Below are 72,089 nucleotides of genomic sequence, written 5' to 3' on the forward strand. Positions count from 1 at the left end.
ATCTTGTATAGGAATTATATAAAATATCAAAATCACTTCTGTTATTAACAATAAAATTGAAGTATGGTAAATCAAGAGACACTGCTAATTTAAGGATTCCACTTAATCGAAAGAACTCCCTATCTCTATGTATACATACATACATATACACTTACATATATATATGTACATACATACATACTCACTTATAAGCACACAGAAATCAGACAAACAGGAAAATCAGTCTTATTTTTTTAATTTGAGAGTTTCCAGAACCCTTGAGCAGAAAACCATTGATTAACAAAACGATGATAACTCAAACCAGTAATATAATGTAACAAAGAATTTATTTTAACAACAAATACCTTAAACGGATTTTCAATCAGCTGTGTGTAGAATATTTGTAAATTTTGACATATAAATAATATTTTAATTTAGAGAAGAAAAGAGAATCATCTTACCTCTTTGTTTGCCATAATTTTGTGTGCGATTTCAACATTTCCATCAATATTTCTGCCTAATTTTTATCAACATTTTTCAACAATCTGATTATGGATAACTTCAACTTAATTTTTTAAGAAATCAGGATTTTTCCAGACGTTCGCCATAGTTTAGTGATACAAGAAATCAGTAACACTAAGTTTCGAGATCGGCAATCTGATCTCTTCCTCAGGTGGATAACTACAACCTAGGTTAAAATAAACACATTGTACCGACGCGTTGTGACACATAAGTCAGGAATCACAGCAGACAATTTGTATGTCAATTCCATGCCACTATTTCCTAAAACATGTACATAATAAATACATTATTAATAGTTACATTAAAACAGTAGGTTATGGATATGTGTTAGATTAGTTATTCATGTGAGGAAAAGATCAGATCCTTCCATCATCAAAAACAAAGTGAAATAAGAACTAAATACTGTACATTAAAAATCTCTATTAGTGTATAATGAACATCTTTTTTTACATAAAGGAAACATAAAAGGGTTATGGGATTTTTTCTAGAATATTTTACAAGAAACATATATGTATCTAATTGTAAATGTACAATTTTACAATAATGTGCATTTTTACTTACTGCTATAAGTTCTTATCTTTAGAAATGTTTTGATAACAATTTATAATTGTGAACAAATTCTTGTATTGTAAATATTAAATGCTAATATGGTTTCATGATTTTATAACTCATATCCATTATTATACTATCAAAGTTTTCTAAAATTATTATTTCAGCTGTATATTTACAGCTACCTGTTTTTATATATTTGAAAAGATGTATATGGATGCGTTGTTAGATTTTTAAATTGCTGTAGTATTAACATTTTATAAGGTGAACAATAAAAAAACTTATAAATTAGAGTTCTCAGGCTTATGTGGCCAGTGTCATAACGTAAAACCTAAGATTTTCAGTATAACACTAAATTTTATGGAAAAAAAATTCTGAGAGATTTGACTAATTCAACCCAATGAATATCATTTTGAAATGTATTGCTAGTCTTTTAGAATAGGGACATACATGGTTGTACCTGTAAATAAATGTAACTTTGTCAATAATCTTTGTGTTTTTTATGGCAATAAAGAAGATAAAAAATCGTATCAAAACAATCGTGAGTGAAATAATGTGTTTTTGTTTAACATCTGTTGGCTAAAATTAAATTCATGGTATGTTTTGGATTATTCTGTAATAAAGCTTAACATAAATATGCTATTAATCAGTCACAAACATAAGTTAATACCTTACCATCAGGTGCATCATAGTACTGCATTTTTAATGTAGCTAGTGCGTTTGTATTTGTAAAGACATACAGGGAAATGAGTGCACAAGATTTTTCCAAAAATGTAATTTATTGGCAACATGATGAACATATAGATAAATTTTCACTTCAAAACTAAGCAAGGAGCTATTCTAAAGAACAGTGGTAACTCTTAAGAAAAATGATTTATTCGGAATTTGGAGGCTACCCCTGATTTAACTCGACCTCTCTATTCCCACAAGTACAAGGCACACTGCAGCTACTGCCACACCCCCGAGGAACTGAAAGGGAACACAAATGGCAATGGAAAAATTCCCTTCGTAACAAAATCACTGATTCCTTCACTTAGTTTACTGAAGTGAAAAACATTTTAACGTAACAATAGTAATAATCCTAATCTAGATTATGTACAAGCATAGAGATTCGATACAACAAATTTAATTATTTGGTTTCCGAGTGTTGTAAAAATTGTATATACTATTTACAAGGAAATATATAAAATATCTGAGTAAAATAGCGATAATTTCTTTGGCTTTCGCCTGATCCCTAGACAGCCTTGTGTGTACTGATCCCGTAGCTCTGAGTATCAGGACCTCTTGTTAAAATCTTAGTCAAACTTAATAAAATGTACAGTTAATACAAAACGATTATTTTCGGTAACAACACAACAACAGGTAGTAACAAATCTTTGGCAAAGGGATTCAGGAAGGGTCCACCGTGGCTGAAATTAATCCTCCGTTTTGAAACGAATCCAATAAAGATTCTTCCTGAAAAATCAATAGCCTAACAATTTATATTTTAATAGGCACAATCTCTTTGGACATCTCCATCGGACAAGAAGTGGAAGAAATGATGCTGGGGATTACCAACACTTAAAAGTGAATATATTTGTGCTTGCATGACTATAGCGTTTAATATAAAACTTCAAAAATCCATTTCATATCTGTTCGGTTCACTGGGTCGTAACCGACTCGGCTTCGTTCACTGGGCTCGCAACCGCAAACAACGCAACGCATTCCGACGAGTTCAACTTAGAGGAATAGTCTTTGGCTCCAGAGGTGAGCGGCAAACGGTTCAGTCTCATGACCGATGGCTACAGTCTCTAGCCACCGAAGAAACCTGAAGATGGATCACTGTCCTGACGTGACACTAGATTCTTTACTATGTCAGCAGTTTGAAGAACATGATGGCTAATGAGATGTTGACAAATAGGACGAGCATCACCAGTTGCTGTCTTGAAAACCAGTCCTGCAACAGATTCACACTCATGACTTTTATTAAAACATCTGGATCTCTTTCAAATCTAACAACGATTACACAAGGAGAGACATTCTCAAAATGAGAACAGTGTAAGACAAGTTTGATCCGATTTGTTATATAATATACACCTCTTGTTTGTTCTGTGAAGCGAGTATTTCAATTCCCTTTCACCACCCTTACTTACGTATTATAACTTACGTATACGTATAACTTACTTATACGTATATAACTTATGTATACATATAACACGTATACTCATAACACTTTTTTATTAATTTAAGATTAAACAAATACATAATAGAAATAATTTCCTCAAATTCAAGTCTGGATCTCTTTTAAATCCAACAACGATTACCATACAAAGCATTAAAGTTCTTAGTCCCAAAAACTACACAATTGGATTGCGTTTTTATTCTATTTCTAATGAACACAAAGAGAGACAATCTCAAATGAGAACAGTTTAAGACAAGTTTGAACCGATTTGTTATATAATATACACCTCTTGTTTGCTCTGTGAAGCGAGTGTTTCCATTCCCTTTCACCATCCTTACGTATAGCACTTGTTTATTAATTTAAGATGAAACAAATACATACCGTAATAGAAATAATTTTTTCAAATTCAAGTTCATCTCATTTCTTATGTGGATACTGACATTAAGAAGACATTTGAACTAATCAAAAGGTACTGTATCTGTGTATATTAGGCTTCTTTGCTGCAATTATATATAGTTTTATGGGGGAAATCACCAGTAAATAACCAAATAAAATTTTAAAACACGGAATTGTGTTTTGCTCCATTTCATCTTCCGTTTAGTGCAGTGTTTGAGATCTGACACTGTCATGGACAGTGAACAAGAACACCTCTTCATCAAGATTACACTTGATTTGTGCTAGGTAAACCAGATTGAGCTCTTTTGTAATTTAGGTGTTTCTAATGTCAAAACAATGGAACATGAAGATGACTATCATGTTGCTGAAAGTACATTTTGAGTACAGAAATCATGGTAAGCACTAAATAGTATTATCAAGGTACTCTGTACTCTGCAAGCAGTGTAATAAGTCTAATTTTTCATACACATACATATAGTTATTGACTTTATTCTGTTGTGACATGATGAACTTAATTTAATTTGAGTTAGAATGATCAATAAAATAACTAGGATGGCAAGATAAAATATATTTTCCAAGTAAAACAATATTATAATAGTAGTTTTGATGTAATGAAACTGAAACTTTACTCTGGTTTGTAGCAAAAATAATCTGTCATCAATTGGATTTGAATCCACGCCACTCCAGTTCAATAAGTTTTTGATGGTCAGTATGCTACCATCTGAGCTAACTGGATTTGTTGACTAGTAGTTGATAAATATGATCTCAGGTATGATAAGATCAAACTGCCAATGATAAGCAGAAATGAGCCTGGTGGGGTCAAACTTTGACTCAGTCCAGCTACTGATTATCTCATCTCATCATCTATATCCTTGATAAAGGGTGGAGCCAAACTGCAACTCTGTCCAGCTACTGTCTATCTTATCTTATGATCTACAATCTTTGATAACTATAAATGTATTCTCATGTCCATGCACAATTAAAAAGATATAATAATTTAACTTCTTCCTTTTAATTTTAGAAGTGTTTTAAATTTGTCACCTGATTATTGAAGAGCGAAACTTACTTTACACACTGGCACAAAATTTAACACATAAAGCTATTATTAAACCACAATTTTTAAGCTAAAAAGCACAAGCATAATACTTCCTGCTATTCACTTGTGGGTCTCTCCCACTCCATGTTAGTTTTAAACTTGTGTAACTTTATTATAATACAACTTCCCAACTTAATTTACATTAGCTAGAACTTAGTTCTAGCATTTAACCTAATCTTAAAATGCATGCTGTTGGAGATGTAAATATACACTGCAGCTCCGTAAACCTTCAGCTAGAGTATCAGTTTACGAATTTAAGATAATCGAATTGTCAGTCACATATGAGATACGATCAATAATAGAGTAAACAGTAGGCAGTACACATTGCTTGTTAAATATTTTAGTTAAGATAAGTTATGAAAATAGGTCTGTAACTTAAAGTTAATGTTAACATGTTCTTTCTAAGCGTTTTCTTAACAGTTCTTAATGGTCATGCCCTACAATTTTACATTGTACAACCTCGAACACGAATCCACAAGATCAACCTCAGACAGATTATGGATTAAATACATTCATAGCAAATGTTTTGTTGTAGAAAGCACACAGTACGCTAGACAACAAATCTCTATTCAGTATTGCCAAACTAACACTAAATTCAAACAGAAAATACATTTTTGGAGTTGCCTGACGATGAGACCTTTGGTCCCGAAAGGCCTCATCCTAAAATTAAATTATATTGGAAGCGTTGTTTTAGCATCTACTAGTTAAAACATTTTCCGATTGCTCCAAGATTCTTTAATGAAAGTACTGATTAAAATTTTTTTTATCCTGAGGGAAAAAGACGATTGTCCCCGCACTTAGTCCTAAAAAAGGACCTTTGCGTCTATCTTATTTATATTTGTGTCCTCAGAATATGATGCTTTTACAGAAGCCGACCAGATTTGAGGGCTCCTATTCTCTGATGTCCTTGGGGCCCAGGAATCTTTTCTGAATTTTTGATATGGCAGGACAGTTTAGCCAAATATGCTCAGCTGATTCCTCCTCTTCACCGCAGAGTCTACATTCGTCAGTCTGGCTAAGGCCCACCCTCATAAGATGTTTCATCAAGGGGCTATGTCCTGTCAACATTCCTAATATCAGTCTTATATCCTCCTTACTCTGATCTAGGAGAGCTGCCCACCCTTTAGCAAAAGGAGAGATGAACATTTTAGATTGTCTTAATGCTGAGGCTCTACTCCAATTAAAGTTTCTTATCCTCTTTTCCCAATCATTTACAAGAGCTTTACTGTTGGAGAAGGCTATCCCACAACCTGGCTCAGGCCCCACCATTATGGAATCCGCTCCCTTTTTGGCAAGGATGTCTGCTTTTTCATTTCCATGAATGCCCTCATGGCCCGGCACTGATTAAAATTACTCAGAATTATATGATGATTCAATTTCAACCGACTTACCTTGACATTCGGACTAACAAGGTATAAAAGTGGGTTGGCACGAAGCTTCTCGGCTTCCTCAGTCATCCGACGTAGCTCCTCTCTTCTCGCAGAACTCAAAACTGACGCCTCTTCACGGGACATGGGCTCAGCAGCTCGGGGCAGTACTTGGACATCGGGCAAACTCTTCTTGCGCTGAAGTGTTGTGTTTACGGGCATAGTCTACAACAATACAGACCAGTTAGCTAACATTGTTTGTGAATAAATCAAAATAATTATTGTTCAAAGACATATACATGCATAGAACATAGTTTTTAGATAATAGTTTTTATTATATAATATAAGAACTGTGTACTATATAGAAGTAGTATAAGTTATAAAGACCATAACCTAAAATACTGCTATTATACAAACATTGTCATTAAAACTAAAAGTGATAGACAATCACGCATCTGTTAATAGCCCAGGCTAAGGAGCTCCGTCCAACAGCTCGTACACAGAGTAAAACGCATGTTTTTAACAAGAACTGTTTTAAATTCTTTTTAAAGGTGCCTCAGTTGAAGAAGATTTCACCCTATGCAGCAGAGCATTGAATATTTTGGGACCAACATATGACATGGATGTTTTGAAGATGTTGCTGTGGGGGTGCGGAATGATGAATGTATTTCTATTTCTGGTGGAATACAGATGATTTTCTACCCAAATTTCAAATTTTGTTTAAGGATCACATTCTGTACTTGGCAAAGAAAGATCTGCAAAAGTTTGCATATTTCAACAGAAGAAGCAATTAGAAATAGTTCTAAAGAAAGTTGCAGTTGAATAGGTCTTCCAACAAACACTACTTCTGTCTTGTGCAATCTTGGAACTATTTCCACACTTAGCTTCTGAAATTTATTTTACAATCGAATTATATCTAGATATAGTTTAGATACTATTATAAATACTGAATGAAAGGTAAACCAGGTAGAAAGAGGGAAAGTCCTTTATCACAAGATGGTAGAGTTGTGCCATGAATCTTTATAAACTTGTATTAGCTTAATATCTCTTGAGAGATATGGCCATTGTAAAAATGTTTTGTACACAACATTCTGAAAGTCCAAGAATTACTTTAAATTGGGGGGGGTGGGAGATTTTTCAAAGAAGTGGCAGCTACAAAATCTTTGGAAGAGATTTTGTATGATACGATGAAAACTGAAGACCAATAAAAAATTAATAAATAAATAAACTTAACTTAATTAACTAATGTAACCTAATATTTAACTTGACTTTGCTGTTAAAATTCTCCATGAATTTGTATATAAAGAATATTGTCTATTGTATAAAGATTTTGCTGATATCCACACTAAGTCCTTGAGCTCCTATAGTATAAGAACTAGCACCATCCAGTGTGGCTGATACTTGGATGGGTGACCGCTGATCAACCCTGTCCTTGAAAGCAGCCTGCCTGACAGTCGTTGGTGGTGGTGGGAAAGTTACGTTTAAACCGTTGGTACCCAAGTTTAGTGTCAGAGAGGGCTTCTTAGCCCTAATTTCACTTTGTGAAATTAAAAATCCTTTACCATTCATCTTTTTACCCACTTTTTCAGAATTAGATTCAGATGGTGCAGGTATGTACCTTCTCTATAAGGACATTTATGATATAATAATACCAATGAAGGTGTTTTTCATTTTTACTTACAAATTTAAAAACTCTTAAGTTTAAAAACTAGTGGCGGCAAGTGTTTCCAGCACCACAAGTGCTTCCAGCACCAAGTGCTTCCTTCACCACAAGTGCTCCAACAGCTCTAAGAAAACTTCATCCCACTTCACATGATGATTTTCAATCATTGTGATCACCATTTCTTTCATACTTAACACAATGTTATAAAATTTTACAACTGAAGAAAATATCAGATACCAGTTGGTGATGAGTTATTCTATTCTACCATTTTGGTAGCAAATATCTGTAGTTCAGTTATCCTCTCAAATCATGCATGATTAATAACGAGTTTTAATCTGTCAAAACTGAAAGGGGGATACGACAGTTTAAAAGCTTCATGGAACTTACCCTAATGTAATGACACAAAACTTATCTATTAGTTTATCTATTACCACCGAGCACTGGCTCGGTGGTAAATACCTACGATACTGCCTCCTAGCGATATGTACCTGCTATATTGACTGCTGGTGATAGAATTATCTAATAAATTACTCCTACTGTTGTAGTACTTGCAATAATTACTCCTGGTAAAAAGTTACTTGCCATACTGAACTCTTGGTGCTAAAGTACAGGGTGAGGCAGAGGAACTTGTTTATTTGAACTGAGCACCACGAAGTGACTGTAGTTCGAATGAGAGTGGGGGTAGGCACATTTGAGAGAGCGGATTGTTAGGTTTCTTACCCACTCAGTTTAGTCTGTTTCATGGAGAGTGCGTCGCTGTTAATGCATACTTTTCAAACTGATGATCAATCATTGCCAACTAACGTGCATTCTGTACTTGCTTTAATATTGCGCCCTTTGGTTATGTTTCTGGCCGCCAGTCTATTTTTCTATGGGTAAACAACTTCAGAGAAACTGGTGATGCAGAGAAAATGTTATTAGTTCATGGTTTTTTAAATAAAACAGGTGACTTTAGAGGATTCTGGCCGTTACGTCAGTATGATTCAAGAGATTTTTCTTGCCAACAGTCAATGAGATAGATGTGGAAGATGTATGGTTCCAGCACGAGTGTCAATGGCAGTTTTGCGGCAAAACTTCCCAGGGCATCCTATTTCCATAGCAGTTGATCTGTTTTGGTCAGCACTTGTGATTATTTCTTATGGGAGCTATCTCAAATCACTGGTTTATAACGATCGTCCCAGGATCCTGGTTCAAGTGAAGAATAATATTCTTCAACTTATTGCCAATTGGGCGGTAATTATGCTGGAAAAGGGTGAATGAAACTACAGAGTCTGATTATCACAGTGTTTTGATAACAATGGACTCCATCTGCCTATCGGTACTTGGTGATAAAGCTACAATACTGTGACTCCTTGTGAGAGAATATTTGGAATAATGACACCTGGTGATAAAGTTCCTGCGATACCAACCCCTAACAATATAATATCTACAATTCACACCCCTAGGTAACTCTGAGTGAAGCATTATTCACCTATATTATTGGCACTGACATCCTTTCGTATGTTGAAAAATTCTTTTAAAGGGAAAGACCTGTGGGAAAAAGCTATTTCAAATGTAAAATTATTATCACAGGTGAAATTGTAAAAAGGGGGTTCTGGGCTCGCTGTGATCTGTGCATTTACTATGGTCAGACATCAAGTTGAAAAGGACTACTCTAAAATCCGCCCTTGCAAATAGAAGTAGATTATCCGTCAGTAGATATTTTAAAAGGTATTTTATTATCTCTTAAAGCAACAACCACCATACTGTACTAACAGTTGTGGCATGGAATATTAACCCAGCTGGTTAATAAACATTCAATTTCTAGACAGTTACAAACTATCTTAGAGTAAACTCTCCTCCATCTTGAGAAGAAGAGGAGAAAGTTTGATTGAATCCTCACTTAAAATATTAAGCCTGATATAGATTAAAATAATACTTCATATCAGAAAACTATTTGTATTTAACCAGTGAACTATTAACTAGGTTCATAGCTAACTTTCAACCTTATTCAGTAACAATAATATATACATCTCCTTGGAATGTAATTCTAAGTATGCCCTTGTTCTGCATTTTAATAAAAATCCATAAAAAATGTGTAGATAAATGAACAGTTTTCTAATAAATGTAATTATTGTTCTTAAGTAACCTCTCAATTCAAACCTCTCCAAAAGAGTGTTCAAATTTGTGTAATAATACAACCATTTAAGGAAGAATACGAGTTATTGGAAGAATATGGATGATACTCGTATATACCATCAATTTAAAAGTCTATATACAAAATATTTTAGAGAGGAGTGTCTTTGAAGATATACATTTATAATTTTCACAATACAACTGATGTATGGATGTTCTGCAGTCAGAGCGGTCCGAGAGAAGATTCAAATAACTGTTTACAATAATAGCTGCCTACCTCTCAACCTTGGCTGGTAGCCAAAGTGTCGCAACAATCAAGTCCATTTCTGTACGCGCCATTATTTCGTGATTGTAAATACCAAAAAAGCTTTGACCATTTTCTCTCTCACTTAGTCAAATTTTCACAGTTGTAGGTGATCTAGTGTGTAATGGAGTGTAAATATTACCGCTGTCAGAGTGGAATGATTACTACGAGAAGTATAAACTTGTACCTCAACTGGCGGGGTGTTTATCCAACTCTCACTGGCCCGCCGTGCCATCAAGGCCGGGCTGAACATGAGGTCTTCCTCTTCCTCATCCTCCAGCGACCACATGATGGATACTGTTCCCGCCCGGTCTCGTTATAGAACTGAGATCCTGGGCCTCCCCCTCCAACTCTCCTGGCACACAGCCACACTCCCAGCCATCCCCCCCCTCCTTCTGGTCTCCACAGTAAATGTCATTCACTTGTGTATTTTTAACTGCCAGTTCGAATCGCTAGCAGTGGCAGACTACAATTGTGTGATCTGCAAGTTTGTAATTTTAATTATGTCTTTATACAACAAAGAAATGTAAATAAATGTCAATTTACTTTGATTATTAAAAGTATTAAACTGAATATGGTAACTGGAAAGCACATCCTTATCACAGACCCAAGTCCTGATACAATAAGTAATTCTCAAATTTTTAAATATTCTTGGTTTGGCTTTATTAAGGTACTTCATTCCAATGGCAGATCAAAAGGAGGGGCCAAGGGGGCCATAGCCCTCTCAAAGATTTTAAAATACTTTCTAACAAAAAAAATCTTCTCATATTGTTCAATCAATTAAAATTATAATTTACATTCATTAACACGTTCACAGCGACGGATTATTTCCGGACTATTTGTTTCATGTAGAATTTTTCAATAATAATGGCAAGAGACCATAATTGTTTTCTTTAAGTTACATGTCTGACTGTAACGAGAAATGTATGTAGGCTTCTCAATTTTGCACTAAAATAAGTATTTTAACAAGGCATTTCAATGTTTCTCCATGTACCCCAAGGGGTACCTAAAAAATTAATTTCCGTAAAAATTAAGCAATCGTGCACCTGGCTGGGTACACGACAGTCTAAGGTATTTATTTAAGCGAGAGATCATATTTAACAAACCACCAAGAGAAGCAAACAATAAAAACGCAGAGAAACACGTACCCAATCGGGTGCACAACGCGCTTTATGAAAGCCTGGGGTGTACACGATGGCAGTTGTGAAAGAAATACCTGCACGAAGAGAAACTTTGCTGTAGCTAATTCCTCTTGAATATGGAGGACAACTCTGAGATATCATACCACCTTTACAGGTGAGTAGAATAATGTCACGGAGAACAGGTTTTGCGGAGGGGGGGGTTGAATATGATTAAATAGCATACCATACCATGTGTGATGGAATAAATCTAAATCTGTATTAATTAGTCTTAATTCAAAGTAACACATGTAATTCTTCCATTTCAAACAAGCTACATTAATAATATATAAACACTTTATTTATTTTTAGCGCTCCTGGGGAATTCAATCCCCATTATCTCTCCTGAAGTTACACCACTGTATCATCTATAGATCAAGAGCAATTATACACACCTTCTTAGAAGAAGGGGAAATTTTGTTTTTATTTCATATGCCCCTTTTCAAAAGTCTTCTGTTTTGTGAACTTTAATTAACACAAACACAGTACTTAGTCCTTTGTTGAATTGGATGCGTGTATTCTTCCATAGCAGAAAATCTGGTATTTTTATTTTGTGTCAAGTTTGTTCATTTGCACATTTCTCTTGGCATGTGAAAAATGAAGAATTTTTAATGAACAATACCCAGCACAAAAATAATCAAAAGTTGCATCAGGACATTGGCAATTTTTTTCCATTATTGAATAAAAAACTTTAACGTTCAAATGAGTTTCAACTTGAAAAATATTAGTTATTTATGAAAATTAATTAAATTAAGGTGAAATTCTTACCTTAGGTGGTGGAGGTTCTTTTCTCGCTGCTGCTATGTAAAGTGACTCAGTACGCTTAGGCTGGCCAAGAGGTGAAGGCACAATGTCTTGTCCAAGTCCTCTCTTTCTGAGAATGACGTCCTCGAAAGGAGGCTGCGGGCTGGCGGGAGTGTTGGGCACGACGTAGGCTGGTTGGCCTGCACCGACCGCCGCACCGTTGCCGGCGAGGGGTGTGGGAGCACGGGGCAGAGGGGTGGTGGAGCGGGCCAGGGATGGAGCACGGGGGGTGCGGTCTCCCATGGTGGGTGCCTCGGCAGTAGCGGCGGGGCCCACCGGCTTGTCCACTGATGGTTGGCGGGACCCTGCTAATCTACTGGCGGCCCTGGTGTAGCGGTCGACACTGCTGTCTCTGCTTGGCGGCCGCTTGTAGTGGTCAAAGTGATCACTCATCGCCTGCAACACTCAGTAAAATAAGAACACAAACCTTCATTTATTGGAGAACATTATTGATATTGTAATAAGGCACAAAAGTGCTAATACTAAAATGATTTTACCATGCATTAAAGTCACTAACTGAAAAAATTTTATCTTTAAAAAATAGTATCTAGTTTCAGAGCTAAATTCATTAACCCGTTGAGGACAAATAGATGATATATCGTCCAACCGTCTTTTGTCAGAAAAGACTACTAGACTATACATTGTTCTTTTTTGTTTAAAATGAGTCATTTTGAACAAACATTTATGTTTATGTCCTTGGAAACTTCGTTTGAATGTCTTTGAGATTGTTTAGAACAATGTGATTTTTCTACCAACGGAAACAAACAAATGTGAACAAAAAAAGTGTTTATGAAACTAATAAAAGTCCACCATGAAATTCTTTAGTTTTATGGATGCCTTATGATACTCACAAGGTTATACGTCCTCTTCAATATTTCTAGACAGCATGATAAAAATTTAGTATGTTATCTGTCTGACGTAATATTTCTTTCATAATCACCAAAACTACTGAAGCTTTTGTCATATCATGACACTAACAATCTTACGTCCTTTCTAAAGAAGTTTACCATAAGTAAAAGCATCATGAAGTTCATTTTTGGTGGTGAAGCGTTATCCAGACGTAGTTTCCAATATTGTAGATCTTTACTGAGGGGGTTTGGCTCAGGGCTTGGGGGTAGTGACAAATTTGTGCCCACATCCACCTTAAAACTCTTGAAGTTCTCAACAGAATTGCTGCACACTAATGTTCATCATTGATAAAGTTTTCATCTCACATTTGAATTCCCACTACTACTATAAAATGTATACACTTCGCAAACGACAACTTCGTAGAACATGTAAGCATCGATCATAGAGTCCGTGTTGATAGTTTGGCTACAACTGACGCTTTAAAGGCAGAGGCAATCTTGGAGGAGAGCTATGTAATGACTCAATGCCATCATCTGATCTGAGCTTAAATACTTAGAGGCACAATCAAAGGTCGAGAAAATCGAAATCTATACATAACACAAACACAATAGAAGTGAAAACTTCAAAACCTTAATGAAACAGCTCATTCAGTTAGTAATTGCTTTGAATATTAAATACAGTGTTGTGAGAAGCTAACACATCTCCAGCAACAAAGTAATATAACGTCGGTGGATAAATTTTTCTTGAAAAAGCCCTTAAATCTTGTTCTTGTTGCAGTACCAACAGCTTGAATGAATTATTTTGTGCGATTAAAATAGATAATTCTGAAATAAGATATAGTTGATTGTAATTTTCACGTATAGGAAAACGTATACATTTTTATTTCACTCTTTTTATTACTTTAGATAATAAATTCAAATAATATTTACATCTGATTTTCCCAAGATAAGCTATTTAATTGTCATTTGTATTATTTTTTGCACCAATTGAGAAGATCAAAAGACTGCTCTGTTTGGTTTTTTTTTCAGAAGGTAAAAGTTGCCCAAATCTTGCATTATTTTGCAACCGTAAATGACACACTTAATCCTCATGAAACTTTAATGCCATATTCAGCCCTTGTGTGTCAATTTCTTGGGAATACTACTAAGTTTCACAAAAAATACAAATTGTTGACTCAATACTACCTTCACAAGTTTTAATGTTACTGGTCGTAACAAACAATGGAAATGATCACTATGATAATGGTCTGCGCTGGCCACACAGTCTTATGAGTACTGAAGGGTTGCATTTATTTCTTTGTTTATTACTCAGCTTTGGCGGGCCCTGGAAAAAATATTCAGCAGATCCCACCATGGTCTGCCATCTTGCCCCCACCTTTATCTCATTGACAACGTCTTATTATTTTTTCTTGTCCGTTGTCACGGTTTCCTTCAATTAGACGTGTGGAGAACTGGGGATTTAGCTTGATATAAACGTTTGAAAAAAAAAACCGGTCTGAGTACGGGCCTGGCAATCGTCGACCTCCCTTTAACTCTAGAAGTGGCTGTCAGAATTTCCCTAAGTGGCACGCCGATTTTTGTCCTTATGCAGAAGTTCACAAAGGTATTTTTTACTATGTTGATGTTGCCCTAACTCATGGATCTCATGAGGCAGACCCTGTCCCCAACTTTACCCATCCAGAATATTCTGTAACTCTGGAAGCAGCGCAAAGGTCTTTTTAGGACTATTTGCAATTTCTAAATTTCTACTCCTAAGAGAACGACAACAAAAAAACACCTAAGCTTTTGAAAACAAATATAAAATGAAAGTAAAATACTCTCTAGAAAGATGTTGAATTTCATAACCAACCTGTTGGAAGCTGTAACCAGGAGCTTCATTCCCTTGTTGGACCTGTCTTGAATTCCGCCTGATTTCATTCCTAGGGTGAGAAGAATCTGAACTGTCAGGATTCATCTTGTGTGGTTCTGGCAGGGGAGTGGGGGGTGTGACCATGGCCTGAGGTAGCTTGTCTTGACCCAAGTAAGACTGTTGGTTCAGCTGCGACTGGTACTGACTCTGGGATTGTGGTTGGTAATTCATTTGTGATGGTGGGTTCGGTTGGTTCTGGGGCTGGAATTGTTGTTGCTGATACTGTTGTTGGGATTGGTACTGTTGTTGGGCTGGCGGGTTCGAGTATTGTTGGGGTTGTGAGATCGATTGTTGTTGTGACGTGTTCGGGTAGTGTTGCGTCGACAGGTATTGTGACTGTGTGCTTTGTTGGGACTGCAGGGATTGTTGGGTCTGGTAGGAGGACTGTGGTTTCGCCTGGTACTGCGCCTGTGACTCGTACTGTGTCTGAGATGTTGTGTTCGGATTGGAGGGAGCTGCAGTGTTCTTCGGAGATGAAGTGACTTGCGAATCTGTTAATGACGAGGCAGGTGGTTTCTGTTGATGCAGGATGGACTTGGCTGGCTGTGTGTCTTCTGGTGGAGGCCGATACTTTGGAATTTCTCTACTCCTTAGTTTGTCCAAACCTAAAACGGATAAAATAAGTAAATTAAAATTTCAAAGGTAATGTAAAATACTGGAAAATTATAGCGGAAAAAATATGTAAGCATTACAATCTCGCACAAAATATTTATTTCAAGAAGTTTTTTCAATGTTTTTCCGTGAACCCCAAGGTGTACCTAAACATTTAATTTACCTGAAAAATTAAGGAATCGGGTACACAATAGTCTGAAGTATTTATTTAAGCACGAAAACAAATTTAATAAACCACCAAGACAGGCAAACAAGAAAAACACACTAACGAAATACATAGCAACGCATACCCAACGAGTGCACAAGCACTTTACAAAAGCCCGATGTGTACTCGATCAGGTACACGAATGCAGTTATAAAAAAGATCGCGTGTACCGTATGGGGAATACATCGTCGTGTTAAAGAAAATGCCCAATAACTACTATAATTCAGAAATAAGGCATATGTTTCACTAATGTTTAATTTTAGTATTGCGATTTCTATTTTAATAAGTATAAAATAAATTATTTCTGAATAAAACTCATTAGTGCTGTACAAGAAAGAGATACCTTTAATATTAATGCATCAGACTGTGTTAATGATTTAAACAAAAGAAGACATATCTGCTTGATAAATTTACAATTACAGATATATTTCATAGGAATTAGAAGATGAAGTTTAAATGAAATTTTAGTTTATATTAAACATTTTGTATGTAATGCTAAATTATTTTGGGTTTCCAGAAATTTAAATGAACCCAACTTTGATTAAATAAAGATCATAATTTTTTCAAACAGCACTTATTATTGCTAAGTGTTACATCCTTACTGGATATAATGTTGCCTTTCACTTTGGCATTACGGGATTTTAAAGTAAGACACAGTTAGTTGCTGGTATATTGTCGATGTTCATGTGTCCTGCAGTTCACACGTCAACGCGCGTTTAGCTGCGTTTTTCATCAACCCACGAGCCAAGTGATCCACCGTTCATGGTAATCTTCAAAGAGATATTAAAACCGTGTATCAATTATTCAACTCGTCTCATTGCATACACTCTGCTAAAACACATTGCCAACATTCAAATGCTATAGAAAAAAATACTAAAAGTTAGAAACATTACTCTAAGTATAGTTATTTTGTGGAAAGTTCATCCTTGCCCTGAAGGCTGCCTCGAAAGAACACATTTATTTGTCATTCACAACAAGAAAAATATTAAACTGAAGGTAAATCCTTAAAACTTTTATCACCGTATTGTAAGAAAAAATAAATTGTGCTTTTTTACACATAATGTAGCTACGGTAGGAAGGGTTGAGTCAATGTGAATGTTGAGTTTAGTTCCGGTTCACCTTCCCCTTGGTGCAACGTCTGGAATCTGGCGCTGCAACAGACTTGACACCTGGAATTTGGAGTAATGTTTGTCTGAAGACATCCAAAAAAAGTTGGCAATATAGAACCTCAAAGTGATTACATCATTTCAACATCAGAGACACCTAGACTAAAAAATATAAAAATTTAGTGTAACCCAGGCGAAGAGTTATTCTCATTGAGGGTTGCTCCACCGCGCTCACAGATAGTGTCTATCACATCGTAGTGGACTCATTTGTGCACCTGATGAGACAATGAGTGTGTTGGCTTTGAAGTGACCTTGAGTTTTATTCAACAAGAACAATATTAAACTTGTCTACTCAGTGTACTCAGTTAAACAAACAGCATCACTGACTCATGGCAACAAGTATTTTTGGTCTGTGACAAGATCAAAACTTTTTGTGCCATGCTAGACAAAGCTCTATCCCTATCTGAATACATCCCCACACGAATGTATGTAAGGCGAGAGGGCTCAAGCCCCCAAAAATTCTCAAAGATAAACATTACAATTGCATTTAGTAGTAGTTTTTTTAGATTAGAACACAATTTTAAGGCCTTAAGCACAATAATTTCCCAGGGGAAGATTCTCTAGCCCTATTTTTGGAGGATATTTTATACCTTCTAAACCACCCAGTGTGTCAGCGCCATGAACTATTTTTTTTATCTACACCACTGCATCACCAGCATCATACAGAAAGCTCTGGGTAGATAGACAGGTTTGTACCAGTTCAGATGCTTGCTGCCGGAGTATACACAGATTCAGATGCTTGCTGCTGGAGTATACAAAGATTAAGATGCTTGCTGTCAGAGTATACAAAGATTCAGGTGCTTGCTGGTGGAGCATACAAAGATTCAGATGCTTACTGCTGGAGTATACAAAGATTCAGGTGCTTGCTGCTGGAGTATACAAAGATTCAGGTGCTTGCTGCTGGAGTATACAAAGATTCAGGTGCTTGCTGCCAGAGTATACAAAAATTCAAATGCTTGCTGCCGGAGTATACAAAGATTCAGATCATAGTCACTGGTTTTATCAATCTTTTATTCTTGCTGTCGAACCTTTAGCGACAGCATACTGAAGGAGGAGCTCATTTTCCAAAAGTGAAGCTGGCCACAAAAGTTTTTCCTATTTTGGGCCACAGTTGTGCAATGGTCTCCCTAAGCAAGCAGCATGTCAAGCAGCTTAGATTTTATTCTAAGTTTAAACTTAAGCTTAAATAGTTATTATTTCTTGCCTTTAAGAGTACTCTTGATTGCAAATTGAATTGCCAATGTAGTGTACTGTATTTTAATGTACTGTAAATTTTATCTACACGAGTTTTTCTAAAAAGCAGTAATAGCCGCTTGTAAAATAAAGGTATAATAACAATAATTATTAATATTAATGTAATAATACTAATTGTTACTATTATTAATAAATTTTTTTAAATTACTAAGCCTCAAACTATTTTAAGCCCTTATTTTTGTAGTAGATTTGTCAGAAATGTGTTGTTTTAAATATACGAGGAATGTTTTTCAAGTAAGTACCATTTTGATGTATAAAAAAAATCAAGTAAACGGTTTCAGCAACTGCAACACGATCATTTTGACGCTACTGTTGTCGTTGCAGCATCGACATTCAAGATGCTTCTCCTGATGAAAAAGCGAATACTAGTTTGTGAGTGCTAAATTTATGCTGTTTGGGAGATTATCAAATTGTTCTTAGCAAAATGCTGTGATTAGATCCATCATACCATACCATACCATTCACTTTCTGCACCAAATCGTTGGTGATCATTGAGGGTTGTCTAATCATTTTTTCCATCAAGAACATTCTTTTTCCCATTTTTAAAAGTTATTACCCATTTGAATGCAATTCCTCTCTTATTCATTTATAGTTTTATCCCTAATTCATCTTAGTTTCGTAATTGATACTCACTTGGTTGAGTAAAGTCCGGAGCAAACTGCTTCGCTGTCGTTCTGGCTATTTCAAAGTCCTCCCTCGCTTGGTCAGCTGCCATGTCGGCTAACTCTGCTTTGCCACGAGCCGTCGCTGTTCTACAAAATATATAGTTTTAGGCAAGTTTCCACACAGTTACTCAGACCACCTCAGTTATTTGGCCAACTATAACTATATGTTATTTGTTCAATAACTGATGATGCCTTAACCGGCAAAAGCGCTTTTAAAATAAATTAAAATTGTGGAAGAAATAAAAATGTCTTTTATATTTAAACCTGGTGACTTCCATCAAGTGTACAAAGCAGAGAACGATTTTATATGTAAATAAATAGTTGCCACAACTTTGAAATACCTAAGTTTGAGTTTGTTATTTACTGTTATTTATCTGGTAGAAACATAATTAAAGTTCTAAAATCTTTTCAAAGAGTATTTATGAGGAGGACATTAAAATGTGTGAAGTTACAATCCACTATGTATATCAATGCTACCCACCCTTATCTGTCAAATAATGCTTCAAAACTACAGAAGTAAGATACAGTTCTAGCCAAGGACGTAGCCATCGAGGGAGTCCAAGGGGTCTGGATCCCTCCCCCAAATTTTAAATTGTTTCAATTATTTTTTAGTAATCAATTATTATTATTTAAATAACTCAGTATTACTGACATTTACTGCTGAAAGATCGTTCTCAAAAAAGAAAAGGGTCAAGAACTTTTTAAGGAACAAAATGGGGTCTCACTCTTTGTCCACTACGCTAAAATATCAGTTGTCTGGACCCCCCAAAATTTTTTCCTGGCTACGTTCTTGGTTCTAGCCTAAGTCTGATAAAGTATCATGTTCACTAACCTCTTACATACTGATGAGGAAAGACAGTCGTATTGTCAGTATGAAAAATGTCTTTATTAGAGAGGCAAAAAAAGGCACTTAAAAGGCCTTTGAGAGAAGTGGGAGGAAGTATAATGTATAAATGCACCTTATATCTTAAATGTAGGCTTAATTGATGGTTTTATGAAATATACTCTGTACACGTAGATAGTCTGGATTTTCAGAAATCCTACATCATACTCACTTCAGAATGACAAAAGTAAACATATCTCTACTTGATGAATGTAGCTGTAAAAGAACATAACACACATTTTTACAAATATAAAACAAAGTATAATGTTGCAAATTTAAAGTTGAAATAATTGTATATTTAAATTGAGATTACTTTTTTAAGTTACCAAAAGTTTTTATCCCCTTCTCCATCGCCATGAAGAAATCAAGAATATATTTATTTATTAGTTTTGAATTTTACACTGATAAATTAACTATTTGACTGATAAAAGAGGCTTAAATAACCAAATGATTAATTTTATTAAAGTAACCACATTGCCTTAATTTTTCTGTATGCATTTCTGGAGAACTTTAGGATCTCCTTCTCCAAAAGACTTTTCCACTATCCTGCTTCCTGTTACTGGATCTTTGTGGACTTATCTCAATATTCAATCAACATTTCTGGCTCTGACTCACAATTGATGGATTGGAATTTTTTAGCATGTTTTTGGTTCAAATCAAAATACGATTAGAATTTTATTATAACTAAATAAACATTTGATTTACAATATCCACAATTTCAATTCAAATCCTGAATAAAATTGTCTGTAAAAGAATGAATGTAAAAAATGTATTTAATTCTATACAAATTTAAAACAAAAGGCAAGATAAATATTAATAATGTAACATTATCAAGATGAAAGTAGGTAATACTATATATTTAACATAAATGCAAAGGTTTATAATTATTGTTATATTTAAAAATTATTAAATTTGGCACAGTTCTGAAAGAGTATACATATTTTCAATTTGTATCTTTAATTTCTCTGAAGATAAATTCGTTGTCTTTGTATGTATAAAAGAATGCAATTTTTTACTTCTTCCAGGAATAACTCAGTATTACAACAGAAGGGTTGTTTTTCGCTGATGGTATAAAGAACTTTGTTGCTACTTGTGTTCTCAGAAACTACTAGATTAAGTTGAAATGTGTTGGGCTTGATTTATTAACTCGTTAATGAAGCACTACAATGTTACTTACCTTGGGGTTACAGAAAATACTTAATAATAGTTTAAATAAATATGGAGTATTGGCAATAATATAAACCTGATAATATACAAAACAAATTGCTAGCTTTAAATTGTTTTCCAAAAAGGTTAAAATTTGGCTCAATAATATTGATAATTTAGGTATTTTACTGTCTATTGTTTCCTAACTTTGTCTGTTTAGCTTATGATCTAATCTAGTATTAATCTATCTTGTTATAAATTGTTGTATTTCTTTAATGTATGCATTTCAATCTTTTTCTCTCCAACTGAGCTGTAACTGTAAAATAGGTGTAATTATTAAATGAAATGAAAAATGTCTTTATTGAATACAACGTAAAACATATTCAATTGGCGAGGTTAGGACTATTAAGTCCTCTCTTACACCTTACCAAAAATTAGTAAACTATACTATTTTACTGTCTACTGTTTCCTAACTTTGTCTGTTTAACTTATGATCTAATCTAGTATTAATCTATCTTGTTATAAATTGTTCTATTTCTTTAATGTATGCATTTCAATCTTTTTCTCTCCAACTGAGCTGTAACTGTAAAATAGGTGTAATTATTAAATGAAATGAAAAATGTCTTTATTGAATACAACGTAAAACATATTCAATTGGCGAGGTTAGGACTATTAAGTCCTCTCTTACACCTTACCAAAAATTAGTAAACTATACTATTTTACTGTCTACTGTTTCCTAACTTTGTCTGTTTAACTTATGATCTAATCTAGTATTAATCTATCTTGTTATAAATTGTTCTATTTCTTTAATGTATGCATTTCAATCTTTTTCTCTCCAACTGAGCTGTAACTGTAAAATAGGTGTAATTATTAAATGAAATGAAAAATGTCTTTTATTGAATACAACGTAAAACATATTCAATTGGCGAGGTTAGGACTATTAAGTCCTCTCTTACACCTTACCAAAAATTAGTAAACTATACTATTTTACTGTCTACTGTTTCCTAACTTTGTCTGTTTAACTTATGATCTAATCTAGTATTAATCTATCTTGTTATAAATTGTTCTATTTCTTTAATGTATGCATTTCAATCTTTTTCTCTCCAACTGAGCTGTAACTGTAAAATAGGTGTAATTATTAAATGAAATGAAAAATGTCTTCATTGAATACAACGTAAAACATATTCAATTGGCGAGGTTAGGACTATTAAGTCCTCTCTTACACCTTACCAAAAATTAGTAAACTATACTATTACTGTAAAAACAAGAGCTACAATACAGTTAAATATATGTATTTTTTTCTCTTACCTACTTATTTTTATTATTATTACTTAGTTTTCGCTACAGAAGCCAAAAAATTAAAATGTTAATTTCTTGCGAAAGACTACTTTAAGTCGTAATTATATTATAATTAAATTACTAAAACAACCACTGAATACTGGTAAATGGTAGTTATTATTTTTTTTTCCAAATTGTCATATAGTTATGTAATGTAAATGCAAAAGATAGAAATAAATATATTCTATTCTAATACTCCATTGCCAGTAGCACTCCTGTTAAACCTATACTTAGGAACATTATCTTAGCAAAGACTAAGCACCTTGAAATGGCGATATCCGCTTTCTGCAGGGCTATCTTGGAGGCACGTTGGGCTGCGTTGACGGCGGCATCTATCCTTTCACGGAACTTGGCTGATCTAATTAAAAATAAATGTTTTTTCTTTTGAGATGTAATCAAAACATTGTTCTTGTATTTTCCTTCTTCCTTGGAGCCATCTCTGAACGTTGTTACACCGTACCCATACTTTTTATTCCCGAACCATTCACCCTCGTATCTGAGTCCATCCGAACGTTCACTTATACCGAAACCGGATCTCTTATCATTTTTCCACTCCCCCATATAAGTCTCGGTAACACTGGCATCCATGTGCTCATCCTGTAACAATAATTAGTCATGTAACAACATGTGTGTAACATTTCAGTAGCACAACTGACACCAAAGTAGAGGGAAGGAATAAATTCTTTGTTTGAAGTTTGTTTTTGACGATGGAAGGATTGTGAAGGAAACAGGATTTTTCTGGACATTTGCCATCGTTCATTGAAACAAAAAATCAGTAACACTATGTTTCGAGATCATAAATCTGATCTCTTCTTCAGCTAAATAACTAACCTAACACATAATTACAAACTAGGTTAAAATAAACAAATCATACCAGAGCGTTGTGACACGCCTAAGTCAGGAATCACAACCACCATGTTGTGTGTCAACTTCACTAACTCTTAAACATGCACTTAATAAAAAACAAAACACAACACTAATTATAAAAACTAAACTACAGAATACAGGTCACAATAGGTCTGCATTTGTCAACCAACCACCTACGACTGGGGTGACACACAACATGAAATTTGAGGAATGTATGAAACATTTTCTGAGTTTATAGGTTATGTTTATTGGAAAGGATTTGTTTATATCTAAATATGTTGAATATAAAAACCATATGAAGAATTATAAGTTATTACTTTTAATATACTGTAAGTTGAAACAAAAGAAGAATAAAACACTGGAATGTTGTAGGTCAGATCTACTACAAAATATTTGATCAAAAGACTGATCAAAACCCTATCAAAACCTGTTCAGCTGATAATCCTCATTTAAAACATTATATAAACAAAACCACCTAAAAAAATCTAGATTTAGATTTAGATTTATTTAGATTTTTTATATAAAGAAATCTGCTAGTAATGTGTTAGGTTGTTCTGCAGGTAGACTTTTTGATCCTTAAAACACACCACTCCTTAATTTTGTTTTTCTTCTCTTTTAATATTTCCTTTAAACTATTTGTAGTATTTACGCTGATAAATTTCAATACCGTGTTATGTGGATTGTGTGTGTGTGTGTGTGTGTGTATGCTTGTGTTGATGTTATAATATGATAATTAATTAATTACCAGATTCAGTTCGTCCAAAATCTCCAGGGAAGCAACTCGAGCCTACGCACAGGCTTTTCCGCCCAAGTAGGCTCATTCCTAGGCCACTTTAAATTTAATGTGTATAATATTTTTATGTATAATGTTGTTATGTAAACATTCAACTAGTATAGTAACAAAACAATATAAATTTAATAGTAAATTTGCACACATTTAAATATTTTTTGGAAATAAAACTATGATTCAATTCAATTCACCTCAATTTCATTTAATACTGATCTAGTTTTTATAACATATTAAACTAGTTTATCAGGTTGTACAGAAAGTTTTCATTCAAATTGATAATATTTTATTAAAAGTTCATAAAAATACTTTCATGTGAAAGTATGCTCTGGAGCTATGCAAAACTGTTTTGAGAGCATGTTCTAAAACAACAGGGCTTATTTTCTATTTCATGCGAATACCTCTTTTTTGGGCAAACAGGTTCCCAAAAACGGCGTTTCTTAAATTACAACAGACAAACTAATTGACTCATTAATCAGATTTTTAATCCTCTAGGGGCATTTTAAAACACAAAATTTGATTCTGCCCATGAAAAATCTGAATATTACTTTGAAACATATTTTGATAATTGCTCTAAAGTTGACAGGGGAATATTTACATTAAAATGTAAAATATTTAGATTTTATCACAAAATTCGCAACAAATTTAGATTGGTGATTCTTATGTTGTGAGAAACAATTATTGAGAAAATTAAACTAGCAGTGGAAACCCCTACTTGTGCAGGGAATTTTGTTTACAGAATTACAGAGGTGTCTTATTTTAGGGGGTTCTTTAATATGAATCCATACACTATTTTAGGGATTTTTATATTTCTATCGGTATTCAAGAAAATCGCTAAATTTTTGCTCTTGTCAAGAGGATAGATTTCGATGCTTAAAAAATAGGGTTTTATTTTTCTTGTTTTATAACATTAATGATGGCAATTGTTCAAGAACCTATTATACTTTAAAATCGTCAATAATAACTATTGACAGAGGAGACACCTAGTTGTTATTTCTGTCCTGTAAGGAAAAACAGACTTATGCCATACACATGTGACATCTGGGAAAGATCCTTCTATAAGGTGCATACTGAATGCTTACATGTGTTATCTAGATAATCCTCATGATGGATTCAATGGCATAAAACTCTGCAGTGTATCTGTAATGTGGTATACATACAGATACACCAAATCTCTTTGAAAAGGTGGAAGGTATTTGAGTGTATAAGAGACATTAATTTGGTATGCCCCTCAGAAAAGGCTCTTCTTCAGTTATCATGTTGTAAGGAGAGAAGAAGGAACAAAGAGCACTTCAGTCAGATTGAGTTAAAAACTGAAGTTGTTTGTTCAAGTCTCAGTTACAAACAATTCATGAACATGAAAAAATCATGTTCACAAGATACTTTACTGATTAGAGGGCCAGCCCAAGTTATCAAGAATTGACTTAGTTGTTGTTCAGAATACAACTGACCTCAACTACAAAGCTAGCGTTGGAGTCAGTGTGGACGGAGCCGCTTGTGACCCCGGAGTGTGAAGACTCAGTGCTGACCCAGGACGCGCTTGACCCCGTGCTCCGGATACTGCCTCCAGACGTGCCTCGCTTCTCCAGGTCTCCGGTACTACTCCGCTGCTTCCGGATCTTCAGTCCCTGTACACATTTATCGTTGGGTTTACTTGTAAGTCAAATATCAGTGATCATGTATTCTTTTTATCAAGGCTAATCTAAAGCACAGAATTGATTTTTTTGAGTGGCTCTCCTCAACACACAACCATTAAAACTCTCATTCTAGTTTTTAAAACTGCCTAAGCACTAAACACTTAAGGAACATGAAGTTCTTACTTGACCAATGTGTGTTTCTGATGTTAGTAAGACACAGTTACAGCTCTCATGGTCAAGATTCTTAAATCTTATCAAAATGGCTATGGATAGAGCTAAATTATTACAAACTTTAGCAATGTTAGTCAATCATTCCTAATAATAAGGGTCTCAAACTAAATATATATCCCAAAACTCAAACCTATATATTCTTCTGATAAACCATAACCAATCAGAACTCTGTTCAAAATCAACTAGTATTATAATACTACAAGGTGAGAAACAGGAAGTTGAACCTTCAGCATTTCTAGTCTAAGCAGATGAGAAAATTACCAGACTATCCAAGAAAGAAATTTCCTGATTTTCTGATTACGGGACATGGTTACCTGAGGAAGCATCTCCACAGAGTGCATCCTTCGGGAGGATCCGCTCTGTAGAATTTGTGATGAGCAGGACGAAACTGCTGAACACTTGCTCTTTGACTGTCCTGCAATAGAGTAGTATGCTATCTTTGGTAGCTTGGACAAGGGTGGTGAATTTCCCCAGGAGGACCAGATAGGTTGTTTTTGGCGGTTTGTGAAACTGCTGAAATCATAGACTGGTAGGCCTCATGGTGTGCTTCCAGGGTGCGCAAAAGGCTCTTGAAGCTTAAGTGCACGGCAATAGTGCGCCCCATAGAAGAAGAAGAAATTTCCTCTGTGCAGCCACAATTGCTAGATGTGTGGAACCTCAGTTTCTATTCTGGAGAATAAGGCACAACCAAGATATTTCCAGAGAAGAGAACACTAGAATCTTTTTTGTTAAAAAGTCAGGTGATCCACATAAACGAACCCAAGTTTCTAACTATTGAAACAACATTGCCTGTGTGTCTAGAGAAAATCAATTTGGAATCTATGAGAACGCAAAATCATCATACTGTAGTACTAAGTTTGATTCTACTATCATTAATACCCACCATATTTCCTTTGGTCTGCCAAACTGGAGATGAGTAGAGAGATCTTAATGTGATTTGTATAACGCTATACATTATAGTTCAGATAGATAGATGTTATGTCATTGATAAGAAATAATAAAAACATAAGTACTAAACAGAAGCCTTGAGGCACTCCTTACTTACCAACTCAAAACTTACTTACCAACTTACTTACTGAAACTCTCAAAACACATACTTCACAAATCGTAATCTAAAAGAACTCCCTAAAAGATAGGGTTTTATCCAACGAAGAAGATCAGGAAATATATAAAAACTGGGAGCTTGATGAAAAATAAGTGATAAGTATCTGGAAGAAAGCAAAAGGCTGTTCTTGGTGAAGTTAAGTGAACTTTGGCATTGCCAATTTTAGAAGTGCAAACTTCCAGCTCTGACCTCCTGAAAGCAAACAGATATTTGGTGACATACAGCAAGACGCCATATTTCCAATGCAAGTAGCATATATTTTCTGTCAGCTCAGTAAATAATAAAAACCTAATCAAAAGACACTGAAATGTGATCATATGACTGTCTAGTTTCGAACAGAGCAATAAAGCAGAAACTAGTATTTGACAAAGATGAACAAATATTGGGTTTGGTCCATATGACAAAAATTCTGGTAAGTGGATTTTATACCTCCCTACTCACGTTTTTAACCTTACCTCATAACTAATGTGCTAATTAATGTATTTACTATTTACTAGCCTAAACCCGCGGCTCCGCTCGCGTGGCAGTAGAGAGGGCTACATCAATCAAGCATCGAAAAGAAATACTAATTTTATTATACGTTTTTCCAATTAATTTATTGCTCTACTAATACATCGTAGCATATCATAAAATCTATTATAAAAGTTTTTTGTTTATTTTAATGCGTTTTGGTAAACAACGTTATTAGTTGTATTATTTGGAGCATAAATATAAAGGTTCTTCGGGTTTCCGACTCTTGAGCAAGCGACGTATAATTGACCGTGCGAGAAACATGAGGGTTCCAGATGGATTCCTGCGACGTTAAGTGATTGTCCTTGACGTGTGCATGGCAATGTGGGCAAGTTACATTCATGTGACCGATATTCATTTTTGGGTGTTGATTGTAGTCTGCTGAAGGATCGTAATTAAAAGCTTGTTTATACATGTCATGTTGAAGTCGTGCATCGCCTGATCTGTTTGCAACCGCTCGATTACTTTGCATTCTCAATCTATCATTCAAATTTGATATTTCTCTTTCTTCTTGCGACAGCATCATTCTTGATGCTGATGTTCGTATTCGATTCAATTCGTTTACCTTTGCGCGCTGGTCGTTGCTTTGATTATTACGAATTCGTTTTGTTGCTATCGCACGTGCGCTGTGACGGCTTAAAGCACTTTTTTTTCTTGGCGGCATTATGTTATTTTCCAATAAAATTCGTCAAAAAACTGCTCAAAGGAATTCTGTAAAAAAAAAATGTTGAGAAAAACATTCTTCAAAGAATATTTACATGAGAAAACAAAAATACTTGCCTATTTTTTTAAACCTTTTACTGATGGAAAATAACACTGTTCTTGGAAATTGTAAAAAAGATATCAAATCACGTTTATCAAAAATTTGACATTTGTGACACGTTGTAAATGTCAAAAAATGTTTGTTTACATAGAAACGTCAAAAATATTTATGTTTACTTAGTTACTGTCAAAAATAACAACAATTTTTTGTCGCATTATATATGTTTACAAAGAACAGCTGATTAAAAATTTGAAAAGACTCTTTCACTTAATAACATATGTTTGCTGCAATGCATTTCTTACGGGTATTTCTGTAACCAGTGGGGCGGAATCCTGAATCGGGAAAGGGATAAAAAGTATCCTATAACCTTCTACAGATCAAGACGAACAAATTAAAAAAAAAAATTAGGCGAATCCGTCCAGCCGTTTGTGAGTGATGCTGTTACACACGAACAGTTTCATTTTTATATATATAGATTTATTGACTAAATGGATCATTATAGACTCTAGGCTGTTCTTTTTTGTAGTAAATTGTTGAGTTTTGATAGAAGAATTACCTTATCCAAGTATCATTTAATTGGGTAGACCATTATTATGTCTCTTAATTTAATAGTTCCTGATTATGTATCTTTTCTTGCATGTTGCTGGTTTTATATTGTTATTTTTGCATATGGTCATTTTACACAATTTTTTATCACTTTGTTATTACCTATTTCTTATCATACACCACAAATTTATTACTGTTGTTCGTTTTTACATTTAACTATTTATTATTGCCTTTGTATTTTTTTACCTTTGTATTGATTATTTGTTATCTAACTTATATTTATTACTTATTCATTGTTTTGTTGATTATTTATTTTTAACACTGTTATTTAATTATATGTAAATATTATTAGTATTATTAAGCGTTTATACTATTTTTAACTTACTGATGTGTACATATTGGTGTAATTCCATTGGAGGAATAAATAAATAAATAGTGTAATTCAATTAGCGTATGTTAAACATGAAATAATTAAAGAATAAATTGTTTACATAGTGATGGAATTTCAAATTCCTTAATTTGAGTTTATGGCTTTTTCTACAGAACATCTCTGTGACTACAGACTTCCCCTCCTGATATAATAGTATGGAACCGATTGATATTGAGCAAGCGAACTTACAGAGAGGATGGACTTCTTGATGCCGCTGGACTTCTCGACGAGGGAGCGTCTGCGGACAGGAGGTTCGTCACTCCTGGCCTTGAGCACGAAGCCACCCCTGGAGTCATCGACTCTGCGGTCTCTCTCTGCGGCAGCTTCCGCCCCGGCCGTGGCCCCGCCCTCGTTGCTGCGGAGGGAGGTCAGGGAAGCCCGTAGTGTCTTGTTGGGTCGGTAGTGAGACGCCAGGCCGAATGGGGCACTCGCCCTCACTCCGTACCCGTGCCTCATTCCCCTCAGCCATTGTCCTTGGTAAGTGCCTGCGACAGATATCGTGATTATACGCATATTAAATTTACATTCCCCTTACCTTCTGTTGACCACATATTATAAATATTGAATAACTGCATTTATTTGAATACTCTTAATCATTAATAAGAGTATCACTCAGAGTTCCCATCCCAGGCAACAGTGAAGTTTTAAACTCAACAAACAGTGAAAGTGTTTTGGTTTTTGTAAACAATTCGAAGATTATATTTTATATCCTATTTCCGCTAAACTTAATATATAGTTTTCTTTTCTAAATACAAAATGCCAGCTGCTGGTATTCATAGCCTTAAGCAATTTGCTTTTTATTTACCCATGAATTTGAAAGTAATGCTAGTGAAGACCCTGATTTTCTGCCATTTCAATTACCGTAGCGTAGTTATAAATGACATGACGGTTGAGCTTTCGGACAGATTACAACGTGCTCAAAATTATTGTGTTCGGTTTATCTTTAACCTTAGACGATATGACCATATAACACCCTTCATCAATCAGTTACATGTGCTAAAATTGAATCTACTCCGTCAGTTCCACATTCTTAGTATGTTATATTCTATTTTGTATAACGATTATTCCCCTTCTTATTTGTCTGAATGATTTTCTTTTATTCCTCAAACACGCAATTGGAATACTCGACTACGTAAACAAGTACTTTAATAGATAAATTTAAAGTGTTCTCCATGTTCAAATCATGGTAAATAAACATGTGAGAGATTCTATTCTTCCTAAATTCATCCTAATGTATATCTATCCACAGGAGCACACTCTTTTTAGATTTTCATACCCATCCTCAAGTGACACGACAAGATAGAGGTAAAGGTTCTTATTACGCCAGGCGAAGTTAGGGCTAAGAAGCCCTCCCAAAAACTTGGAGACCAACGGCTTAAAGGTGACTTTCGAACCACCACCAATGGCCGGGCAGGCGGGCTGCTTGCAAGGACAGGATCGCTCAGCGGTCACCCATCCAAGCAGCAGCCACGCTTGACGTTGCTTGATCCGGACATCTTGCGATAACCTCCGTACTCGCTCGACTGCCTGTGGAATGATCCTATCTGACCGAATAAGAGAAAGAGCTGGCACAACGTTACTTAAACGTGATACCAAAACAGAGGGGAATCGAACCTAAACGTTGCGCCTGTACACGTTCGCAAGGCCGACATTATCGTACTTTTTACCATTACGATGCAATTTCAACAAAAACATAAAAAATACCCGTAAACCTCCCTCCACGCCAAATAAACGTTCTGGAACAATTAATAGTGTCCGTGAACACATTTTGAACGTAAAATATGCAGCCGGATAATATTAAGAGAGTATTAGAAAACTATTGTTACGTGACCCACTGGTGGTTACTACGTCCATAAAAAGCCCCGTGACCCACCGGTGGTCACTACGTCCATAAAAAGGCCCGTGACCCACTGGTGGTCACTACGTCCATGAAAGGCCCGTGACCCACTGGTGGTCACTACGTCCATGAAAGGCCCGTAACCCACTGGTGGTCACTACGTCCATGAAAGGCCCGTAACCCACTGGTGGTCACTACGTCCATGAAAGGCCCGTAACCCACTGGTGGTCACTACGTCCATGAAAGGCCCGTGACCCACTGGTGGTCACTACGTCCATGAAAGGCCCGTAACCCACTGGGGGTTACTGCGTCCATTAAAGGCCCGTGACCCACTGGTGGTCACTACGTCCATGAAAGGCCCGTAACCCACTGGGGGTTACTGCGTCCATAAAAAGGCCCGTGACCCACTGGTGGTTACTACGTCCATGAAAGCCCGTAACCCACTGGTGGTCACTACGTCCATGAAAGGCCCGTAACCCACTGGGGGTTACTGCGTCCATGAAAGGCCCGTGACCCACTGGTGGTCACTACGTCCATGAAAGGCCCGTAACCCACTGGTGGGTACTGCGTCCATAAAAAGGCTCGTGACCCAGTGGTGGTCACTACGTCCATAAAAAGGGCCGTAACCCACTGGGGGTTACTGCGTCCATAAAAAGGCCCGTAACCCACTGGAGGTTACTGTGTACATAAAAAGGCTCGTGACCCACTGGTGGTCACTACGTCCATAAAAAGGGCCCGTAACCCACTGGGGGTTACTGCGTCCATAAAAAGGCCCGTAACCCACTGGAGGTTACTGTGTCCATAAAAAGGCCCGTAACCCACTGGAGGTTACTGTGTCCATAAAAAGGCCCGTGACCCAGTGGCGGTTACTGTGTCCATAAAAAGGCCCGTGGCCCACTGGATGTACAGTTGTTGGTTATGAAACCACTCACAACAAAAATAACAGATCGCCTTAACAATCCCAGAGTACAGAATGTTCAATCTCCTGATAACATAGACTGCACTCGAATCTATGACAATATACGTTTGATAATTGGCACAAGAAACTTACCCAATAAATCGAACGTCGTTATCTTATATTCTTAGCACAATAATTGGATAAATATAATTGGAAGCCGAGGAGGACATCTCTGCAAGATCCTATATATCTGAGCAGACAGACACCTTCCTTGTTAGTTTTTAGCTGTACAGGAAACTCAATTACTGGCAATTTGTTATAAACCCCTTCCTTGCAGAAAATAAGGAAGGGTTTTAATGAAGAGGAAGATAGATTTGGAGAAACAAGTGCAGACTGAATACAATGTAGGGATGTTTTAAAAGAAGGTAAATAGAATCCATAAATTTATTGCGAGTTTTTTTTTCTTAACGATTTTCGAAAGTAGCTTTTTTAAATAAATGTTCTCTTTCCTCAGGAACTACTTGCTCTAGACACTTGATTTTATCACTATTGCATCATATCAGTTCTGCACTAGAAGTTGCATGAATTTCTCATAAAAAAAAATCAAATGAACTTGGTGACAAACAAAAATAATCATGATTTTCAAATTACCAAAATCGAGTGTTAAAAGTAGCAGGGAATGTTCGTAATGAAAAATATAATATGCTGTAAGCATTTAATCTGTTGACAGCCAGTATTTCTTGAGAAGAAATATAATTAGGTTATTAATATAGCTAAAATATAATTGCGGCAATACAGAAGTTCATCTTCCACCAGACAAGAACATTAGGTGAGCCCTAATTTGACTATTCTGTAAAAAATTGGAATAACCTTGTTAATAAGAGTGGTAATTTTTTTAATTGCCATGTATGAGAAAAAGGATTACCTAGAGTAAAAGACAAAAACACTGCGTTTCAAGAACTGGTAACTTACAAGCATAAAACTAAAACATAAGTTAACTTAATAAAGAGAGTTAACTGATTAAAGAACACGGCCATGGAAATTTAAAGTTAATGTTGAGAACCGAAAAGATACATAAGACAACCTGGGGCCCAGCGTTAAATCAAAACAAGAACGAAAGAAATGTGAGAGCATTTTGCAAAGGAACTCCTGCAAGTAAATTATGCCACGGCATTAAAAACTCACACCAAGGACTTTCACGCTGCTTCAGGAGGATTTACAGAGTATTCTGGATGGGTAAGGTTGGGTGTAGGGCCGCCTCATCTCCAGGCCTAAACTGGTGTGACAATTCTAGAATGAATCCAATCACAAAATTGCTAAATTTGGAACCGATACTGGTTAGAAAATCTTCAGAAACGTATGTTTTAAGCGTATAGCATGCTTCAAACTGTTATTGAATTATACACTAGTCTAATGTATCTTGCATTATATTCCATACATAACCCAAAATTCATTTGTATAGTTTTATGTTAATGTGTTTTACATTACCAATTTATAAATATTTCAAATGTTATTATTTTTGAAAATATGTTTTACAGTTGTCCAATGACCGCTATAAAATACTTAGATAGAGAGGCCAATCCTGCCTTTAAAACTTGTTTATTTAGTGGGGTGAGTTTAATATGAGACGATTTATCTAAAAAAAGTTCAAGTTTAGAAGTAAGGGATGTTGGAAGTGTTCAAATAATACTAGGTATTGGTGACTAATCAAGGCCCCCATAGCCAACAAATTATTCTAATTTTAAATGTAGATATCAGTACATAACAAAACACACGTAAATTTTTCTTCTACGGATCTTTCTATGATATGCACAGAGATAAATATGTGATTATTGTCTAAAACGTAGTGCCATAAAATAAAAAGTTCATCCTCACTCTTTTATAATGATGGTCATTTTTATAGGTAGTATTACAGAAAAAGGAAACGTATAAGTAATTGAACACACAAAGCCTTAAAACGCATTTAATCAATAAGCAATTCATTTGATTAATTACTTGTTATATAATTCTAACAAAACATTTCGTATCTAATTTCACTTTAAAAAAGAATTCACCTTGCATTTTTGTTATGATTGTGTGGAACACGTTTTTTCGATAAAGCTAGTTCAGTGCGGTAATTCGTAGATAGCACCACCATGACAAAGCTTTTTTTAAGAGTTGTCGTCAGAAATATATTTCTATTTATTTATAGGTTTATATATATTTTATATTTTATTTATATTGTCGTCAGAATTTACTCAATATAACATGTTTAATACGGTTCTTAATATATTTATTATAAATGTGTTTTTTATTTGCAGCCAGATAGCGTGCTATTGCAATGTTTCAAGTGGCAACATATTTTAGCACTGGATAAAATATCTTTTCATAGACCGTTTTATAATCAATGGTATATTTAGAACTATGTTGATACTTGACAATGTTTGCTTTTCAGCGAGTTCCGTTTAAGTCAGGTTAGATTAGGTTATGAAGGTTAGTTAAGTCGACATTAGACTTTAAAACAGTAGCGTATTCACTGAATGTAGGCATTTGATGAAATAAATTTTCATAGACCGTTACATAATCAATGGTATATTTATAACTATGTTAATACTTGACAATGTTTGCTCTTCAGCGAGTTCCGTTTGAGTTAGTTAGCTTAGATTTGGTTATGTTAGGTTAGTTTAAGTCGACACTAGGCTTTAAAACAGTAGCGTATTCACTGAGTAGGCTATATTGTATGCTCTTGTCTACAAGAGTGTATCCATGGTACACTTCCCAACTGAACGTAATATTTCGTACAGACAAGATGCGGGTTGTAGTGAGGGTTATGACAATCGGATTGGGAGTTGAGGTACGGAAATACTCCGCCCTCTATTCTAGTGTTGAGGTGTAATGGCACACTCGCCAAGGCCCTTAGTACACGTCTAAGGGACTGCGATTCCCGCACTCGGAAGCAATGAAATATATTAAATAATATGAAATGTTGAAAAGTGGATTAAAGTTCCTATATGTTTTTTTACAACACGAAATTAAATATGTAAAATTATATCCAAACAATTTAATTTGCGATTATATTATTATTTCTTTAACAATTTCTCCATAAGTTTCTATTCCAAGTTTAACCATTTTGGAGTCATTCTAGAATGTTCACATCAATTTAGAAACCATCTCGTCAGTAAACTTTAATTGATTGTGGAGAGATAGCTGTTACTCATCTATATATCCTAGATATTTGTCCTAAACATCCTTCTTATATACTCTTGATAAATACAACAGAAACAAAACAATTTCTTCATCACTAAAAAAGGCATACAGTGTTGCAAAATTATTAAAATCGCAATAAATCTGAGTTTCAACTTAACATTTTAACACACAAAAACATTTAACAAAATTATTCCTCTGCTGAAATTCTAAAAATCTGTATCATAAAAATTAGATACGACACAAAATTTATGACAAAAAAACAACAGAATATATAGTGAGACAAAAGATTATTTCTATATAAAGGAGGTAAGTGAATAAACAGTCTTAAATACTGCCTGCAATATTGAACTTAAATAAAAAAAAAGTTCTCTTATTTAGACCAAAACGCAAATTGTATTTTAGCACTAACTGGTGTGGTTTGTTACATAGAGTCAAAGGGAGAAAGAAGAACACACGTCGAATTTAAATGAGTAAAAAAGACAGCGATAGAAATGTACGATGCGCATCATAATACATGTATTAGTGTTATAATAATTGGTATATATGGACAGTTTTCACTAACTTACTGGATTTTAAGAAAGAAAGTTGTCAAATATTGGGACCGGTTCGAGACACCTGAACAAAACGGTTTCAATAAACACGTCTATTTCACTTCATTTTTGCGTTTGCATATCTGCGCATTTTATTTGACAACTCAAACCCAAAAATTAACATTTGTCTTGATAGAATTATGTTATGTTATATATATATATATATATATATATATATATATATATATGTGTGTGTGTGCTTTATTATGACAAAATTTATAACTACTAAAAACAAACAAACGGGTGATTTATTTGTTTAAAAATTACGAAAAAAAGTTTGTTGTAAAATATCATAACTATAAAAGGTGTTCATAAGACACAATAAAATTGACCATAGATAAAGTAAAGTTAGTGAGTCCTATTTAATTTATTACAGTCGGGTCATAAATTATTGGAATTAATAATTTATTTAAATATTGTATATTTATAAAATAAGCTTTTAGTAGAACTTAAAAAATCAAACTTAAATTATTGGAATTTCCAAAAGTTTGAACGATTTTAACTAATAAGATGCCACATTTGTTAAGTAATGTTTTCTTCGAACTTATTTTCTCTTTTCGTGAGTAGTTTTAGTCACATTTCTTACTTGCCGATATTTTTAAATAAGCAATTTTGTCTTACGTTTCGACAACCCTATGTAGGCCTAAACCAAAACAAATTTAATAGAACAAAATTTCCACGCTTTAACTACAACTCTTAAACAGTTTCTTCAAGTTTAATACTCCGCTTATAAACATGGGAACCCTGTATCTCTTTTCAGCAGAGTGATCACTTTGTAGTAAATGACCTTGGAATTTTGGCGCGGTTCCATTTTTAATCCGCTAGATAGAGTGCAATGTATTACTGCTACTGAAACTATTGTTTCCCATATGTACTACTTGTTTACCAGTAGATTATACAGTCTGTCAATGTTTTGTTTCTTTTACTTTTAGTTTGTTCTAGTTCCCATTTTATCCGCCAGATAGTGTGCAATGTATTACTGCTACTGAAACTATTGTTTCCCGTATGTACTACTTGTTTACCAGTAGATTATACAGTCTGTCAATGTTTTTTTTTTCTTTTAATTTTAGTTTGTTCTAGTTCTCATTTTATCCGCTAGGTAGGGTGCAATGTATTACTGCTACTGAAACTATTGTTTCCCATACGTACTACTTGTTTACCAGTAGATTATACAGTCTGTCAATGTTTTTTTTTCTTTTAATTTTAGTTTGTTCTAGTTCTCATTTTATCCGCTAGATAGTGTGCAATGTATTACTGCTACTGAACTATTGTTTCCCGTATGTACTAATTGTTTACCAGTAGATTATACAGTCTGTCAATGTTTTTTTTCTTTTAATTTTAGTTTGTTCTAGTTCTCATTTTATCCGCTAGATAGTGTGCAATGTATTACTGCTACTGAACTATTGTTTCCCGTATGTACTAATTGTTTACCAGTAGATTATACAGTCTGTCAATGTGTTGTTTCTTTTACTTTTAGTTTGTTCTAGGTCTCATTTTATCCGCTAGATAGTGTGCAATGTATTACTGCTACTGAACTATTGTTTCCCATATCTACTACTTGTTTACCAGTAGATTATACAGTCTGTCAATGTTGTGTTTCTTTTACTTTTAGTTTGTTCTAGTTCCCATTTTATCCGCTAGGTAGTGTGCAATGTATTACTGCTACTGAACTATTGTTTCCCATATGTACTACTTGTTTACCAGTAGATTATACAGTCTGTCAATGTTTTGTTTCTTTTACTTTTAGTTTGTTCTAGTTCCCATTTTTATCCGCTAGATAGTGTGCAATGTATTACTGCTGCTGAAACCAGAGTTTTCCATCTCTATTGCTCGTTCTTTTTTATCAGTATATTGCACGGTTTGTCAATGTTTTGGTCTTTGTTCAGCGTTTAGTTTGTACTAGTTCCAATAATATCCTCTAGAGTGTGTGCAATGTATATTACCGCTACTAAAACCAGTGTTCCATACAAATCTATTATTTGCCTAGCAGTAGATTGTATTACATGTCTGTCAATGTTTTATTCTGAGCATCACAGGGCTACAACTGAATACCCACAATGCTCTGCTGCAAAGAAGCATGAAATATTATCAGTCTGGATCTAAGTGTACTTCCGCCTTTCGCAATAGTGTTATAGAAATCCCATAACAGTATAAAAGATACAATGCATTGATCCCCCTTCCCCAAAAAAAAGAATCCGTTGGAATAAATTAAACCCTCTGATTGACTGAGCGTTAGCGAAATGTCTGTTTTAATCACTAAATTTAGAACATATAAATCAATACTTAAAACTTTTATTTTTGTGAAGCCTTTCGATAGCAAGTCTATCTTCGTGAGATACAACATAAAAGTAAATACAAAAAGTAAATTTGTTTTTAATAATAGTTAGACATATGTTATTTTAATATTAATTTGTCCTGTGTGGCGTAGTGTGTAAAATAAAATAAAATCATTACTGGAATTATACTACATATTATATACATTTAGAATGTTATTTTTGTAATCTTCGTGAAAGTAATATTGAATTTTGTATTGGTCCATCTTCTTGATTTAATACATCTTCTGAATTTGCTTGATTTATCTAATAGCATTCCCAAGCATTTAAATATCTAGTTATGAGGAAAGGCCTCACAAAAATAAAAGTCTTAAGTATTGTTTATATGTTCTAAATGTAGTGATTATGTTAATAGTAGCCAATACAAGCTCCATCTTCAACAATTGTCTGTCTGTCTATCTGTATGTCCGCAAGATATTTCGAAAACGATCTGACTTATAGACTAGAAATTATATACATTGAATATTTTTACATTGGTCTTATGGGTAACCATGATGGCAACGAGAAAATAGCAGAATAAATAAATTTGTAACAAAACTCAGTGTACTCGAGAGATTTTAACATGTTTCATATTGAAACGTGTAGCCCAACTAAACCAATACATACAACATAATGTTTTGGTGAGTGTGCATAATACAGCATCATATAACGACGTGGTGTAGCATACTCCACCTTGTAGTTTTAGGAATGGGCAGATTTACATTGCTTCTATTCGTCCAACCAAAGTATCTCCATCTCCATGGATGTCTGGGGTGGGAACCCCTTTGTCTTCACAGTGTAGGGACAATCACCCTATGGTTGCTGCTGACAAGGAACCCCACAGTTAGCTGCGTCCGCGACTATGCTATACTGTAAAGGTTGTTGTATCACAGCATTCGTAATTTCGATTCATAAATTTAATTACTAGGACGAAACTATAACTCAAAATTAACACCTTATACGTTATTAATGAGCATTTCAGAAATGAAATTTGTTGTAACTGAATTGTGTGTAAATTCACTTCCTTCTAAGTTAATGTCCTATAGGACAATGTTGGTGGGTTTTTTTCGAAAGAGGAATGTCATGTTTCGAACAACTGTCAGCCTCCCTGCGAAGATCAAATATGAGGGAATCGGTTTGCCCCCTCCCCCCACACCCTGAATGCACCATTGGGGAAGATGTAGGTCTCAAATTTATAATGATAATGTACCCATTTTCACCAACTATAAACTTGACAAAAAGTTTGATCCAAGTTTGGATGAGGGCAAAGAACAGTGATCTTTTTTTTTCCCATTGGTTCATTTCACAGAGCTGACAACAAATTCCTGCATATAATTTGAGAGATTGTATAACAAAATAACAAATTATTTCCAATGTTTAGTTTTAGCTGGGGCCAGTTAATATTATTTATTGTTTTTGTTTTAGATCAGTCTATCGCCAGTGTATACAAACATTTTCAATAACATTTTAATGTTAATCGGTCGTCATTACCAGAAAATGAATTCTGATGATGTTTTTTGCCGTGACGATAGCCATTTGCTATTGGCCTCTGGTCAGTCGTAGGTGGTTGACCGATGAATCCAGACCTATAGTGACCTGTGTTCTGTAGTTCAGTTTCAATAATTAGTGTTGTATTTCGTTTTTTATTAAGTGCATGTATTAGAGTTAGTAAAGTTGACACACAACATGGTGGTTATGATTCCTGACTTACGCGTGTCACAACGCTCTGGTATGATTTGTTTCTTTTAGCCTAGTTAGTAATGATGTGTTACTGTAGGTTAGTTATTTACCTGAAGAAGGGGTCAGATTGCAGATCTCGAAACGTAGTGTTACTATTTTTTTATTTCACTGAACGATGGCAAATGTCCGGAAAAATCCCTGTTTCCTTCACAATCCTTCCATCATCAAAAATAAAATTCAAACAAAGAACTCTGATTGGCCGAAAATAATCAAGCATATGAGATACCAAAGCTGTCACTTGCTACGTTCACGTCAGTGACATTTTCAAGTGCAGGCCAAATAATCAAGCAGTAGGCTCGTGAAAAACTAAAAAGGTATATGGAAAATGGGGAAATACAGTTTTGGGAAATCGGGAAGAACTTGTTCAACAACCCGTGCGTATGTGAGATGGTCGAGTGCTAGAGACTTGGCCGGCGTCCTCGCCCCTCCCCTTTTGGCGCACAGCCTCAGGCCTAATGTCTCTCATCCGTTCCGACGATTCAAATCCGTTTTTGTTTCGCCAATTTAGCGCCTTTAACCCGTCAATACAAGTGTGGCTTTCTGTGACAGCTACGCTTACGAGTGTGGCTTTCTGTGACAGCTACGCTCACGAGTGTGGCCTTCTGTGACAGCTACGCTCACGAGTGTGGCTTTCTGTGACAGCTACGCTCACGAGTGTGGCTTTCTATGACAGCTACTCTCACGAGTGTGGCCTTCTGTGACATCTACGCTCACGAGTGTGGCCTTTCTGTGACAGCTACGCTCACGAGTGTGGCTTTCTGTGACAGCTACGCTCACGAGTGTGGCTTTCTGTGACAGCTACGCTCACGAGTGTGGCTTTCTGTGACAACTACGCTCACGAGTGTGGCCTTCTGTGACAGCTACGCTCACGAGTGTGGCTTTCTGTGACAGCTACGCTCACACTTTGTTGTGCGGCACTTCACTTCCAATCCCTGTCTCACTACCAGACACCCACCGATGGTCTGCTTGAAATTGTGACCTCGGATGATTTTAGGAGTGTGTTTAACTTATGCGTATTTATTTATGTTGAGCGTTTATACGCGGGAGTTTAACATGTCTACCGACGTTTTAGGTGGATTTTGTATACATCAGCCCACTGCAGTTCTTGTGGTGGCCACACTTTGCGAAAACTTCTGCATACTTCGCCGATCATGAACTCTCATAGCCCCAAAACAACCCCCATTAAAATGGTGTATATACAGGGTGTAACTGAAATACACCGACAAACTTCAGGAGGTTGTTTCTGAGGTCAAAATAATTAAAAAAGTTCCTATAATCGTATGTCCTAAAATGCATCGTTTTCCGTCTGTCCGTCTGTTTGTGTTTTTACATTGTAATTTTTTTCTAAGCAATCGTTAAAGGTAGAAATTTAAATTTTTCAACATATGCTAAACTAGTAAAGATCGTTAATTGTAATAATTGTACATTTTTAGTCAACAAAATTCCAAATGGGGGCTCATTAAAATCTTTGATAATGAATTTATTCAAAACCACGTCTCAAAACTACTTCCCGTATAAAAAAATGTACTAGAATCAAAAGATTTTATAAAATTTATTCTAAAACAAACGGTACCTATTTATTGAAATCGCTCGAGAGATAAAAAAGTTGGGCCATTTTTCTTAACCTAGTAATATATCATATTTGCAAGTTTTTCTAAGTTTCAGAAAATTAAAGTATTATTCTTGTTTCAAAAGTTGATGCAGTATTTAGGTAGTATAAAAATAAAAAGTTATTTTGGGTAAAAATATTAAACACGATAATTATTATTACATTTGTAAAACTATATTGTTACAAGCAATCTGCACGACTAAACTTTCGTGGTTTAAACAGCTGAATCTGCTTTCATGTTAAGACACAGCTGATTAAAACAACAATGGAGTCAGGTAAGGAAGTTATTTCCTTATTTATGTTTGAATGGGTAACCTGCCGAATTAAAAGGAATTAGAGCACTACTGACTAATGATTGTTTAATGAAGAAACTTTCCTATCGGAGTAGTGTTGAGGAGTGGCTGGAGGTATGAATCTCGAGCACTCTCCCTAGCACTCCTTTGAAAGTTGGAATGAAAATTTAGTCATTTGCAATTATTCACAACGAAAAGTGGTAACATAACTGAGTTTCGGGTGTTAAGCGAATTGTGACCATTGCTCTGAGAGCTGCAGGGTATCCAGGAAAGAAAACACTCAGGCTGATAGGAGAAGAATATGAATATGATCGTTATTACGACTAATTACTTAATAATGAGTAAGTCTGTCATGAATAATTGTAAATGAACCATGTTATATAACGTGTTGACCGTCAATACTTCTTGTTGTGACAGCCAATGACAAGAAGATGGGTTTGGAAAACGAGACCAAATGAAAGGATGGTGAGGCTAAAAAGACTTGATGATGGGGTTAATGACAGAGCGTGATTCGTCCTTGTGCAATCAGTGCTTTTTCAGAATCTCCCTTTCATACACATACATGGAAATATCACTCGTCCTGAAAAATATGTTGTCAAAGTTTGCAAAGACTGTTTCAAATCCGGAGACTATACAAATCAAAAATACCTGTTTTAAAAACTGTTCTGATGAACAATGGACTTTTAACTAGACGTGGTTGCTAGCTGATTTATTTCTCCGTTTACAAAACAAGAGAGTACTTCAAGATTTGCTCTAGAGTTAAATATTGGTCTGCTGATAAAGCTAGCAAGGGGTGTCGTTTTATTGGGGGGAAAAGGGGGAGATAATTGCGTTATTTTTGGGAATCAAAGCTGGCTTTATCAGGGGAACGTTAGAGAAAGTTAAAAAATGCTGATCGTAGTATCATCTTTAAAAAAGAAAATTACAGATGGGTCAACGTTAAAATAATAAAAGTCAAGTAACCACAAAATTATTGTTTTGTGTTTTAGGATAGTTAGGCTACATGTGTTAATATGTCAACGCTAAAATCTCTTGAGTTTGTATTTAGCATGTGTATCCGACTCTGCTATATAAACTATTATACGTTTACCTTTTTAAACTCAACAAATCTAGTTTTAAAACTATTTTTATTTGAACGTCTATGCTTTTCGATCCAAACCGTGTTAAAACTTTTTAACACAATTAAATGAGGGGATCTTCCATATTCAGTTAACAGAGGTTAAACCTGAAATATTGATAAACAAGTCAGTTCCCGTACATAATCCGGCAACTGAAGATGGCTTCCCCGAGCAAAGGCAAAATATTTCAAGAATTTAATTTTGAAAGTAATGTTTAGTCGCAACGAATACCGGAACGCTAAATCTTAAGATTGACAGACACCGACTGCGTATTCCTTCTAAGAAGTAAGATTCTTGTTGGTTCATATATTTTCAACTTTCTTTTTATAAAGGAGAGGCCGATCCCCTTTTAAGCCTTATTCTGTCCGCCCTCATGGGCCACTGGCCTGTGCGAGGATCTTATCAAACAGAATAAGGGGGAGAGTCGATACAGTACAAGGTCGATGGTACTGATAAAAAGTGCAATGGTCACTGACAGGATTTGAACCTGCGTTATCTCTAACTCAGACCCAAAGTCCAACGACTTAGACCGCTCGGCCATCGCCACTCCCAATACACACAATACACACAAACAATACAATACACACTACTTGTATTGTATTGTTTTTGTTTAATTTTATATAAAGAATCATCAAACTCCCTGTTTGACGAATGACTACTACATTTTAACACCGAATGATTTAAGTAGCACAGTAAAAGTAACGAAGAGTCCTGCTTAATGTAATGTAAACGAAGGACATCATTTCGCTGTGTTATTATCGTTAACGACAAATCCGTTTGTATACAAACTACTGTTAAATCTGGGGCGATGGCTCATTGAAAGACTCTCATTATTTTTGACCCAGTAACACCGAAGTGTCGCCAGTGGAGATTACTTTGCGTGAATTGCGGCCGATTAAATAAACGACGTGCATTGAGCTTCCATTGTGTCCTTGATAATTCGTGAACGGAGTATCGGATATTTATTAATTTCATCTTTATGAAATTAACCATAATACATACCTGATTAGTCTTACCATACGAATTAGGTTGGTTATTATCTTGCCCTAATACAGTATTGGAGAAGATATCGTGACGAGAGACAATTCGACGTTTCTCGGAGGAAAAATACGTGTTACAGACCTCGGATTATATGCTTTTTGGGATTTTATGCCTCACCAGAATGTGACAGAGAGGGTGTGTACTGTATGTGAACATTACCTTAATCAAATAAACGTACTCGATTTTGATGGAATTTGGCACGCCAGTGTAGTTAGTGAACAAAATAATTCGTTTGAAACTTATTTTAGACGATGAAGGGTTGTGAAGGAAACAGAATTTTCCCGGACATTTGACATCGTTCAGTGAAACAAAACATCAGTAACAACGTTTCGAGACCTTCGATCTGATCTCTCAACCACAACAAATCAAAGACCTTGAGTGCTTGCATCTTAAGTTAACTAAACACACTAATCATTTAACTTTTTTTTCATAAATGTAAGGTTGAAAACCTTATGCCTATAGGGTTTTTTATTTTAACCAGGTTCGTAATTATGTGTTAGGTTCTATAGGGTTTTTATTTTAACCAGGTTCGTAATTATGTGTTAGGTGTTTACATGAAGAAGAGATCAGATTGCAGATCCCGAAACGTAGTGTTACTGATGTTTTGTTTCACTGAACGATGGCAAATGCCCGGAAAATTCCTGTTTCCTTTAAAATAATTCGCTTTTATCCAACTTAGTCACGAAATAAGGCAACAATTTCACCTCAGAAGATCTCATTTCTGTTTTGAATTTTTATTTCCACCTCGTTGGGATCACCTATCCATGGAAAAGTCACGATCATCGTTGCTGGATCTAGGTATAACGAGATCGCTGTTGTACTCACTAGACCAAGCCATCGGCAGAAGGCCAGACAGACAGACAAACGAGGTAAAAGATTTAATGTATTTGATAAGAGTGACGCACCTGATGTGATGAAGCGAGGGTGAAGTGCAGAGAGGGGGGGAGGACGAGGATGCGGAAGTAGGCCTAGCAGGGAGGGCACTGTGTCAAACGGTCGATATCCCTCCCTCCCTCCCCCAACAACCTCCCTTCAAACCCAAACTCACCATAAACATTTTCACAGCATCCGCAGGTGGCAAGCAACGAAAAAGTGATCACTTCATACAATCCAAAGCTACGCGGTACATTCTGAAGTGAGTAATAATACACATAGTCAAAAGTACACTTATGATGGTCAGAGAGAATGGAGTAAAAGGCTACATTGACCGATAGAGACTGTTTTATTGTAAAGTTAAGAGTCCAAGTACCGTCTTGGAACACTATGATTTGAATAATTCCTACTGTATCACCTATTTTTTCTGGTTCAACAGCTCTGAAAATTGCTAATACACTTAAAAGCTTGAAATATTTGGTCCTCGCTGTTGAGAGGCATCTTAAGTCAACAAATTTGAAACCTAATTGGATAAATAATAAATCTTCAGTTTTGATCAAACTCGGTTGACCGAAGATAGCGATGCCGAAATATTTAAAGATATGAACCATGCCAGCAATCCTACTGTGTGAACCGACATCCTAAATGATAGCCACGAGATCGGTCGTGCAAGCCGAAGAACTTTTAAAATGTTTTAAAAGAAAATGTGTTTCATTAAAGAAGAACAGCGCAGACATGACAATTATCGGATCGGGAATGCGTGCTACAAACTGTGTGTCTCTCTCTTTCTAAATTTGTGCGACAACTACTGATAGAAAGGTTCAAGAGACTTGAAACTTAGTTCATAAGTTTCTCTTGATCCAAAGAGGAGCTCTAGACTATAGGGTCTAAAGATCAAAAGGAAGGTCGTGAGTTAGTCTGATTGTTTGTACCACAACAATTGATAGAGAAGTCACAGATAATTGAAACTTGGCTCACAGCTTTCTCTTAGTCCCAAGAAGAGCTCTAGACTATAGTTTATAAAGATCAGACAGACGTTCTTCAGTCAGTCTGATTGTTTGTACGATAGCGATTGATAGAGAAGTCCCAAAGAATCAAAACATGGCTTACAGCTTTCTCTTAGTCCCAAGAAGAGCTCTAGACTGTAGTTTATACAGATCAGAGAGACGTTCTTCAGTCAGTCTGATTGTTTGTACGATAACAATTGGTAGAGAAGACCCAGAGAATTGGAACTTGGTTCATAGGTTCCTTTAGGTCCCAAGAAGAGCTCTAGACTATAGGGTCTAAAGATCAAAGGGAAGTTCGTCATTCAGTCTGATTGTTTGTACGATAACAATTGATAGAGATGTCCTAGAGAATTGGAACTTGGTTCATAGGTTCCTTTAGGTCCCAAGAAGAGCTCTAGACTATAGGGTCTAAAGATCAAAGGGAAGTTCGTCATTCAGTCTGATTGTTTGTACGATAACAATTGATAGAGATGTCCTAGAGAATTGAATCTTGGTTCATAGGTTTCTCTTGGTCCAAGGAATTCCTCTATTGATTTTGAGGTGCAGAGGCAGTCCGTCCTTCTGTGCAGTAATGCTTTTCTTATATTCTACCGGGTTTTCGATACTCCGTCGATCGATTTATTATAACATTACAACTGTAACGTGTAGAGATTGTGAAACCAAAAAAGAAATTAGGTTATTAAAAAAAACATATTTTTCAACAACGTAATTCCAGTTAACATGTATGTTTCGATGAAAACTAAAAAAAAGGCTTATATACAGTGAGAGGCAAAGACAGAACTGAACTTTGCAATGAACTGGATTTATGTTTAATTTTGATGAGTATTATATTCTGTAATAGGGACTAACGGTTATGTCAAGTTCAATTACAGGTAACATACTACCAAAGTCTATGTCTTTTATTTACTATATTACTTTATATATTGCGCCTTCATTTTTATATCAACTAGTCCCGCATCACATCGCAGTATCTATATTGCGGGCCCATGCGCCGTGACACGTCGTTTTCATATTGCATGTCTAATTTGGTGAAGTGGGGCTGCTCACGATATTATACTTATTAGCTTCCGTATCAAAATTGGGCATTTTAGATAATTGCAACATAATTTCTGGTACTTCGCACAGTGAATAAAATATAATCACACTAATAAAATGTCACTAATAATTATTAATATTATAAAATATATACTAACTAGCAGTTGCCCGCGGCTTCGCACGCAATTTCCTGTTGAAGAACAGTATACTATATTCACGTATTATTTTTTCTATCACATCCTAAACATTGCCGAGGTAATTGATAGTCGTTCCTACGTGAGCCTCTTGGGCGCATTATGAAGGTATGTACCATATTTCCTGCCTCTATCTTTCGTGGTTTTTGCTAGATTTTGATAAGTTATTCAGTATAATTAATTTATATGGATGAATCTCGATAAACTCATTAGGTTATAAAGAATCAAATTCGGTCTGTTAAAATTAATTTTCTGTCTAAGATATTTCCAGTATTATTGTGGAGTTTAACTTGTGCTCCGATCAAGAAAATGTATCAACGAAAACCAATTTCAATCATAAAGCGTCTTCTTTCGGCCCTTTTAATTTACCTTCGATCTAACCAAATCCGATTACCTTATGTGCAAACATACACGGCTTTGTACAATGAGGTGGTTTTTATAACAACGTTTAATAGTATTTTCATTGCATTGTACTGCAGGGAGAGAGGGAGGGAGAGAGGGAGGAGAGAGGAGAGGGAGGGAGAGAGAGAGAGAGAGAGAGAGAGAGAGAGAGAGAGAGAGAGAGAGAGAGAGATTACATGAGTAATTACTAAAGCTTGATCACAATAAAGAGTATTACGCATTATTTTATTTAACCAATTTTGTTGTAGATTACTGTGAAGCACGCGGGTCTTCCGATACCCTTTGTGAATGCCTGTAGTGTACAGACGTCCAACCTATATTCACCAGTCACCGGAGGACACAAACAACTAGATTAATATGGCAGCGCCGCCCCGCGCCGCGACGCCCGATGTCGACGTCTCAGCTGCCATCTGTCCACGTCGAGACCCTACTGTGCCGTCGCACAGCTGACAAATTGATTCCAACTGAAGAATCGCGCGAAGGTTTTGAGGTTATGTTGACTAGAGGATTGAACGATCACTGATGGGCCGCTCGTTTGAGGAAGATGCAAATAGCTTAAGTTGTTAACTTTATAAACTATCACGATCACAGCCGTTAGATAACTAATTTCGTGAAGACTGGAAGAAAAGAAAAGGGTTTTTCACAGCCAACGAAATACTTTGAACAGTGAAGTAGAAATATGACCAATTGTGTGTCACCAGGTAAAGTTAGAGCTTGAAAAGGTATTGTAGGTGTTGTAGAAGGTAACAGCCCTCTTTAACACTTAACCTAGGGACCAACGGCTTAAAGGTGACTTCCAAACCACCACCAATGGCCGGGCAGGCGGGCTGCTTGGAAGGACAGGATCGCTCAGCGGTCACCAATCCAAGCAGCAGCCACGCTCGACGTTGCTTGATCCGGTTATCTTGCAATAACCGTTGTACCCGCTACACTTCACCATTGGCATTGTACCAGGTCTACGGAACAATTGCTCAATACAAGGATGTCTTATTACACCATGATTTAAGACGGTAAAATATAATTTAAGACATTTAAATTGTATATATTAAACACGCCTTGCAACCGTAATACATTTATAACCTTATTTTCTGTATGTCAGAATTCAACATAAGCCCAACTATTCTTTGACATCGTCTGTGTTTTAAATCAATTATCCCACATTAATAGCCGATTGACCAATAGTAATCGAGGTCCTACCGTTAAGTGGAATCCGAACCGAGAGATTACTGACTTAGATATATTTTTCAGCAAGTGAAATTTAAATTATAATGCCAAACTTTGTCTCTTCACCAACCGAATTGGAGATCTTCACAAGAGATCTTGTAATCCAAGGGGTGGTGCAGTCTTCGGGTGATATTAGTCTTCTCAAAATATCATCTGAGTTTAGCTCCAAATCAGCGTCACCAGTCTCAAACGTTCTAGACAAACCTACTAAATAGTGGTAAAATTTATATCTGTGACATTAAAGTTTCCGCCCTTTATTACCTTTTAGCCTGGCAACTCAAAAATGGCTGGTTAAAGCTAAAAGTGACTTATTGCTCCTAAAGACTCAAAGCTTGTACCACATTTCTTAAAATTTAACAAAATCTCCATCTTAAAAAGGAAGCGGACGAATATAGAGACGATCTGTGCCGTAGTGACGTTTATACTGCCAAGCTATAGTTGTTGAAATTGTTTGTTAAATAACTCAATAAATGATTCATTTTTGTATTTAATCATTTATTACAGACTTACATATTTAAACCTGCCTAAGTAGTCCTTAGATCTGTTAAGCATTCTTCTATTAATTATTTTTGTTTGTTTTATGTAATGATTGATTTATTTGTAATATATAAATATTTTGAAACATGTTATTTACTTAAATTTAAGTCCACCCTCTTCCAAAAGATGACTGGATTGGCTTTAAATATACTTTTGCCAACTGCAGTATACGAGTATAATGACAAAATATTAAAAAGGAAATTGTTTTTCTCTTCCACATGTGCTTTATATAGCACATGGAATTGTATTTTTTGTGAACTATTTGGAAAAAGGTTTTTTGTAAACTGTGAACTATATGACGGCATATTACGGACTAATCTACCCCCACCTCTCCTACGGAGTGGCATTGTGGGGAAGTTGCACAAGCGCAAACTTTTCCAGAATTTTCATCCTAAAAAAGCAGTCCGAACAATTGCAAAACTGCAATGGAGAGAGTCGTGCAGGCCTACTTTCAGAAACCTGAAACTGTTGACATTTCCTTGCCTCTACATCTTGGAAACCTGCTTGTGTTTCAAGTCTAAATGCGAAACCATAAGAGGTAGTGACATCCACCCTTATGCAACGAGAGGCAGGCACTACTACCGATCTGTGAGACACAAACTGCCAAGCTCGATTAACAGTGCCCCAATGCTGAAAGCATTTAAGACTCGTCTAAAAACAACACTGACCACACACGCATTTTACAGTACAGACGAGTTCATGGCGCACAATTGGGAGACCTAACAATTGATTTACTGACTGGGGAAAGGGTGGAACAATTCGAATGACTGGGAGATAATAAATGTCAATACTGTACGTTTCAAAGGGACTTTGATACGAAAATGAGTGGAAAAGTTTAGCTTAATTATGTTTTATGACGATTGACATAACATGTACTATGTTCTCGCAATAAAACATTTATTTATTATTTATATTTATGGCAGAGTGTAAAATACATAAAGTTAAAACTACTAACTAAAATTGAACTAATTAATGTTTTCCAGTTGACAATTATTATTATAAGTGGAAAATGTTCACACTCTTGAATGTTTTTGGAATTGACTTGTTGACAAGTTCTGGAAAGTTTTTGTATTGCACATTCGTAATCCACCATTTTGTCACAGCTGTTATACCGCGCGACATTTGTCCAACGAAGAAGGAAGCGAATTATTTTTGGATTTCTAAAAGCTCGAGTCGAGCGGCTGTTTGAAAAGATCTGCTCGGTGTGAGGAGGCGAGCAGAGATACATACAAGAGGGTCAGTGCGGTAGAGCTGAGTAATTAGTGGAGGGAAAGTTGGCAGCATTGCTCGGGTTTGGGCGAGTTCATTAACCCGTCTGTGACCCAATCCCGCGAGAAACATCTTGTTCCCGCAATGCAAATGCGGGATTCTTTGTTAGTTCTGGCTCTTGCGTTAAGCAGATTACCTTTATTTGGGACGCTTAGCGAGTCCTTTATATCCCAAATGGTTGCCGTACATTTTTAGTTTACCCTCCGAAGTGATGAAGTCTTTGATATACTGTAAACCAAATTATAACGATATATGTTATGTACTATGCTGTTAATGTTTTATATTGTTTACATATTGAATACAAGCCCATTAACTCATTCAAGTGAATTACAGTAAAAGTATTAGAAAAACATAAAATTACGATAATTTCCAGAGTATTTTAGTCAGTTAGACTTACTGTAATCTTAAAAATTATAGTATGTCTTATTTCAACCAATTAGTAACATGTAATAATACATGATTTATTACCGTTAATACACTTTATTTAGCTTCTGTATAAAATGGATGGTCGTTTTATTGGTATATATAACTGATTTTTATAAAGTAGTGTGTGTTAAACATTTTTTTCAAACTAAAACACTGCTAAAAGTTATTCGTTGTATTAGTTGTTACTAGGACTAAATCTATTTATAAATTTGTTTGCCAATTTAACAACGTATATTGTACTATCGAAGTTATTTAAATGGCGCGTTTAATCAAAGCGTCTATAAAAGATTTGGAAAGTCTTAACAAAACTTACAATAGGTTACGTATATTAAAGTGACTGAGTATAGGAAAATGTTTGGTCCAAAGAGCCATCCTAGAGGAAATCAACTTTGCACAGACATTTATGGCGTGTTTTAAGATTTAAAAAAGTACATAACTGCTCCGTTTTGGTAACATAAAGCTTTATATAAATAACTACTTTAGTTTAAATCATATAATATTGGTTTTTGTTTAAACATCGTTATATTGAACAATCTACCTGTTTAGAAAAGGATGGATACAGAATTATAGTTGAATATTCGTTAGTTTGAAGATTTTTTACATAAATCACCCTTCCCCAAAAATATTATTTTAAATAACTTAGTTCCTTCTATAATTATTATTTTTAATTAATTCTAAGTGAGGGACTTTTTCCATGGAGATGTAAATAAAACATAGTACTTGTGGTTATTATATATTTGACGCTATGATGAAACGAAAATTTGATCATGTGATTCTTTTTTATTACGTTGTTTTTGGATGCAGTCTTCAAAATTATCTACAAAATCGATCCGCACATTTGGCCCGTTATAGACCCTCAATGCGGTGTTCTGTTAGAAATTCCTCGTAGTTAAAATTTCACATCAATATTTAAGAAAAATTCAGTAACAACAGTCCTTAAAATTCTAACGATAGTCGTACTGATGCTATGCAAAGACCCAGATAAAGCTATTCCGTGTGGGGTGAAGGCAAAAGTAAACAAGGAGGTGCACCAGGTAATGTTTGTTGTCAAACAAATACTTGGAGAAGTAGGAGAAAATTGTGCTTATTTGAGAAGTAAGATAGAGGGACTAGAGGATTATGAAAATAAACAAGGTCGGAGTGTGGGAAGGAGAGAGATGGAGAGATAGAGAGAGAGAGAGAGGGAAACAAGTAAGGTCGGCACTATTGATCGGGCAAGTCCACCCGCTGTTGGGCTCTCCTGTGTACCAGAATTGCATGCATATAACCTATCCTTATGTGAAGGCCACTGCACCCTTACTGATATCAGACACACATACTCAATTCAGAAAATTATATGTGAGCAATAAAAAATATATTTTTTCAATACTGAGAAAATCTTTGCTCATATAAAACACCACAATGTTAGGTTGTGCAACACCACGCTGCATTACGCATTAAATTCATTCATTTTATGTTCTGTACTAAAACCTGCATTCATATTTGAGGAAATTCTTATTTAAAAAATCTCTTATAAAGTGTTAAATTGCAGTTCCAAAAAGTTGTTAAAACATTAAACACCAATGTAAAAAGAAAATCGAATAATCCTCGAAGTAAAAGTTAAGTAAAACGTGAAAGTAATACAGTTGTGGATACGCCTTCAATAATTGTTGCTGCTATACCCGCAGTACACCGCGGTAGCAATATTGCAGACATATGCGCCGCGCAGATCTCTGCAGTGACACGATATTGTCCGGAGCTGTATCCCATGCAACTCCATCGGCTAAGAAGTATCTGAATTAAAAAAATGTTAAACCTCAAAACGTTTTATTAAAAAGCTCTGTTAATATGTGACGAAATGCAATCCTCAGTTGTGACAGATTTATGACAATATCATGTAAGAACAACCACACATAAAGGAATAACGCAATATCAAGGCAGAAGGACGCATGTTTTATGTGCTTTTAGGGATTATTATGCATCTTAAATATATGTGATCTGCAATAAAAACAAAAATGTAATTTTAATAACCACATTATAAAGAGAGACACGAGAAAGAATTTTTACAGTACATGTAATGCAGTGGCCTAACTTTAGGAATTTAATTACGCCAGAATATAATTGCAAAACATAACTATATATAAAGTAGATATACGGTAGATGACATATAGCCCGATGAGAAGTTGTTTTTTTAGAAATTTAAACTTAACTGTTTTATAGTTTGATCTAATTCTACGTAACAAATGAAATAATCACGGTTTTATTTTATGTTTTTGTTGTCAGAATATTGAATTTGTTTCCATACTGTGTTCGACCAAAAGTGTGGCGATTTTCAAAATTACAAATTTATATCTCAATTCGTATCCTCAACAGTGATAAGCTTCACTGATACTCAACCAATTATAAAAAAAGGAAAGATAAACACGCAAATAATTCACTACTGTAAATTTTAAAGAAACTTTCACTATTTAAAATACGGAAAAGATACTTAATTGGGATAAGGAAGGCATACAGACAATCATCGATATACAAGCGGCAACTGCCCAATAACGTGTCAGTGTGTTGGCAGTGTCACCCTCCCCCTCTCCACCCCACAAGCTACACAGACTCTCTACTCGATTGTACTTCTTGGAATGTTTATTTCTGCAGAACAATGGCGGTACACTCACACTGTTTCCTGTAATATCGTCCACCATGAAATATCACACTCACTAACAAGGTTAGAGGACATAATAAGAGAAAAAGTAAGCCTTTACCTATCCTGACTTACTGGCTTAACCCACTTCTTGGAATGTTTATTTCTGCAGAACAATGGCGGTACACTCACACTGTTTCCTGTAATATCGTCCATCATGAAATATAGCACACTCACTAACAAGGTTAGAGGAGATAATAAGAGAAAAAGTAAGCCTTTACCTCTCCTGACTTACTGGCTTAACCCACTTCTTGGAATGTTTATTTCTGCAGAACAATGGCGGTACACTCACACTGTTTCCTGTGATATCGTCCATCATGAAATATCACACTCACTAACAAGGTTAGAGGAGGTAATAAGAGAAAAAGTAAGCCTTTACCTATCCTGACTTACTGGCTTAACCCACTTCTTGGAATGTTTATTTCTGCAGAACAATGGCGGTACACTCACACTGTTTCCTGTAATATCGTCCACCATGAAATATCACACTCATTAACAATGTTAGAGGAGGTAATCAGAGAAAAAGTAAGCCTTTACCGATCCTAACTTACTGGCTTAACCCTCTTCTTGGAATGTTTATTTCTGCAGAACATGGGTTGATTCCTTGTTAATGTTAAGCTTAATTGATCTCCTTAATTGCTTGATTGCCTTAAGCTTAATATATGTTAAGCTTCAATTCATCTTCCTCTTAGCATGGAATCAACCCTTCCTACCATAGCTACTTTATGTGTAGAAAGCTTGGTTGATCCACCGTGCTTAGAGATCGAGTTTATCACATCGTAGTGCACTCAATTGTGCATCTGATGAGGCAATGAGACTACTTATTCACCTAGATTTCACTATATCTTGTGGTCTAGGTGTCTCTGATGTTGAAATGTTGTAATGAGTTCAATTTCGCCGACCTTTTTTAAATCTCTTCAGATGAACATGACTCCAGATTTCAGGAGTGAAGTTTGTAATGGCGTCAGATTTAGACGCTGCACTAAAAGGAACGTGATTTGGAGCTTAACTCAACATTCACAAAGAATTTTGAGTTGATTTTGAGAAAGTTTGAAATATACAGATGAATTTTGTATGCGTGATTAAAAAGAATTTTCTCCCAATGCAATGTGGAGAAAAAGGAATCTAATTATCCTTCTTTGTTTTAATACAATATCAAAAGTCAATGAAATCCGAGTTATGGATTTGGAAAACATCACCACGCATTGAACAGACTTAAAATTTAGAATTTAACCTAGTCGAGTTCACGCCGTTCCGTAGTCGAGGATTTGTAGGAAATCCCTTTGACTGTATCCCAAAAATTTGTGAAATACGTAATTGTCCTTAGAAGACAATAGCGTTCTCAAAACCATTAAACAATGGATATACATGTAAAGGCCGGTGTGTTTTGCAGGTCTAAAGTAGAAGTTCGGAATCGTGTACAGTGAGAAAGTAACGTGACATATTGCAAAATCTTGTGGTCCAGATTTGTAAGATTTTAATATGTTCAGTGGACAATTTGTTACTCTGGTGAGGAGGTACAGATTGAAGGTTTTCTTGGCGAGCGAGTATAAATGGACATAAATATTACTATATATAATTATGAATGATTTTGTATGCACGATCGCGATTTATTTCATTGAGAGATTTCTTGAGACGGTCTCAAGTTTAGTTGAATGAAGCCGTGAGGTCACACAGGGAGCTGGTTCTTGGTGTATATCCTCAAATGTATTTCATTGTATTTGGGTTTAAAAAGGATTCTTTCTACGCAAATGGCATCTCAATTGATTATACTACACGCTTTTAGCCAAACACTGTCCCGAACCTATTTGCAAAATTTGGTGTACCTTCTCAGGGAATCGAACCCGTGACGTCTCGGTCAGAGAGTCCCAGTCGTACCACTACGCTAAAAAATTAAATGAAATGGAAAATTCTTTATTTATACAGGAAAAGTTAGGGCCGCATGGCCCTTTCTTACACTCAACCTGCGTCAACATAAAATTTGAAACATTAAATAAATATTACCTTAAGAATAATAATAATTAAAAAAAAAAAAAATAAATAAAAAAAACAAAAAAAAATTAAAAAAAAAACGCTACAGTGCTACGGGGGAGTTTGATCAAATTTGACACATGTCTAATTTAGGTAGATATAAACTACCAAGTATTCCCACAAAAGTCCACAACTGTAATGTCGAACATCTTAGTTATGTAAATCACACGATGACCAAAGTTTTGATGTTCATTTTTATGTCGTGAAACCCACCAACGTGATAGAATTTGTTACGAACATTTTTTTGCATTCCGCATGTACATACTGGTTTTAGCGATGACGTGTGGATCTCGGACATCCAACGATCATAAGTACAACTCTTAGCAACCAATATTTAAGACAATATTTTGTGTTAATTGGTGAATGTGGTATTCCTGAGCTTGATTATGAAAGCATGCTAAAATGGCGTTGTCAAAGTAAGCGTTGCATGTGTACCTTTAATGTTTTAAGATATCTCAATATCAACGGAAAATTCTTGAAAATTATTTCCGTGTTTTTTGTGCGAAATCCATACACAATATAATCTACATAGTTCAATGCATGACATTTAATGACATTGGAAGTTGACTCTAAAATACTCTAAAAGAACACTATAGTGGAATTTGAGAACGTTAATAACTTGGAACAAATGCTTTTTAAAATGATCGCTAACCACCATAACGACTGTTTATGACCAAGCGTTGAGATAGAACGGCGCCATAAATATATTTTTGGTTGTGTGTTTATCAGATCTGTTGTCACTCAACTTGTAGTTGTCACTATCAACTGCTGTGGCCTGTTGACGTATTTTACACATTGCCAACAAAATAAACTGTGGTGGTGGGTAAAAATAGGACAGAAGTTATATGAAAACTGTACCCACAATGTTGATTCTTTTAAAAATTTATCAGACTTCCGCACGTGTGCAAGAGGGAAAGACTCTGCATTTCTAGTATTGAAATTCTCCCACTCATATAATGATTTTGCTTACTCCCACTTGGTACATTTACCCCCCCCCCCCCATTCAAATTCATAATTGTTACTCTCATTGAGAAAACCATAGAGCACAGAATTCTGTGCTCTATGGAGAAAACGCCAGAAGACATAACTTTGATTTATGAACAGCCGATGTGCAGGGCTTTGAGGCTGGAATTTAATCTTATTCAGAATTCCAAATTAAACACTGTATAGTATCCGAGTTCTATCTATTCACACACCCGCAATGAACGATTTCATTGTAGAAAATTGGTCTGAGAGTTAGTTTTTGTGAGATGGATGCCCTTGAGTTTGACCTCTTAAGACTTTATCTTGGAATAATGAGGGATTTATCACTTCAAGGAAATACAATAATATGCACTTTCTTCGTACCTTTTGCCAATATACTTGCAGAATATTTACACACTAAAGTACGAAAATATTTGACTTTAGGAAAATACACAATAAAAACACCTATAAATTATTTGGATGTGTGGTAATTTATATCCACAAAAAGACACGACTCCTATAATTCTACGACCAAAAAGGTCGTAAAAGTGTTTAAATTTAATTTTTTCGAGGTTGGATTAAAGATGGCCGCCAGTAGACCTGGTTCTTGGTGGAACAATAATTTTAAAATCCCAAGTTACTGCTTAGTTCGTGTAGCTAAGTTAGCTTAGTGCATTTCTTGCTAATTATTTTTTTCAACCACATGCTGGATAAAGTTGCGTTTTAATCATATGAATTTAAACTGGTTTTGAAGGGACCCACACACTCACAGTCATTTCGATAAGTTGAAAATTAAATTAGTAAACCCATAAAACAATAGAGCCACATTTTTTGTATGACTTACGCTATTGAATTTGCAATAATTCGTTGTAATATTATCTATTACGAAATTTTAGGTACATTTCTTATACACAAACTCAGCCTTTTGTAGTTGCCCTTATGATACCATTTATGGAAAATTTATAACGGCACAGAACATGTCTTTGAGAGGCCAACCCCCCCCCCCACCAGTCAACATGTTTTATATATGCTATACAACGCGGCTTGTGGAAACGATAACAGTTCCAAAAAATTACAAAAAATGTGGAACTTGGTACAAAAATTGCTCTCAACTGTCTTGACTTAAACTCGTTAGTAAGCTTGATACGCAATTTCGTTTCAATATGGCGGCCGTTTAAACTTAAAAAAAATCACTACTCCGTTATATTTGAACCTAGAGAAACACAAAAAGTATTCTGTAACGCTCATAAGAATTACTAAAGTTTTTTGATAAGCAATGTTTTGGTTTTTGAGATACTCAAAAATCCCAAAGAACGTTTCTACTACCGACAACTGGTAATGTGAATGCTGAGACAAGTTCAAAATTCGTATAAACATTGACCTTTTAAATCCCTTGACTAAGTTAGTTGACCAGCATACTAAGCCATTGGGGGGCTTTAGACAGGAAACGTTAAATTTTTTAAACTCACATTTTAAAAGCAAAGTAGTGAGTTTTGAATAAAGTGTTTACGTCTTTTAATATGTTGTATTTACGATTGATACTCATAATATTGTGGAGGCACTGCTTTAGTAGGATTAATGATTGGAATTGATTAGACTTATGCAGTAACGTAATTACAAACAATGTGCCTTTATTGCCTGCAAAACACGGTACATAGTACAATAATGCAGAGCAAGAAATGATACGTAAAGAGTTTTTACAAAATTAAAATTCTTCTTGATTTCTGAGCCGTTGTATCTAATACTGGTGTCTGGAGGAACTTATATATTCCCGTAGTGGTCAGAAAGTAAGACAAGTGCAGTCAACCGCTCATTCCCCATTTAGTTCCTTAAAAAGCACTGGACCCGTTTCAATGTTGAGAACGATCTTTCAGCAGTACATGTCAGTAATACTGAACTATATAAATAATAATAGTTGTTTGCTAAAGAAGTAGTCGAAAAACCTTTTTAAAATTTGAGGGGGGTCCGGACCCCTTGGACCCTTCGCTGGTTACGTCCTTTCTTGGGCTAGTTCTTCACTACATATTAATTAATTTTTTAAAATTTGAATATGCTTAACCCTATCAATTAAGGATTTTTAACACCTGGTCAAGAGGATAGATTCCGATCCTTAAAATATATGTTTTTTTTGTAAAATTGATGATGGCAAATTTTCGAGAACCTGTTATACTTTCAGATCACCCACCACTAACAATATACTATTGACAAAGGAGACAGATATGCTTAACCCTATCAATTAAGGATTTTTAACACCTGGTCAAGAGGATAGATTCCGATCTTAAAATATATGTTTTTTTTTGTAACATTGATGATGGCAAATTTTCGAGAACCTGTTATACTTTCAGATCACCCACCACTAACAATATACTATTGACAAAGGAGACACATAGTTGTTCTGTACTGTAAGGAAAAACAGACTTATAAACAGAAGATAGAAAATTTGGGGGGTCCGGACCCTTTGGGCCCCCTCTCTGACTACGTCCCTGGTGATAGTTGGGTACTCACCACCGTCAGCATAGGTCTCGGAGCCGTACCCGTCCTGGAGGCCGTTGGCCCAGGTGCCCTCATACTTGGCGTTGGAGGTGGCGGACTGGCGAACTCCGTACCGTCCTTTGAAGCCCTGCGTCCATTCGCCCCGGTAGAGCCATCGGCCGCGAGTCTCCACCCCTAGACCGTGCCGCTTCCCGTTCTGCCATTGGCCCTCGAAAGCACTTCCACTGCAACAAAACATTCAGCGTCAGGCTACAGTTACAGTAAATCTACCTATAATCAATCACCAGACCATCACAGTGTAGCGGGTACAGCAGTTGTCGCACGATAACCGGATCAAGCAACGTCGAGCGTGGCTGCTGCTTGGATGGGTGACCGCTAAGTGATACTGACCTTGCAAGCAGCCCACCTGCCCAACAGTTGGTGGTGGTTCGGAAGTCACCTTTAGGCCGTTGGTCCCCAAGTTAGAGAGGGCTTCTTAGCTCTATCTTCACCGAGATCCTTCAGTTTTTTTGACCATCCAGTTGTGAGTGAAATGAAAAACTGTTAAAATAAAAATGTTGAATGTTTACCGTACGTACAGAAGTTGTAGCTTCAGTGACTAACATATTTATTAATTTATGTGAAATATATAAATTCTGACATGTTTTTAAATATTAGTTTTTTTATTTCTAAATAATAAGCATGTCATAGTTTGCTCGGTTGTAACAAACGAACAGTTTTAAGTATATTAATGTTTAATCTATATCCTTAGTTTCAAACTAATTTTAACAAGGAAGATGGGATTTTGGGTAGTAAATCTGTTACTTTATGCATGAACCAAATTCATCTACAAACAGATCCAATTATGCGTACGCGCATGCGCGATAGAACGACACGCGTTTTAGGCATTGTCTGAAATAAATCATGCAGCATTTCACCTCAATTCGTTTATGCTCATAATTTAATATTACTTAGATATTCAGTTCACACCGTATGCACAAAGCTCAACCTGAACACTTTGTACGCTCCTATATTAGGTCATAGAGTTATGAGAGGTGTTTCCTTTTGAGGTTATGGTAGATATGTACCTAAATACTTTTACCCAAAATACAAATGTGTATACTTATTCAATACAAAAATGTCATTGAATAATAAAAACTAATAGAAGTAAAACACGTTTGGATTCGTATTAAACATATATTCAAATGAGATCTAAAAATAAGGGCGTAACAGTGTTGTTTAAAGCTTTCTCGTGGGGACTAAATAAAGATGGCCACCTGTATAGACATCTCGGATCCAAACCAGGTTCGATGTAACCTAACCTCAAACTACAGATACTGGTGAGAGACAGTGATGTGAGTGGGGGAGAGCCTTGATATCAACTGTATCTTGTTACCGCAGGGTTATTATATCTTCTCAGCGTGATACAAGATAACAGAGTACACGGATATAATGCTGGAAACGGAATACTATTCTGTAATGTTATCTCTGGACAATTTAGAATTCCAGCTATGGATTGAAAATTAAACTTGTTTCCGATAATTTTAGCCCTTTTTATATACTTTCTACTTAACTTCTAAGAGTTTAATGAGAATCTTAAAACGCTCTTTACGATTAGTCTGTATATATAAAAACAATCATTAATTTTGATAACAAAACCATCACTTTGATACTCAATGTAACGAATAAAACAACCAAAACTATACTGTATTTTTATAATGCAGTTAAAAACAATAAAATATTGTTAAAAATTAATTAGTTATATTAAATATTTGTATACATAATGAATTGTTATAATTATTAAAAACGTGGCGTATATACATCGTGCTAGTGTTTAAAATTACAGATCAAAGAATATAGGATCAATTCATGATTCTGCAGACATACAGTAATGATGTATCTATAATAACCTAATTAGCCAAAGATCGCTTTTTCAGCCATCCATGTGGTTTTGGCTAACTCATATTACGATAACTAGAGGTCAACAATCATGAGTTGGATGAAACTGAAATAAAAACACTGAGCCAAAATTTTGAGATAATCCGACATAATTTTGACAATCTTACTATATTTAGTTACAAGTATGCGTTGAAAATATTATTTCAGAATAAGGATAACATGATGATAAACACAATACATATGTGTACTATCTTATTCTCCAAACTAAAAATATTAAGCGTCAATGAATTATCTAGATCAGTCCTCATCTCACGCCCAAAAGGATGACAAATTTTCCGTGAACAGCTCATAAATAAGCTGGCTTTTGATATTTTTGAGCTGTTAATAAATGACAATGGGTGTGACTCATTTTTAGCAGTTGCCCCACAATCGAGAGAGTTGGCAACGACTCCTTGTGGCCCGTGGCCGGCCAATCTGGACACGAATGTATCAAGGACGGCGATACACGCGGGGTTGCCAGTTCACCAATAGTAGTATTAAGAATGTTAACTCAAATTTGCAGAGATTTGGCAACGTCGCGCTGCGGCCCGCGGCCGGTTGTGCTGGACACAAATGTATCAAGGACGGCAGCACACGCGGGGTTACCAGTTCACCAATAGTATTAAGAACATTAATTCATAAGTTGCAGAGAGTTGGCAACGTCGCGCTGTTGCCCGCGGCCGGTCGTGCTGGACACGAATGTATCAAGGACGGCGGCACACGCGGGGTTACCAGTTCACCAATAGTATTAAGAATATTAACTCATAAGTTGCAGAGAGTTGGCAACGTCGCGCTGCGGCCCGCGGCCGGTCGTGCTGGACACAAATGTATCAAGGACGGCGACACACGCGGGGTTGTCATTTCACCAATAGTATTAAGAATGTTAACTCATAAGTTGCAGAGAGTTGGCAACGTCGCGCTGCGGCCCGCGGCCGGTCGTGCTGGACACAAATGTATCAAGGACGGCGGCACACGCGGGGTTGCCAGTCCACCAATAGTATTAAGAACATTAATTCATAAGTTGCAGAGAGTTGGCAACGTCGCGCTGTTGCCCGCGGCCGGTCGTGCTGGACACGAATGTATCAAGGACGGCGGCACACGCGGGTGTTACCAGTTCACCAATAGTATTAAGAATGTTAACTCATAAGTTGCAGAGAGTTGGCAACGTCGCGCTGCGGCCCGCGGCCGGTCGTGCTGGACACAAATGTATCAAGGACGGCGGCACACGCGGGGTTGCCAGTTCACCAATAGTATTAAGAATGTTAACTCATAAGTTGCAGAGAGTTGGCAACGTCGCGCTGCGGCCCGCGGCCGGTCGTGCTGGACACAAATGTATCAAGGACGGCGGCACACGCGGGGTTGCCAGTTCACCAATAGTATTAACAATGTTAACTCATAAGTTGCAGAGAGTTGGCAACGTCGCGCTGCGGCCCGCGGCCGGTCGTGCTGGACACAAATGTATCAAGGACGGCGGCACACGCGGTGTTGCCAGTTCACCAATAGTATTACAATGTTAACTCATAAGTTGCAGAGAGTTGGCAACGTTGCGCTGCGGCCCGCGGCCGGTCGTGCTGGACACAAATGTATCAAGGACGGCGACACACGCGGGGTTGTCATTTCACCAATAGTATTACAATGTTAACTCATAAGTTGCAGAGAGTTGGCAACGTTGCGCTGCGGCCCGCGGCCGGTCGTGCTGGACACAAATGTATCAAGGACGGCGGCACACGCGGGGTTGCCAGTTCACCAATGGTGTCAAGAATGTCGACTCATAAGCAAATAGAGAGTTGGCACGGGTCCTACACATTGTCCGCCAGGAATAGTGGTGTTGTGTGTGGAGACAGAGGGCGGGGCGATATCGGCCGTCTAACGGCTATATTGCTGTCATAGACGGGTGACACTGAGACTCAAGATACGTTAATGTAAGAGATCAGACACTGACTTTATAGCATTGACTGTTATATTTAAATATCAATAAATGAGTATAACGTGATATTTACCTATCTATATATTCTAAAATTCAGTACTAAAATTCAGTACTTTCACCTTTATTGTCCATTATGTGAAATTAATTAATTAGCAGAAGTTAAGTTCTACTGCAAGCTTGAATGGTCACCAAATGTTCAACGAATTTTGTTAAAATCGTGCAACGGATCATTATCAATCATCATTAGGATGATCCATGGAGATCTCTTCAGTCAATGAAAATGTTATGTAATAAGCCCGACGAAAACAAGCTGCAGCTAGTAAAACATTCCAGTATTTTTTCAGACTAATAGAAACACAATGCTATACAATCAATTTCTAGAAAGTTAAATCGAGTGGTAAATTTTGTGGTTTCTTCAACTTGGAAAAGCTAATAATTAGCTTTCAGTACTGTACCACTAGTAGTTTTTGGAAATTCGGAATTAAATGCAAGACATTGGCGAAAGATACCCTTTTTTAGTTAATTGCAAAATAATTGGTGTGGGGATATGATTGAATGTTGAGTGAACCGCAGCCAAGGTCACTTGTTAAGGTCACTGTTCTTCGTTCTACTAACAATGTAATAACCCAAAGATATTCATTGGATTCCTAGAATTTTACTTCGGAGCAAGAACCGTCATGGTTTCGACCATGGCTTTATTGGTAGACTACTGAAGTCAAATTTAATCCCTACAACAACCGAGTTATGGGTGATGTTAGGTAAAAACCGAGAAGTTCTACCAAATGTTCCTCATTCACACCCGCGCAGTTACTGGATTACAAGCACATCTGTTCCGATGTAAGAGACGACAGAAAGAGCCCAGAGTTGTCAATTATGTAATGCCCAAGGTAGATACGCTGGTATCATTATTAGAAAACATAATATGGTGATGAGGGTTGGTATAATCTCCCTCTCCTCCCCCCAACCACCCTCCCCATCAACACACCCCAATCACCTTGACACGGGATGACTTTCAGACTGATTAATACACTTTGACTGGCAAATGACACACTTCTCGCTTTAATGTGCCATATTACATTTACAAACTGCATAGTTAACTTTAACCCATTAATCTATCTGATTCATTTTACTTGTTTTTACAAATTTTTTCTCGTGACAGTATTTTCGAAAACTTTATTGTATTTTCGCCGACCACGATCATCTTAGATTTTAATTGAACCCTGTTAAAAATGTGTCTCTACGCAGAACAGACCTACGTACTTGTGTGTAACTGTTTCACTATTTCTGGCTGATGCAAATAGCAATTACAAATTCCACGCTTAGGTTTGTTAGCCACCCTGAACCAATAAGAGTTTCAAGAGCCGTCCGTATAATAGCCGGCGTACGTAGGAGAGCGCCATGTAAAACATTTTTTCAGTCGTATAGAATTTTGACCCTCCCGTCTCTATACATTTACGAAATGCTTGTGCACTACAAATTCAAATACGGTTCCATCCAAATTGGTTCGGACGTCCACAATTACAATACAAGATCCAGCGCTCAACATAGGCAAGTTCCCCACCGACTTCAGCTTAGTGCCTCACTTCCCCAGAATATGGGGCCAAAATTATATAACAGGCTACCGCAAAATATTACAATGGAAAATAATCCTACAAAATTCAAAAAATTATTATATAACTATCTCATACAGAAAGCTTTTTACTCGGTTGGTGAGTTTTTTTCCGATTAGTAATTTAAAAGTGGCTATAGAAATTGTGAAAAGTTTGAGAAATATTGTTTTATTTAGATATGCAACTTAAACCATATTTTTCTGACGAGTGTAATACAATTATTGTAAAAATTGTCATACTACACAATAAAGAATTTGAATTTGAATTTGAGATGGAGCCCATCCAATCCTATCCAATATTTTTATTTCGGTAATTGCATGACATGGGTTGCCACAAATGTATACCGAAATACATAGACGTGTATACAAATATTAATGTTAGCCTTTAGGTTTCTTTAATAATAATTTATTATAACGCACTGATGTATCATAATGACAGTATACTTGGGACAGATCGCTGACTGACTTACTTTTAAAGGAATAGTCCTAATGTCCTAATCATAAACAGTTCCTTCCTAATATCGACTTTGTTCGAATAAAATACTTCTATTTCACTGGATGACTTAACTGATATCTTGGTTCCACGAATTGAGAATGATTACCACGAGATGTCGCTACCACGGAATCCTTGACCACGAAATATTGTTACCACGAACTCGCCTAAACCACCCCAAACTAATTATCTGTGAACCGAAACATTGATTATTAAAATAAAAACTGCTTCACCAGATGGATTAAGCATGTGGAACTTCGCTGGTGGATTAAATCACCAAAAACAAAACATTAAGAACTGCATTACGTGTAATATTTATCGTAATACCGTAATGATATTAATGTGTGTAAGAAGCTCTCAGCTTAACAATGCTTAATATGCAAAAACATTACCGGAAGTGGGGAAATTGTTACAAGTATACAGGAAAGGAGGAAATTACCACACTTGTACCGGAAGTGTGGGAAAACTACCACAATGTACCGGCAGTAGGGGAAATTACCACAATGTACCGGCAGTGGGGGAGATTGTTACACTTGTACCGGAAGTGGGGAAATTGTTACAAGTATACCGGAAAGGAGGAAATTACCACACTTGTACCGGAAGTGTGGGAAAACTACCACAATGTACCGGCAGTAGGGGAAATTACCACAATGTACCGGCAGTGGGGGAGATTGTTACACTTGTACCGGAAGTGGGGAAATTGTTACAAGTATACCGGAAAGGAGGAAATTACCACACTTGTACTGGAAGTGTGGGAAAACTACCACAATGTACCGGCAGTAGGGGAAATTACCACAATGTACCAGCAGTGAGGGAGATTGTTACACTTGTACCGGAAGTGGGGAAATTGTTATAATTGTACCGAAAGAGAGGAAATTACGACACTTGTACCAGAAGTGTGGGAAAACTACCACAATGTACCGGCAGTAGGGGAAATTACCACAATGTACCGGCAGTGGGGGAGATTGTTACACTTGTACCGGAAGTGGGGAAATTGTTATAATTGTACCGAAAGGGAGGAAATTTCCACACTTGTACTGGAAGTGGGGGAAATTGTTACACTTGTGCGTTATAATGACATGTAATTTTCACAGTAAGTCAAATAAAGTCGGTTTTTTCTAATAATGTTGGTTTTAGGTCTTTGGTAAGAAAACCTCTTCCAAAAATAGTGGCCTCCGGGAAAAATACCAAAGTACCGAAATTTCTCTATGGATTTTAAGACAAACCAGGTTACGGGCTTATATAATAAAATTTGGCTCTCGGCTCTCCGCTTACAGCTGATAGGAATTATTAAACATGTAACATTAAACCCAACGGGGTGAATGCACTTAGCCGCTAATGGATTTATTTCACCGATCGGACACCGCACACACGGTCAGTTCGATGCCTCATTTTAGCATGAATACTCTCTGAGATACCCGTATAACATGAATATACAGATGTTTTGTGAACATACTATAAAAATCTATCAACATATCAACAATCTAGGAGATAGACAATTTGAACTGTATAAACACACATCCTGGTTTTTCGTCAAGTCGTTAGAGGAACTTCTCCTAAGCAAGACACCGACCGTCAACCACGCTAGATTTGGTAGTGGTCGAAATGGGAGGATATGGAAAGGGTTAAAAATATGAATTGGTAGTTTTTACTTAAATAATATTTTTCTATCGTGATACAATTTAACCGATCGTGAGACACGTACATAATAATTATATCACTGTCTGAAAACTAGATAAAGAGATTGAATTCACACCACTCTAACTCGCTGTATATGGTTAGCTGATGCCGATTAAATATTTATTTACGTGTCTGTCGTTTTTTTTAGTATATAAAATGTTAAAAAAATAAAATTTTATATTATTAACCCTTTTGGTACAATCTCATTTCAACCCCCACCAAAACAAGCGTTAATAACCATAGCTTTCTTTCTTAGCAGGTTTTTCTCTACCAATTTCAAGAAAACCCAGGTTGTATGCTGAACAGATCAAGATGGCTATAGATTCCTGAGCTATGAATTTATCACGAACTTGGCTTTTGAAAAGAGGCATCTCTGAGGAATGCAATCCTGAATCTCTTTTTGGATTCTCAATTTTCCTCAAAATCGTCATTGCTATATTTTGAACTTCGAAAATAATTTTCGTGTAGCCCTAATACTTTGGGCTACAACTCCATATGTAAGTATGGCCAAATAATTTTATGGTGGGCTGCAAGAAATAACATTGTTTTTTATCCACCAGTGAAGAGTATTGATTCAAAACAAATATGCCTTCTTTAATTCCTAAAAAATTCCTTTCAGTAATGATGTTTATTTATCATCGGTTATCTAAGCTTCCATAGTAAATCGTGTGAACTTGATTCCTCTCTACACCATGCCGTACCAATTTAAAACTTTAATTTGTTAGGTTGTTTATCCACCTGAAGATGAGGCTAGATTTAGTTTTCGGAACGTTGTGTTTTTTAGCAATACTTACTGATAAAAAGTTTCCGTAACAATATTGAAATTTATTTAAATCCTTACATAGTGATTCATGTGGACCTGATCCCTATTTGTACTATGTTACAACGCCTTACAAAACCAATATCATGATTGTTTGGTTTACTTTGATTCGTTTGATTGTTTATCAACCTGAGGATGAGGCTAGATTTAGTTTTCGAAACGTTGTGTTTTTTAGTAATACTTAATGATAAAAAGTATCCGTAATAATATTGAAGCCTATTTAAATCCATACATTTGTTTGATTGTTTATCCACCTGAGGATGAGGCTAGATTCAGGTTTCGAAACGTCGTAACATTTACCGATGACAGGTTTCCGTAACTATATTGACACCCAATTCTTTCGTTTTCGTCAAAAATAATATTTGAATAACGCCTATAGTTGTATTCATAAACCATAGAATTTTCTACTAAACTTTTGGGTTTAGTCAAGTTAATGGTGGAACATGACTTGGTGGCGAACTGAAGAACTAAGTAATCGATCTAGCGGAGGTAAGGAGAGGTAAGGTGTTATAATGGTAATGTGTTAAACAAACAAAGGATACCTTACAAGTGGCGAGATTGCAGAGAAGAATGGTGCTGGCAGAATCGCGCGCGAGGCTAGGGGCTTCTTTCGGTGGTTATGTAACCCCATTGTTTATCGTTGGACTGATCTCAGAGTTGGAAGCATTGTTATCGTCTGATTTTAATCTCGGTGGATGACTCATCTCAGAACTGCCTTACAGTAACTTTAGAGACAGTAAATATACATCGGTGGATGTGCTGTTCGCTTGAGGAAAAGCAGGAAAGTTAAATAAAAGAAATCCTCACAAGTTTGACATTGTGTATTTGCTTGGTTGGTTTAAATACTTTCGCATTGTGTATTAGCCACATGTTCATTCCGTTTGGTCGATTCTTTTCTTTTTTAAACGCATGTATTGTTTTAAACGTTAGTGCCTAAAATTATTGGCTGAGCGTTAGCGAAGCCTATAACTTAAGGGGCTGGAAATTTTCAATTCTGTTTGACGCACGATATCTCAAAATGAACTAACCTATAAAGACTTGACAATTTGCACAAAGTTTCTTTCCATACAAGGAACATTAAGCTCGATAATGGTGTGTTTCACTTCATGAATTTGGCTGAGTGTTAGTGAACATTTTCACCGATTGTATTAGGAGGAAATCTTGTTTGCAACGAAAAATTCAGGATCAAGAAACTGTCAATACTTGTAAACACGGCTTGAGTTTATTGTATATATGAATTTTAACATGAGATATTGGGTGGATTGGCTGGTATGACTTTTCCTTCATGCCATAGGATCCTTCGATTCTCAGATAATAATAATATCTTTATTGCATTTAAACAATTTCCTGACATTGTATTGCAATCTTCGACTTTAACACATTCTGTAAATAAACCATGGGCACGTTTTCAATCAGTCAGACATACATTTTAAAAATTCGTGCAGACACATCCATTCCGACATCAGATCCAGCTGTTGAATTTTGATTTTTAAATTTCGGTTTTTAAATTTCCCAGCGGCTCATCATGAATTCTTCAACAGAGTAAAACGCTTTAGACACCAGAAGGCGCTTCAGACGAGTTTTAAATTGATTTGTGTTGTTTGAATTTTTCACACTTTCAGGGAGCCTGTTGATTAGTCTGACACCAACTTGTTGCGGGAGGTGTTGAGACAACGTCAATCTGTGTTGCTGTGTTCTGAAGTTGTCCCTGCCTCTGGTTTGATATTGGTGAACTTCCCTGCCACGAACCAAGACACACTTGGAGAAGCAGTACATGATCACCTCAGAAATATAGAGGCAGGGTAAATTCAGCAATCCCAACTCCCTGAAAGATTCCTTGCACGACTCTCTAATTAGATTTATCAGTTAATTTGTATCTATTATATGTAGATAAGATAGATTTCGATGGTGCTGTATATCCCTCCGTGGGATTTTGCTGAGCGTCAGCAAAACGTGTACCTCTGGGCGATTTCTCTCGTAAATGAATCGAGTTAGAAACATGAAATTTTATATCTGGATATCTCAAGAAAGATTTATTTGTAGACTTGAAATTTTGGTTCAAACTTCATTGCACATAGACAAGAATGAGTTCGGCGAATGCGCTTGTCCACCCATAGGATTTGAAGCCTTTTAGCCTAATTATTAGGCTGGCTCATTTTCTATTCTGTCTGCCTGATTGCTGTAAACAATTTTTTCTCTCCGATTGCACGTCTGTCCATAGGACACCTCAACAATGAATCATCTATCACTTAATTGTACACCTTGATGAGGCAATGAGAATACCTCTTCACCTAGATTACACTATATCTTGTGGTCTAGGTGTCTCTGATATCGTAACGAGTTTCTTATGAGTTTCTTCGTCGCCGAATCTCTTCTGACGAACATGACTCCTGATTTCAGGAGTAACAACACCTTAATTATTATACACTGTTTGAATATCGGTCAAATATGTAACAAATACCATTCAAAGTCATTAATTAATTATGCTTAAGCACAAACTAATGAAAATAAAGTTATTAAATCTAATAATTAAAACTAATAACCTTCTTTTACAGCTATTGAAAATTATTTCGATTTTAAAATAATTTAACTCGTCCACCCATACAACTATTTAAAGAATAAGTTGAACACTGATGAAATGTTTTGCCTTAGAAGGGAAACGATAATCTAACTGTAAATAATTAAATTTAATAGTATGGAAAATTTGCCAAACATTTGTATTAGATCGTGACTGACAAATGGTTTGTGAAGGTTAGATAGACCATAAGCAAAGCATTTTTATATTCTCTTGGCAGACATAAGGAAATTGATTCTACTTAGTGGAAGGCTTTAATGACGCTCAGCCAAATTACATAGCCATGATGATGGCTAATTATGGCTTTATTTATCCCCACCTCTCAAACGGATTAGTACTATGAGGAGCATGAGCAATGCAACTCTAACGTCAAATTTATTTTATGATGTGAGCACTCCTGAACTGAAGTTCTCAGGGAAATATATAATTTCATATTTTCAACCCTTTTGTACCCTTCCTTTTCGACCTCCACTAAAAAAAGAGTGAATGACGATCAATTTATTTTTTATGAGGAATTCCTCTACCGACTTCATCAAAACCCAGGCTCTAGGCTCCTGCATTATAAGTTTTCAAAAACATCCTGCGTAAAAAACCGAAAAGTTCTAAGTTAAATTATTTAATTTCAACATGTGACGAGAAGCACATTGAACTTATAACTCACATTTATATAAACTGATTTAGAAACTCCGTTAACATTCGTAGAATTAAAGACGTTGGGCACAGTCCAAAAATAAAAATCTGTACTGATATATTTATTGCAAAAAGTTAACTATTCTATTTTTACTGAAATAAAAATTGGGAATATATTTTTGGTGAAGTTTATTTCAAAAACTTTACTAAGCCAATTGTTGCACTTCGGAAATTTTAACTCACGTAACATAAGCATGGATTTGGAGTGTAAATTCGTTACAGCCCAACAACAACTATCCTTCAGGCAAAAACGAATCTGTCTTTTCCGTGTTAAAACCAAAACGGAAAAGTGAGAGTAACATATTCAAAAACAAACCGACCAAACGTTCCCGTCCCAGCGTTGGCTGATACCCAGCGGCATTCTTTAAATAAATGCTGTCTCATTACATAGATACAATGCACAACGCGTCCTCGCACTCGTTACACTACGCTGCCATTCTGGTTGTACACTATTATAGTTCGTGATGAAACACGGACACTGGCTGAGCGTAAGCGAAGCGTAGTCTTAATGCTGCTCGTAAGGTGTGTTCCAGACCTTATAAGTTTTCCGTAGAATTACTCAAAATCGAATAGAGGTTAAAGTTTAAAAGCTTGTAGCCCCATGAAAAGAGTAAATGACAGAACATGTTACAATTAAGTTTAGAAAAAATATAGTGTGTGAGCAGACAGACAAGCAGTTGTATTTTATTTCCATTGCTTTCTTACCATAGACTGACGATGAAGCATTAAAATACAGAATAGTAAAAATAGATTTCCGATGCAGTTCATAGAACCTGTATATTGTACCGGTACTGAATCACCAAGTTGATTATTCATTACGGAACATAAATTACTCTGAAAGTCTGAAACACTCAAACTTTCCGGTCTCTAGGATGTCCCAGCCTCGATTCGTGTCTCTGGAAGATCCCGGAATTTCGGATCTGCCGTCCCCGGTGAACTATCAGAGCATTGGAGCCGGTATCTTCCGGCCTCTGGGAGTTTTATGGGTCCAGTAGTTACTGAATTTGGGACATACCGACCTCGGAGAGCTATCAGAGCATTGCAGCCGGTATCTTCCGGCCTATAAGAGTTTCATGGCTTCAGTAGTTTCTGGACTTTGAGACCTGCCGACCCCGGAGAGCTATCAGAGCATTGCAGCCGGTATCTTCCGGCCTCTGGGAGTTCTATGGCTCTGGTAATTTTTGGACTTTGGAACTACCGACCCTGGAGAGCTATCATAACATTACAGTCGGTATCTTTCAGCCTCTGGGAGTTATATGGCTCCGGTAGTTTTTTGGACTTTGCAACTACCGACCCCGGAGAGCTATCAGAGAGCATTGCAGCCGGTATCTTCCGGCCTCTGGGAGTTCTATGGCTCTGGTAATTTTTGGACTTTGGAACTACCGACCCTGGAGAGCTATCATAACATTACAGTCGGTATCTTTCGGCCTCTGGGAGTTATATGGCTCCGGTAGTTTTTTGGACTTTGCAACTACCGACCCCGGAGAGCTATCAGAGCATTGCAGCCGGTATCTTCCGGCCTCTGGGAGTTTCATAGCTCTGACAGTTCTCGGACTTTGGGGCTTTCCCGGTCTCGGAGAACTATCATCT

At 36.1% G+C, this 72,089-nt stretch overlaps 1 protein-coding gene across 2 annotated transcripts; it reads right to left on the bottom strand.

The window, feature by feature from the left end:
• Nucleotides 1-1,810: 1,810 nt before the first annotated feature.
• Nucleotides 1,811-59,041, bottom strand: LOC124364142 (junctophilin-1). Of its 2 annotated transcripts, XM_046819380.1 has the most exons (9): nucleotides 58,801-59,041; nucleotides 29,226-29,521; nucleotides 25,266-25,442; nucleotides 22,423-22,757; nucleotides 18,762-18,880; nucleotides 14,832-15,496; nucleotides 12,099-12,530; nucleotides 6,095-6,295; nucleotides 1,811-2,986 (listed from the first exon to the last, which is right to left on the bottom strand). In XM_046819380.1, exons 1-9 carry the CDS (start codon nucleotides 59,024-59,026, stop codon nucleotides 2,900-2,902), a joined length of 2,538 nt encoding a protein of 845 aa, XP_046675336.1. In that variant the 5' UTR covers nucleotides 59,027-59,041; the 3' UTR covers nucleotides 1,811-2,899. The 2 variants fall into 2 exon arrangements, with proteins under 2 accessions (XP_046675336.1, XP_046675337.1); XM_046819381.1 differs by lacking the exons at nucleotides 12,099-12,530; nucleotides 14,832-15,496; nucleotides 18,762-18,880; ... (2 more) ...; nucleotides 29,226-29,521; nucleotides 58,801-59,041 and adding an exon at nucleotides 10,340-10,490.
• Nucleotides 59,042-72,089: the final 13,048 nt, after the last annotated feature.

This window comes from Homalodisca vitripennis, chromosome 6 (assembly GCF_021130785.1).
Source record: "Homalodisca vitripennis isolate AUS2020 chromosome 6, UT_GWSS_2.1, whole genome shotgun sequence".
Taxonomy (NCBI): domain Eukaryota; kingdom Metazoa; phylum Arthropoda; class Insecta; order Hemiptera; family Cicadellidae; genus Homalodisca; species Homalodisca vitripennis.

Excerpts from the sequence above, each read along its gene's own strand:
- LOC124364142 (XM_046819380.1), bottom strand. The coding sequence starts at position 59,026 with ATGTTTTGTTGCAGTGGAAGTGCTTTCGAGGGCCAATGGCAGAACGGG. Across the intron at positions 25,443-29,225 it reads TCAAGAAGTCCATCCTCTCT|GGACTGAAGATCCGGAAGCA; the intron begins GTAAGTTCGCTT and ends AAATGTGTACAG. Across the intron at positions 15,497-18,761 it reads TCCGGACTTTACTCAACCAA|GTTTGGACAAACTAAGGAGT; the intron begins GTGAGTATCAAT and ends TATCCGTTTTAG.